Source organism: Narcine bancroftii, chromosome 3 (assembly GCF_036971445.1).
Source record: "Narcine bancroftii isolate sNarBan1 chromosome 3, sNarBan1.hap1, whole genome shotgun sequence".
Classification (NCBI taxonomy): domain Eukaryota; kingdom Metazoa; phylum Chordata; class Chondrichthyes; order Torpediniformes; family Narcinidae; genus Narcine; species Narcine bancroftii.
The window spans coordinates 212,804,484-212,865,431 of NC_091471.1; the positions used below are offsets into that span (position 1 = coordinate 212,804,484).

Sequence of the window (60,948 nt, forward strand, 5' to 3'; positions counted from 1 at the left end):
TCGATCAATCAATAAAATTCTTAATACCATTTTGAATAATCAAATATTGAATGATGACAATCTTCAGACAGTATTGTATGAGATTGAAGCTATTTTAAATAGTCATCCAATAACTAAAATTTCTGTCAATTCGAATGACATTGAAGCACTTACACCAAATCATCTCTTACTTCTTAAATCCTTTAATGCTTCCAGGTCAATTTCAGAAAGAAGATATTTATGTAAGGTGCAGATGGAGACAAGTGCAGTTTATTGCAGATTTATTTTGGAAAAGATGGATTAAAGAATTTCTTTCATTATTACAAGAAAGACAAAAATAGTCTGAAGATAAATGCAATTTTGTATGTGGAGACATTGTAATTATCATGGACGATTCTGCACCAATAAATTCTTGGTTGCTGGGGAGAATTGTGGATGCAGTTCGGACAAGAAAGATTTCATTTGGCAAGCGCAGATTAAAACCAAGACTGGTTATCTAAATCGACTTATTACTAAAATCTGTTTTTCACAAGAAGCAGAAAGTTTTGATTTCTAATCTTATATTTACCATATTTACTTTGGTATCTGAAATAGTAATTATTATGTATTAGTCATTAATGTCTATAATAGTAATAATTAGGGGCCAGAATGTAAAGGTTAAAACCTTGTGTTTTTGCTTCTTATAATTTTGTGCCTGTCCTTTTAAGGATAAGTATTGTTTGTAGTGTTACCATATGACATCATATGTCATAATATCCATGTAGTCTTGGAGCTTGTTTTATCATTCTTCGAAGAACCATGGAAGATACGTGAGCTTGAAGTAATTTACTTTGAATTCGTCTTAATCATTTCATATCATCTTAATTCATCTTATCATCTTATGTCTTTAAATATAACCAAGTGCTTTGTTTATTCAACGTATTAAAATCTTGATGCAAAGTTATGCAAAATGTTTATCTGTTTATATCAACCAATTAAAGCTACATAAATCTGCATCTACAGAGTTTGGTTTATTGAACTGATAAAATTGTAATTCAGAATATTTTCTTTACATATCTTTGAAGATATCACGTTTTGAAATTGGGGAATACTAGAAAATGGAAAGTGTCGTCTAAACCCCTCCCTCCGAAATATCACATGGAGACTAGAGATGCGAGTGACACTAGCTGTGGGTAGGGAGGCACAATACCTCATTTGGGGGGGCAATGCCTCCCCCCACCTTGCGCTGCCCGTGGCTGTGGGAAAAGAGACAGAGGGAAAAAGAAAGAGGGAGACAGAGTTGGGAGAAATAGGAATAGATGGGAGGAGGGTGGGGGATGGATGAAATCCAGATTGTTCCTGCAGTTGTGCTGATGGAGGTGGGCACAGTTTCATGCTGGAGAGGACTGTCTCCATGTTGTGTACAAACCACTGCATTGTCGGTGCATCAGGTCCTCTGTACTCCCTGTTGCGTCATCTGCAAACTTGATGACACTGTTGGAGCTGGATCTGGCGATGCAGCCATGGGTCAGTAGCGTGAACAGTAGAGCCAGGGCTCAGTGTGATGGTGCTCGACGTTCTGCTGCTGACCTAGACAAACTGTGGTCTCTTCACTAGGAAGTCCAGAATCCTGTTACAGAGAAGGGTGTTGAGTCCTAGTGAAGAACACTTCTCCACCAGCCCCTGGGATATGATCATATTAAACACTGAGCTATTGAACAGCAACCTGTTGCAAGATGCCTCTTTGGTACTGGGATGACGGTGGCTGTCTCGAACCCTACAGGAACATTGGACTGCTACAGTGAGGTGTTGAAAATGTCTGCGAAGACCGCTGTCAATTGATGTGCACGGTCCTTCAGTACCTGACCAGGTATGTTTTCTGGTCCCACTGTCTTGTGTGGGTTCACCTCGTGTCACTGGAGCTGCACAGCTGTCTGTGGATCCTGTGCGTACCCCTGCTTTGCCTTCCAGATTGCACGAGAGAGTTCATCCCTGGCTGATCTTAGTGCCACCCTGTCTCCTGTCCTGAAGGCAGCCACCCAAGTCCTGAGAAGTGCCTGGACCTCTGCATCCAACCATAGTTTCTGGTTGTGAAGCATTTGATCTCAGTGACATCCTCAATGTACTCACTGAGGTAGCCTGCCACTGAACTTGTGTACTCCTGTTTACATTACTGTTGTAGGTGGCCACCTCCCTGAAGCAACTCCAATTGTAGTCTCAAAGCAGTCTTGCAGCGCTTCTGTGTCCCGCACCCCTACCCCTGTCCATATCCTGATCTCCTAGCGAACTGACCTAGTTTGCTTTGCCAGCGGTCTGTACACCAGGGTTAGCAGGATGGATATGTGATCCAAGTGACCAAGATGGGGGCAAGGTGCAACCTTGTACACAGCAGGGACATTGGTGTACACCTGATCCAAGGTGTTCTCTCCTCTCCTGGTGAAATTCACATGCTGTTAAAACCATGGTAGAATTGCTTTCAGGTTGGCCTGGTTGAAGTCACCAGTACAATCATGGTGGGGGACCTCTGGTCTCCTTCACCCTCAGCATGGCCGAGAATTCCCTGGGCAGGTAGAATGGTCTGCATTTCACCATTCGGTATTCTAACTCTGCTGAGCAGAAGGTCTTCACAACAGGGACATTTGTTTACCAGTTCTCTTTGATGTAAATGCACCTCCTTGAGTCTTGCGAGAAGCAGCAGCGTCTCTGTCTGGCCTGAGGGAAAAAAAGCCATTTTACTGAATTGTTGAGTGCTATCCTGGAGCCAAAGTAGCCCTGCAGTTCTCTTTGGTTCATGTACAGTCTCAGGGAATCCAATTGTTTTCTCCAGCCATCTTACATTTGCAAGTAAGATCATTGGGAGCGCGGGTCTGTTGAGGTTATTACTTAGTCTGACTCCCTCGCTGAACTTCTTCCTTCTCCAATAACACTTCTGTTGGCCTCCTCGCATCTCTAAAGGGCTTTCTCGCCTCTCCGGTGATCCGGTCCGCAGTTTACAGCAGACTGGCTCTCTTGCTTCAGCAAGTTAAAACTATTCAGTATCTTGGCAGTCCGATCCTCTACTTTAAAATTCCATTTCGTGTTTCTTAATTCCTTGAGTCTTTGATGATCCAAAACAATCCAAGTAAGGTCGGAGATCTGACCATTAAATGGAGCTGAAGTGGCCTCTGCAGACCCATGTGTCACTATTTTAAAATAAAAATCATGACCGAGATGAAGATTTAGCATTGATGCTCCTTCCTACCTCCTGATTATATAAAGGCCTCTGGACCTCATACCCATTCCCTTAAAGCTCCAGATGGTGCCTCTGCTGTCTGAATAATACCTGATCAATATCAGTTTCTAGGAAAAGATGTTTGTTCACCCTATTCCAGGAGAAGGAATTCCCTGGCATTGCCTCCGACGTCATTGTTTCCCAACCCCATATCGCCCATCTCTATCTCCTAACCAAGATCCACAACCTAATTGTCCCGGCAGACCCATCGTGTACACGTGCTCCTGCCCCACCAAACTAGTATCCACTTACCTTGACTCTGTTTTGTTGCCCCTGGTCCAATCCCTCCCCACCTACATCCGGGACACTTCACATGCCCTCCATCACTTCAACAACTTCCAGTTCCCTGAACTCAATCATCTCATATCAACCATGGATATCCAATCACTACACACCTCCATTTCCCATATAGAAGTTCTTCAAGTCCTTTGCTCCTTTCTTGATAATAGGCCCAACCAGTCCCCCTCCACTACCACCCAGCTGGCAGAACTTGCATTCACCATCAATAATTTCTTCTTTGACTCATCCCACTTTCTCTAGGTTAAAGCGGTAGCCATGGGTACCCACATGGGTCCCAGCTATGTCTGTCTTTTTGTTGGCTATGTGGAGCAATCAAGGCTACAAGCCTGTACAGGCAAGGCACCTCAACTCTTCTCTGCTACATTGATGACTATTTTGGTGCTGCCTCATGTACCCATGATGAGCTCGTCGACTTCTGTACCCATGATGAACTCGTCGACTTCATCCACTTTGCTGCCAACTTCCACCCTGACCTCAAGTTCTCTTGGTCCATCTCCAGCAACACTCTCCCTTTTCTCTATCTATCTTGGGAGACATATTCTCAACAGATATCTTCTACAAACCCACCAACTCCCACAGCTACCTCGACGACAACTCTTCCCAACTTGTAAGGATTCCATTCCTTTCTCACAATTCCTCTGTCTCCGTCACATCTGTTCCTAGGACATGATCTTCAAGGCCAGATCATCAGAAATGTCTTCAGGCTTCAAACAACATGGCTTTCTCTCTACCATCATCAGCCCTCACTCGCATATCCTCCATTATCCCCACATCTGCCAACTCCGCCCCACACGCAATAAGGATAGGATTCCTCATCCTCACCTACCATCCCTCCAGCCTCCACATCCAAAATATCATCCTCTGCCATTTCCACCACCTTCTACGTTAGCCCACCCCCAGTCACATATTCCCCTCTCCTCCCTTCTCCGCCTTCCATAGGGATCACTTCCTCTGTGACTCCCTTGTCCACTCCTCCCTCCCCACCAATCGTCCCCTTTATGCCTACCCCTGTGACTGCAGGAGATGCTCCACTTGCACCCACATCTCCTCCCTCACCAGCATTTGGGGCCCCAAACAGTCCTTCCAAGTGAAGCAACATTTCACTTGTAAATCTGCAGGGGTCATCTACTGCATCCAGTGCTCCCGTTGTGGTCTCTTCTACATCAGAGAAACTTTAATGAACATCTCAGTTCTGTCTGACGCAATAGCGTAGATCGCCCAGTGGCCACCCATTTCCATTCCCTTGACGACATGCCTGCCAGACTGAGATCACCCGCAAATTAGAGGGACAGCAGCTTATCTTCCATTAGGACACCCTCCAATCAGATCGCATTAATCGACCTCCAGTTTCTATTAAACCCACCCCCTATCTTCGACCCCTGTCTCCTTTCTTCTAATTCTGTCTGTCTGTCTCTCTCTTTCTCTCTTTCACTTACCCTGTCGCCTATCACAGAGCCAAAATCTCCTTTCCTCTTATCATATCCAATTAACCCCTTTCATCCAATTAACCTCTTCCTCCCATTCATCCCTCTTTCTCTCAGTCTTTACTGAGACACCTGCCTGCTTTTTGTTTATACCTTGAAGAAGGGCTCAGATATGACACTTCTGTAATATATCTTTACCTCCTACAGACGTGGGAGACCGGCTGAGTTCCTCTAGCATTTACTGTGTGTTTTAACTACAATCACAGAGTCTGCAGTCTTTCGTGTTTCAGTTCCTTCCCATGAACATTACTTTGGTAATTCCTGCTCTGGTATTCAATTACCCTCACACCTGGAAGTGTATCCATCTGGATAAGACCCAAATAAATCAGTTGCTGACATTTTCACCATGTTTAACTCAATAGTCACTGGCAATTAAAAAAAGTAACAGTCCATTTTGCCTTCAGCGGACCGATTCAGTTCAGATGATCGATAAACTGGAACTATGGTGTGAATTCAAATGTCATTTTGATTGAAACAGTTGATTTTGACGTAATTTATCAATTGTATTGCAGATTTTGCTTTAAGCGCATTTCAAAGATTAGTTTGCCTGATATTCAGCTGATATTGTCAGCTCTGAGACAACCAGGAAAGCAGGACGTGGGAAGCTATTGGCACTAGCATAATTCCTGCAAATCAATCTCTATATTCACTGAACAGCCAATGCATCATGCAACCGACACAATGGAAATTGAAAAATCTAACATTAAGCAACATTGAAAAAGTCCTGAAGGAAAAAAATTCAATTCAAGCAGTGATATTAATGAATATAATACATACTGACGATGTAATAATTTGTATCTTATCCAACTGTGTTTATGTTTTGAATAATATTATTTTTATACTCACAATACTAGCAATGCTTATGAGAGCAACAAGACTTCCAGTTAGCTCCTGACTTTATTCCTGTTGTTTGTATCTCTTGTAGCCTTTCATTCTGCAGATGTGACAGTACTAACCATTGAACCCCCTTTGCCACCACACAGTTGTAGCATTTTTTTGTGATGTCACAACACCCTGTTCTCAATGTTTCCTTATGACATCACAATAAACCACCCCCTCTTTCAGAGGACAGCTAATTCCAGAAATAACGAGTTTGACTTCAAAGTTTGCAGAATTTAGTTCCATATATCTGTTGTTTGGGCATCACAAGATGCCAGATTGGATTGAATACTGTATATGCTGGCATATCAGACAACTCATGTATAAGACAACACCCCCCCCCCCCCCGAATGTCTACTTAAAATGTAGGTTTTGAGCTATACTCACAGGATAAGGTGACCCCAAGTCTGCCATTTCCCGCTGACCAGTGGAGTGATGTTGCAAATTACCCAGTAAAGGTTTAAATGTTATAGCGTATTTTAAAATAAACCACCTTCTGCTCCTTTAACAGGCCATTTAAAACCTGTTTAGAACCAATGGCATTTAGATGGGCTCTGAGGGGGAGCGCTGAGACTTTACTGTCAAGGTTAGTATTTTATACTTGGTGTATAAGATGACACCTGGTTTTGGGGTGGCCTGTCTTTTATATTGACATATATGGTGTGTTGATCGATGCACACTCAAACAAAAGTTATGTGAAACAAGCACTTCATTACAGTGGGAAGGACATCCAACAATCTTCTGCACTACAGCATGGAAAATCCGTCAAGCCAATGTAAACTGATTTGTTAATGGCTCTAGCTAATCTTCAACAGTGCAGCTAGGGCCATATGTTGAGTACACTCTGAGCATCCAAAATTCATCAAAAGACAGGAATCCACAACTCTTCCAAACCACAGCCCTCACAATATGTGGAGCTTAAAGAGATTACCAGTTATGTGTCATTTGAGAAACAAAATGTTTTTCTTAGCATTGCTTGGGTTGGTCCTTGTCCATGTCTCGAAGCAAGAAATGAGGTAAATAATGGATATTTCCTCTGATTCCCAGACAATCACTTCCATGATCTTCCTCCGTAAAATGGCCATCATCACATAATTGGAACTGTGTACTTCCCCTGCCTGGCATTTCTAATCTAGACCCACACTTTACCCTGTGAGGTAAATGCACTCCAATGACATGTCACCATTAATACCACAACTTCAACACCATTCTGGCTGCAGATAGAACTTCTGCATTGAGAAAATCACTGTCTTATGACAGTCACAGAAAGAAAGCAGCAAAACCCATGGAGATGCCCATGGAGGCATTACTTACCTTGAAAGAATGTATCTGATGGACTCAGAATCATTGTCCTTGCTCCATCACTCTTTGCAGCCTACTTTGTTTGACGCACCTCAGTGTAAAAATCCTCACTAGTCATCCTGCAGCTCAAGTCCCATGGGGCCATTCGTGGCTTTGGAATCCATCGGGGCAGCAGTTCATCTGGGGAGGGGTCCACTGCATCTTGGCGCCCATTGCTTGCAAGCCATGAGAGGTAAGTTGTTTTGAATATGGCAGCTGAGGCGTTCTCAAACGGCTCTTCATTTCATTGGGAAGGACACAGGCCAGCCTCCCTGGTTTCCTTCATCTCTATGGCATCTGTTTTTTTTTTCATCTGAAGCCACCATGAGATGTTCTTTAAGGTCCAACAACTTCCTCCATGCAGTAAAACTGGAGCGAGCATATCAATTCTCTGCTCATCCCATCTGGAAACGGATCAGTTGGGATATCCTACCTTTATTTTTACTGCAAGAGCTACAATGCAACATTTTTAATGACTCTTTCAAACCATCTTACCATTTTTAAGTGGACCTATGAATGGATCCAATTCAGATTATAAACTGCACACTTCAGCAGAAGGGCTATTTCTCAGAGGCATCTTTGGTGACCAATCTCCCAGGAGTGCCAAATGAAAGGGAAAATGAGAAGAGGGCAAAGCTACTGTAACAAGAATGAGGAGGAAGAGGAGGAACGAAAGGCCTCAGCAAGAAGAGTATATCTGAAAATAGTGCCCAGGGCACCAAGCAAGGTGCTATGCCCCTGGAGACTAGGTTTCATTAAGGAATTCCAATACAATATGCCACACATACTGCAAGTCCTGTTGGAATCCTTGGTAAATTTCTACAGATTAGTGCCAAGTGTGCTGACCAGCTGCATCATGGTCTGGTATGGGGATGAGGTCACCAATACCACTGAGCTTAGAGCCCTGCAGAAGGTAGTGGACACTGCCCAGGATATCACAAGCAAATCTCTTCCCACCATCAAGAACATCCACAGGGAATGCTGCCATTGGAGAGCAGCAGCAATTGTCAAGGATCCACATCATTTAGCACACTCTCTGCTCTCAGGAGGGAGGTACAGGTGCCACAAGACTCGCACCTCCAGGTTCAGAAACAGCTGCTACCCCTCCACTATCAGACTCCTCAACAACAAACTCAATCAGGGACTCATTTAAAGATTCTTACTTGTTCACTTTATTTTTTGTTTGTTTTTTTTCTCCTCTTTGTATTACACAGTCAGTTGTTTATATTTGTTTACATATGCACATTGTGTAGTTTCTTTTTCCACTACTAGTAAGTGGCAATTCTGCCTCACCTTCAGCAAAAAGAAATCTCAGGGTTGAATGTGATTTGATGTATGTACTCTGACAATAAATCTTGAAACCTGAAATCTGAGTTAAAACGAGGGCCAGGGCCAAATTGCAAGGCAAGGCCTATCAGATTTTTCTGGTGTTGGTTTACAGATGCTCCAGAAGTGTGCATATCCCAGCATTACAGGTAAGGTCTTTCACACAGAGATAGAAGAAAAGAACCCGCTGAACCAGCAGGGAAAGCATGGTCACAAACAGTCCTTGGGCAGTAGGACCATTGTACTGCAGACATAGTTGCAGTAGAACTCCCATCCCTTTGAACCTTCTCTGTTATTCAATACGATCAGGATTGATAGTCAGGCTCAATTTCATATTCCTAGTCTCAAAACAATATTCAAGACTTGGCAGTACATTGTCCCCATATACATGCCTGTTAAATTTACATATCAACTTTTATCAAATACTTTCTGAAAGTTCAAGTAAATAACATCCAGTCATTTCAATTGCATTTGCAAAATATTCTGTTGTTTCGACAAACACGATTTTCCATCTAAAAAAACAATGTTTTAATATACACCAACACCGTTAACATTAAAAGTAGCAAATTTTAAATTAACCTGATCTTCATCAATTCTGTGAGAAACAGAAGTACCTTCACAGAATTTGTTTGAGACAAAAATTGAGAACAAAGAACATTTATTATACAACATTGCAAAGTTGGGTGCTTTCCCCTTACCCTGGGAATACACACATACGCTGGGCCTCACCCAACTTTTATACAGTTATTTCAGTATAGAAGTACCCTCTCCCTAACATTCTTCTGCCTCCTGGATGAATTTGGCATTAGACAATCCTGTCTGCCTATGTGCTGTTTTTGTGAACTTGGAGGACCAGGGGGTGTCCTGTCGGTGTCCCATCATGTCATTGTCCTTATTCACAAACCTGCCTTTGTCCTTATTCACACCTTTCCAACCCTCAGGGCTTACTAATTCTATGCAGAACTTGCTAATTCTGTCTAAGGCGGCTTACTAATTACATATGCGGAACTTGCTAATTCTGTCTATCTCTAGAAGACCCTTATCTCATTCAGACTAACTTTACTTCCTAAATTCTATTATCTACCCTTATCCTATTCATACTGGCTTTATTCGTTCATATATCCATACTAGCTTTCTTCACCCCTCATTTTTTCATATTAGCTTTACTCATCTCTCACAATTCCAATATCAATCAACTGTTGAGATTACATCCCTCGCTTCCTATTCTTCCCTTTCAGGACCAAAACAAGATGTTAAGGGAACCTTTCTTGACCTTGCCCCTGTTTATTACCAGGTAAAGAATTAGAAAATGTCAGGGCTTCAACAATATCATTAAAAAACTGAGATTGAAAGTCTCCATGAAAGATGTAAGTAAGGCAGGATACCAAAAAGCAAATTTGTATCCTTTCTTCCACAAGACAGCCTACGGCGTTTAATTACAGCTTGACTCAAATCAGCATTAAAAAAAAGACTATTATTTTTAATCATTCAAGGACCCTGATTACTTCTCGCATTATGAACAGCAATTCTTAAAATCAACTCTCTATCTTGATAACAGAGACATCTAATCAAAATAGAATGTGGAGCTTGACCAGGAAGTGGCTTCCTTCTTATTGGTCTATGAGCTCTGTCCAGTTCCAGACTATTTGGAAAATATTCTGTTCCCAAAACCTCGGGAACCCACTTCTGAAAAAACTGAAATGGGTCCAGACCTTCAAAATCTTCCAGAAGACTGACAATTTTAACATTATTTCTCTGACTTTGATTCTCCAGAGCATCAATCTTCTTCAATAAATCACCTTTCTGAATTTCTCAGCCAGTGAACGAATCTTCCATCTGTCCCATCTTTTCTTTACATTGATCTACTACATCTTTACAATCAATAAATTCTTCTTCTTCAATAAATTCTTCTTGTTGATATCTCCCCCTTCATATCAACAAGCTGTTCCTTCATAGATGAAAACCCTTGACTCATCTGGATAGCCTAATTCTCCATCTGCTTGGATAAGTCAATATATAAAGTTGGATCTGACCGATGAGAATCAGACTTAAACTTTAAGGCCTGCTTTACCATGGGCCTACCCTAGATATGACAGTTTCTTCCTCCATACCTTATTCTTCCTCTTCTTCCAGTCCAGCTGTATCCACTTCTTCCTCCTCCGTCGATATCAAGGTTGGTTCTACCTGACTACGGGATCACTGGACTGAGGGAGGTCAGGTCCCCCCCGCAGCCTGGGCCATAACAGGCATGTGTGATTGTTCTTCTTGATCTGGAGGGAGACGACATTGTGCACCAGTGCCATCTTCCGCAGCGCTGCGTGAAGTCGGTGCAGGTGTAGATTGAATCCTACCAGAGGACTGGCGTTGTGGACAACGGTGAGGAGGAATCGAGTCCGGAGGCTCCACTCAGCAGTTGCTAACTGTTTAGTAGCCGTTTTATTTGCTGGTTGAGCTTTAGTTTTCTTCATGGCTGATTCTAAGATACTTCAGTGGTATACTTAAAACTTTCTAAAAATATTTTTTAAACTTTAAAATGGGTTTTGAATAGTTCTGCCAGGGGCAGGTGTTTTCCCATGTCTTCTCCCTACACCATCACACCACACCACCCCTAAAAACCAGTGTTGACTTTGTCTAATCCTATCATGTTTCTGAGTGTGCTGTTAACTTACCTTTTATCATTACTGAGCAAAACCACAACTGTTACTGAGTAATTCTTGCAACAATTCCAAAGGCCTGGTTTAAACATGCTTCTTGTCATGGTGTTCACAACTTGCTTTTAAAGGCTGGTTTCAGGAAAACCAGAGAACCCTGTGAAATCAGCAATGCAATGATTGAAATACCACCCCAGTTAAACAATCATTGTAAATTTGAAAGGCAAAATTACCTTTCCAATAAGCCAGTCAAATATTTATGTGTTCAAGAAGCTATCAGTCCATTAGTCAACTTCCCAATGCAATCAGAATCTTGCTAGCTTCAACCACTTCTTTATTTACCCCCATTCCATAGCAATCCTGTCTTTCCTGAACTCAAACCCTTGTCGCCTCCCTCACTGAAATTTTCCACCAGTGGTTGATGTCCTCACACACTTTAGAATTTTCAATCCACGTTAATATATTACCTTCAATACCATATCCTCTCATTTATTGACCAAGCTCCTGTATGGGAACTTCTTGAAAGTCTTCCAAAATCCAAATACTCCTGAAAACTAGTTTTCCCCTATTGTTTTATAATAGTCACTTCTTCCGAGAGCTCCAGCACAAGCTTCAGTCATGAATTTCCCTTCATAAATCACTGACTCTCTGATGCACCATCAATTACACTAAGGCTGACATTGCCAAAACTGAAGGCTTTTATTGACAAGAGATGGACAGCATCCCTGTGTTGGTCACTCACACTAACCCAGACTCCAACTGGGGGCAGGTTTGTTGCAAGACAGGCTTCATGGGGGAAGAAAGGGAGAGGAGTAATGAGCCAGCCAGTGAGAGCAGGGTCAACCAGGAAAGGTCATGACAAATATGTACAATAGTGGTTTCACCACAGTCTGGTTACATCTTGCAATTCTTTTCCAGAATAGTTAGATGGTGTAATGGAAGATTTAAACCGTGTTTTTTACTTTTGCAGTCTTTGCTTCTGCAAGGCTTGGAACCTGCTTGTTGTTTTTTTACTTTTGCAGCCTTTGGTTCTGCAAGGCTGAGAACCTGCTTGTTTTTTAGAATCAGCAGACATAAATTGCACCGAGGGGCCAGAGATGCAGTTATCTGATGAAAGGACATCTGTGTACCAAGAACATTTAATCTTCCTGCTTATTTTGGTTACAGACTGTCAGAGGCCTAGCCTTGATGCAAAATAAACCATTGTATTCAAAGTGATAAGGTGAAAATTATGTTACTCCATAGAAGCCTAACATGCTAGCTTGCTCACTTATCTTTCTTGCTGTGCTGGGAATAGGTGCTTGGGTAAGCAGTTTTTGGGCAATATAAGCCATGGTCCCACTGCTGAAGTTTGAGACTCTCCAAGAGGTGGCAACATCTCTCAGCAAGAAGAAGAACTTCCAGAGTCCAGCCAATGACCCGGTCGGGGGAGGTGGAGAAGCTGCTACCAGTGCCCCGACAACCAACTACAAGTATGCGGTCGTTGCCTCGCTTCGGCAGTTGGGACCAGTCCCGGCGTTGATAAGTATAATTGGGAAGGGCTTGCATATTGTAGTTTGAAATCAGCTTTTGAATTTGTAATAAACATTTGCATACACTGAACTGCTCTCGGTGTGTACACACTGTTGGAATCTAGGGGTTAAAACAGTATGAAATAAATGATTAATTAATAAGTGTATATTTACTGCATGGTTCAGGGGAAAAGAGGAATGTGATTAAGTGGCAATCACAGCATGGAGCAAAGTTGGCTGAGCAAAATTGTCTCTCCAAAATACAGGGAGAGGAAATGCATAAAACGATTTAGGAGGAATGCTCAAACTAAAGGAGGTGGTGAGTAGCACAGGAGACACAGGCCAGATCAGAACAAAGAATGGCCTGCAAGAAACAAAGGGAATGGAAAACCAGTCTAGGAGGAAGATTAAGGCAGGAGGAGGTGTTAAAGAGAACAGCAGAAATTGGCCAGACAAGAACAAAATGGTGATTAGAAATATCTGGGGATGAATTAATTTCTGATCAACACAACAGGATAGTCTGGCCTGGAGGATTAAGATGGGAGTGCTACACCCCAGATATCTGCAAAACAGGAGATGACTTGTGATAACCCTTATGCAAAAAGATCTAGCAAAGGAAGACAACTTTTGTTCTGTATGATAATGATATCTAGCAAAGGAAGCCAACTTTTGTTCTGTATGATAAGGTTGACCTATATAAACTGAACCAACTGGACAATAGGGGTCAGTCTTGGGGAGTAGCTCACTGTGCAGGTGACCTATGAACTAATGAGTGGCCCAGAGCTCTGTTAAGTTTTATTCTTGTGCTGTGTAATAAATTGACTGTTGAACCAAATACCTTCTCCTATCACTTCATTCAAAGAACACGCTGGACTCAGACTACACATAGACTAAATTAAGAGTAAGGTAAAGCCAGAGTACGACAATTTGGTGAGCTGTTCTCTTTAACACCTCCTCCTGCCTTAATCTTCCTCCTAGACTGGTTTTCCATTCCCTTTGTTTCTTGCAGGCCATTCTTTGTTCTGATCTGGCCTGTGTCTCCTGTGCTACTCACCACCTCCTTTAGTTTGAGCATTCCTCCTAAATCGTTTTATGCATTTCCTCTCCCTGTATTTTGGAGAGACAATTTTGCTCAGCCAACTTTGCTCCATGCTGTGATTGCCACTTAATCACATTCCTTTTTCCCTGAACCATGCAGTAAATATACACTTATTAATTAATCATTTATTTCATACTGTTTTAACCCCTAGATTCCAACAGTGTCTATTGTCTTTCGGTAGCTCAAACTCTGTGACCAATCTAAAACGAACAAAGTGAGAGGTACAAGTTTACCCAGGACAGATGGTACTCAGGCAGAGGTCTGAGTTGATGTCGTGATTTCCTGGGATCTGGTGTCAATTCTGAGGACTCCCAGCAGCTATTCCCTCCTGCCTCTGGAACACTCTGTTGCCAGAGATGATGATTTGTTCTGCTTGTGGGAGAGAACACACACAAGGAATGTGATGGAGAAGTCTGGCACAGAGGTCTGCAAGGACAGCTGTCAGGTCTGTGAGAGATGGGAAAATTGATCTAAAATTATGAACATGGAAGAAACTAAAATTCATCAGTTAATGGCTGTAACCAGTACAAACAGGATGAGCTTAGGGATTAGGATGCAGGAAAGCAGAGTCAGCACGATTAACATAAGAATCTTCTTTGTGACAAGAGCCACCATAAGACTAAGATAAGGAATGGTAAGGTACAATAGAATGTAGGAAGTTGAGGTAGTCTGGATCAGATAAGGGTCTCCTAGCCCTAGATAGAAGTACTAAGTCCTACATATCTAATTAGCTAACCTTACACAGATTTATACATATTAAATTAGCCAACGCTAGATAGGATGAGTCAACTCTGCATAACAAGAGACTGTAGCCCTGAGAATCAGGAAGGTGTGAATAAGGACAATGACATGATGGGACACCCACAGGATACCCCCTGGTCCTCCAAGTGTACTGAAACTGCACGTAGGCAGGAAGGATTGCCTATGCCAAACCCATCCAGGGGGCAGAAGAATGAAAGGGGAAGGGTATTCTGATACTGAAATTGACTGTATAAAAGTTGGGTGAGCCCCAGTATATGTGTGTATTCCCAGGGTAAGGGGAAGCACCCAACTTTGCATTGTTGTAAAATAAATGTTCTTTGTTCTCAATTTTTGTCTCGAGCAATTTCTTTAAAGGTACTTCAATTTCTAACAAATGGGGGCTCGTCCGGGATCACACTCCCTCCACTGACAGAGTACCCCGACGACGAGAGTAGGTGCACCCCAGCTGATTCAGCTGGACTCACGGACGACGGGTGGCTGGTCAGTGGAAGAAGCGAGTGATATCCGAGAAGAGGCATTGAGAACAAACGATGGGAGGAAGCGCGCTAGAGCATTGCTACTGGAACTCGGTAAGAGGAATTTTACTTGCCTATAAGTATGGGAATTATGAGTAGCAAGGAAGAGAGTCCTGGTTCAGGATGTGAACACCAGATAGCTATGTACGGCCCGCTTGGGTTGATGTTATCTGAGTGGGGCACGGGAAGGACCCGTGGGAAAGACAAACTGACAATGGTCAGGTATTGTTGTATTGAATGGGTTAAACGCCCGGTTAAAGGGAGCTCCGTGTACTGGCCAAAGTTCGGATCCGAGGATGAATGGATGTGTCAAGCTTTGAACATCTGGCTCTATCAAAACCAGAGAGAGACAATGTTGAGAGCAGGGAATATGCAGCCTGCTTGCTCAAGGGACCCATGGAACAACTGGTTTTGAATGAGAAAGAACTCAGGGATAAGAGAGAGGAGGAACCTTTTGTCCCTGAATCACAGGGGTGGGATGTGCTACATTCCCTCCCTCCACCTTATGTTCCTCCTATGCCAGCTCCTATCTTTCCTTCCCTTCCTATGACCTACCCTTCTGCACCTCCCCCTCCTCCCCCACCACTAGAGAAGAAAGAAAAGAACCGGAGTGGTATGGTGACTCGCTCACAAAGCGCTCGATTACCACCTCCGTTGACAGGAGAGAGAGATCATTGTAATTCAGAACAACGTGAGATCCCTCAGGAAGAAGGGGCAGAACCCTTCGATTCACTTCTCAGGGAACAGGAACACAAATCTAAGAAACCAGAAATCAGCTGGATGCGACCCCTGCGGGAGGTTCCCATGGGAGAGGGTCTTGGGTTCGTAAATGTGCCCCTGACCAGCACTGAAGTACGTAATTTTAAGAAAGAATTGACCTCCCTGATAGAAGATCCCCAGGGATGTGCTGAACAGTTAGACCAATTTCTGGGACCAAACCTGTATACTTGGGAGGAATTAACATCCATCTTTAAGACTCTGTTTACCTTAGATGAGCGGGGAATGATCCGACAGGCAGGCATTAGAGTCTGGGATAAGGAACACCAAGGGGGGCACGAGGCGACCCCTGGAGAAGCCAAATTCCCCCTCACAAAACCTAATTGGGACAAAAATACCAGTGGTGGCCGCACACTGATGGAAGAATACAGGATTAATTTGATCAAAGGAATCAGAGAATCTGTCCCCAAAGGACAGAATTTCAAAAAAGCCTTTGAGGTTCCCCAAGGTCCCGAGGAGACCCCTCTGCATTTCTCAATAGATTGCGCACGGCAATTCAACAATATGGGGGTCTCGACATAGAATCTCCAGCAGGGGAACAATTGGTTCTAACGGGTTTTGTTACCAACTCAGCCCCAGACATCAGAAGAAAATTACAAAAGACAGAAAATTGTCACGAGCAAGGAATTACCCAGCCACTGCAGATTGTTCAGAGAGCATTTGTCCAGAGGGCGGAAGATAAACAAAAAGGGAAAGCTAAAATTTTAATACAAACAGTCAAAGGAATAGTAGCTGATCATCACGAAAAAGATAAGGATTACGGGCCAACTTCTGTACGCGGTGAGGGGAGCCATGGGTGGGGAAGTGGGGACCCCAGCAGGTGGAGGAGTAGAGGAGGATTCCGGGGACGACGGATGCCCCCTAGAAATTTTGGGAGAGATTGGGAAACAGGACCACTTATCTGTTTCCATTGTAAAAAGGAAGGGTACTTTAAAAAGGAATGCCCACTGCGAGCAATGGACACATGCTCCTATGCCCTGATGGAAGCTGATCATGAATAGAGGGGTCACGGTTCTCAGCCAATACACACCGTGGGGCAGCACGGAGAGCCATTAGTTAATTTATGCATAGGACCCCACAGTGACAAGATGATATTTTTAGTCAATTCTGGAGCCGCCCGATCTAGCATTCTACACCAACCCCAGGGGGTTAAAATAGAAGGGACAGTTACAGTTTCTGGGTTGGGAGGACGAGACTTTCCAGTCCCGGTATTGCGAGAGGTCAGAATTCAAATGGGAGATAAGATCATAATTGAGGATCTTCTATTACTTCCCCAAGCCAGAGTATGCTTGCTAGGAAGGGACCAATTGGCTATCGGTACCCGACCTTTACAATCAGGCATTGGAGTACAATTCTATGTTTTGAACGAGGAGGATCGAAAACTTATAAATCCAAGAGTATGGGCAGGAAAAGGCAATAGAGGAATCCTCGACATTCCTCCACTACAAGTCACTTTAAAGGATACTCAACAAATTGTTAGGCAGAAACAGTACCCGATTCCGATGGCTGGCCGAAAAGGTTTACAGCCCGTAATTGACCAGTTGATTCAGGACGGCATACTCGAACCCTGTATGTCTCCCTTTAATACCCCGATTTTACCTGTTCAAAAACCAGACGGCACCTACCGCCTAGTACAGGACTTGAGGGAGCTTAACAAATTCATTCTTGCCCGTCACCCTGTTGTACCTAACCCCTATACCATCATGAGTAAAATTGACCCCCATAATCAATGGTTTAGTGTCATTGATCTCAAGGATGCATTTTGGACTTGTCCATTAGCTACAGAGAGCAGAGACATGTTCGCCTTTGAATGGGAGAACCTCTTTACTGGCCGTAAAAACCAATACCGGTGGACTGTCCTTCCACAAGGCTTTGCAGAATCACCCAATTTATTCGGTCAGGTCCTAGAACAGGTATTAGATGAAGCTCCTCGGAGAGAAAATTGCCAACTCATACAATATGTTGATGACTTGTTAATTACAGCGAGGACTTATGAATTAGCTAAAGATTTTACGGTAGCACTTTTAAATTTTTTAGAGAAGAAAGGTCTGAGAATCAGCGAGTCCAAACTACAATTTGTGCAATCCAAAGTCAAATACTTAGGACATCTAGTGAGTCAAGGAACCAGGAAAATTAGCCCAGAGAGAATAACTGGTATTATGCAGATTCCCCCTCCCAAAAATGCCCAGGAACTCAGGAAATTCCTTGGGTTAGTGGGATTCTGTAGAATCTGGATGGAAAATTATTCTAACCTGGTCAAATTCCTTTATGATAAACTTCCCAGTATAGGAACCGAACCACTTGACTGGACGGATGAAGAGATCAAAAATTTTAACTCTGTTAAACATTGCCTTACGCGTGCCCCAGTTTTAGCGCTACCCGACCTAAACAAACCTTTTGACTTATACACTAATACAAAAGCTGGGGCAGCCACCGGAGTGCTCACCCAAAGCAGGGCAGGCTATAGACAACCAGTAGCTTTCCTGTCAAAGCTTTTAGACCCCGTTTGTCGCGGCTGGCCAGAATGTATACAAGCCATCGCAGCCACTGCAATTTTGGTTGAAGAAGGGCGAAAGATTACTTTCGACGCCCCTATGATAGTTCACACCCCTCATACAGTCCGCAATATTCTCTTACAGCGGGCTGGAAGGTGGCTCACGGATTTGAGAATTTTAAAATATGAAACGATCCTAATGGATAGCAATGATTTGACCTTACTTACAACCAAAACTCTCAACCCAGCAGCCTTCCTCATCTCTCCAACTACTGACCAATCCTCAAACGATTTAGAACATGTGTGCTCAGAGGTTATCGACTTACAAACCAAAATTAGGGAAGACCTAACCGATGTCCCTTTAACTGAAGGAGAAAGATTGTTTATTGATGGCTCTTCACGTTGTATTGCAGGAACCCGCTATAGTGGGTATAGTGTAGTGGACGGTAAGCAAGATCTGGTGATCGAAGCCGGTCGTCTCCCTGGTCATTGGTCAGCACAATCCTGTGAGCTATATGCCCTCTGTAGAGCACTCCACGAACTAGAGAACAAGGTAGGAACTATCTACACTGACTCTAAATACGCTTTTGGTGTAGTCCATACCTTCGGTAAGATATGGAAAGAATGAGGGATGATAACTGGCAAAGGACAGAAGTTAGCCCATGAAGAGTTAATTACCCAATCCCTAGAGGCTTTAACACTCCCATCCGAAATTGCCATTGTACATGTGCGGGGACACCAGACTGGTAACAGTCCTGAAGCTAGAGGAAACAGGCAGGCTGATGCAGCTGCCAAACAGGCAGCACTCGCAGAAAAGAATCACATGCACCAGCTACTGCCCACGCCGATAGAGATTAAAAAGACCCCCATCTTTTCACGGGAAGAGGAGGTCTCAATGAAAGATAAGGGATTTCGCCAGACTGCCGACGGGTTGTGGTGGACAGTAGACGGACGGCAAGTCCTTAACAAAGCCATAACTCGCCAAGTCATAGATCAGTTACATCAACAAACACATTGGGGAACCCAGTCCGTTGTTGATATCTTTGGACGTTTCCTTCACTGCCCTGGCATATACAATATTACTAAACTTGCTACTAGATCTTGTCCCATTTTAATAAGAAATCGATGCGCCAAGTAATACCTGGCGGTCGCGACATTGCCGTTCGCCCATTCCAGCGCATACAAATAGACTTCACTGAACTTCCTAAAATTGGTATTTACAAATTTCTCCTTGTCCTGGTCGATCATTTTACACGATGGGTTGAAGCTTTTCCTACCCCGAATGATCGTGCTAACACTGTCATCAGAATACTCATTGAATGTGTCATTCCACGATACGGGATGATGCAGACCATTGATTCAGATAGAGGTACGCATTTCACCTCTCAGATTCTCCAGGGTGTCTGCAAGAACCTAGGAATAGACTGGCAACTACATACCCCATGGCATCCCCAAAGTTCGGGTCGAGTCGAACGTATGAATCAAACGTTGAAACTTCAACTCACCCGACTTCATGAAGAGACTGGTCTTTCCTGGATTAAATTGTTACCATTAGCCCTGATTAGAATTCAGACAGCCCCTCGTAAAGACCTTGCAGTCTCACCGTACGAGATGATGTTTGGGCTCCCATTTATGGGGTTCCACACTGATTCTCCCATCCCCGAGGCTAATGACCAATACATTTCAAAATTTTTACGAGGGCTTTCTACTTCCATCCATGACTTGAAACAAAAGGGACTATTAGCCCAAACACCACCCTTAGACTTTCCTATACATTCTATTAAACCTGGTGATTGGGTTTATGTAAAAGCATGGCAAGAGGATCAACTAAAACCTGCCTGGGATGGTCCCTTCTGTGTACTTTTAATTACAGACACCGCAGTAAGAACAAGAGAAAAAGGCTGGACCCACATTCAAAGAATCAAACCAGCTTCCGAACCACAACATCACGACACACACACTCAACCCTCAACCTGGCGTGCAGTTCCTTATCCTTCAGACCTGAAACTTACACTGCGCCGTGACAAAGTGCCGTAATGTTACATTTAACTGTTTATACATTTATTGTTGTATTTTTAACTGTTTATTTTTTTAACTGTTTATTCATTTATTGGGGTATTGTTTGTTAACTGTTTATGTCACTTCATTACACGCTATGTTTTAAGTCCTCCTGGAATAGGGGCAGTAGAGGTTACAATTGTGCTACTTTACAGTGTAGACAGGGCATAGATTTAAGGCATTTTCAATACGGACTGGGGGAACACAGTAGCAATAGTCAGTTAACAGCCTACATAGTGATTAATCAATGTACATTTCACACACAGGGAGAGACTCACAGGCAAGCTGCAAAACACAATTAAATCAAGAGAAACAATCCCCCCCCAGCTTTGTCTCTTTTCATCACCCCGTGAAGGGGAGCACCAGTTACCAACAACGTGAGCTGCTTGGCACCTCAATATCAGACTCCAGACAGCCTTCGGAGATCGGTGGCCCTAGGGTTCGGGGCTGAAGAGGACATCAGATACTAGCCACAATTCAACGGAACCGCCTGACTCTCGCTACTCGTTCGCTGCTGAAGGCAGCGTTTCTCACAGACTGCTACTCGTTCGCTGCTGAAGGCAGCGTTTCTCACAGACTGCTACTCGTTCGCTGCTGAAGGCAACGTTTCTCACAGACTGCTACTCGTTCTCTGCTGAAGGCAGCGTTTCTCACAGACTGCTACTCGTTCGCTACTGAAGGCAGCGTCTCTCACATACTTCGTCAGGACAAAGCTTACAAAAGTCGGGTGGTTAAAAGACAGTGCTTCAATATTTCAATGTGAATCTGCCCATGCCCATGTTCAGACGTGGCAACTTCGGACTGATGTGGGATGGACTAGACTCTTTACTGAGAACTGGAGCCTGATACTCGCAACCCTAATAAGCAGCTGGACTCGCTACTCTGACCTTCATGGTGCTCCCCTACCTAAAGACTTTACACAGGTATTACAATTCGGTTATTGACCAGCTGGGTAAAACAACACCTTACACTTGAAGGATCAGTATTACTGATCTAAAAGAAAAGTGAGGGGGGGGGGGGGGATCAGTCACACTGACCAGTAACCAAAGATCAGTAACACTGATCATGGTGAAAGATCAGTATTACTGATCTAAAAGAAAAGTGAGGATTGTGAGAGATGGGAAAATTGATCTAAAATTATGAACATGGAAGAAACTAAAATTCATCAGTTAATGGCTGTAACCAGTACAAACAGGATGAGCTTGGGGATTAGGATGCAGGAAAGCAGAGTCAGCACGATTAACATAAGAATTTTCTTTGTGACAAGAGCCACCATAAGACTAAGATAAGGAATGGTAAGGTACAATAGAATGTAGGAAGTTGAGGTAGTCTGGATCAGATAAGGGTCTCCTAGCCCTAGATAGAAGTACTAAGTCCTACATATCTAATTAGCTAACCTTACACAGATTTATACATATTAAATTAGCCAACCCTAGATAGGATGAGTCAACTCTGCATACCAAGAGACTGTAGCCCCGAGAATCAGGAAGGTGTGAATAAGGACAATGGCATGATGGGACACCGACAGGATACCCCCTGGTCCTCCAAGTGTATGTACTGAAACTGCATGTAGGCAGGAAGGATTGCCTATGTCAAACCCATCCAGGGGGCAGAAGAATGTAAGGGGGAGGGCACTCAGATACTGAAATTGACTGTATAAAAGTTGGGTGAGCCCCAGTATGTGTGTGTATTCCCAAGGTAAGGGGAAGCACCCAACTTTGCATTGTTGTTGTAATAAATGTTCTTTGTTCTCAATTTTTGTCTCGAGCAATTTCTTTAAAGGTAAATTCTGTTTCTAACAGGTCTCATGAAGTGACTCAGGATGTTCAAAGTGGAGATTTGGCAAAGAGAATGAAACTGAACAACAGTTGGTTGATGTTTTACTGCTACTTGCTGAAGAAATTTGTAGCTCTATATCAAGAGCGTCCTGGGCGGCCCCATCACAGTGTGGTAGTGTTACTGCAGAGAATGGGATTAATGGTCAATCCACACGACCATAAGAATGGCAAAAAGGATCACTGGAGTCTCTGTTTAAACACCGCCCCCCCCACCTCCCCACCCCGGCCCGATGTGGTCTTCCAGGACCATTGTCTGAAGAGGGTGCACAAAATCATTTTCAGCTGCTCCCGTTGGGAAACAAATATCAGAGTCAGTTCCACCAGGTTGAGGATCATCTTCCACGGGCAGTGAAAATGCTGAACGATCAAAGGAACTGCTCACACTAACCCTCAAAAATTCAATTATCTATGAAACGATAATTATTTATTTTTATGTATGTTCATTTGTTCTGTATATGTATCATTTGTGTGTCTGCATGTTTTGCAGCAAGGACCGGAGCCCATTGTTTCGTCGGTTGCACCTGCACAATGAGAGGAAAATAAACTTGAGCCTCGCAGTGTCTTGCCTGAACCCTGCTGCAGATACAACTGCTCTGTTTCACAGAAGATTGGAAAAGCACATGTTGCGAACAGCAACGAACAGCAGCATATCCGACCCATCGCAACGGTGGTGACCCACTACTGCGAATACAAGATCGACAACACCCATTATTTAGCTGATGACTGAGAATGGATAAGATGTGAAATGATCATTCCTGCTTTTGGGCACTGGATGTATCTGGACAATCTTTTACATTGCTCTGCATATAAATGCACTGCAACAACTTGGCTCGAGGCACAATTAATTCTGCGGTATGTCAGCAATCAGACTAACTTCCACAGCTTCTGATGTATCCAAACCAATTCTTGACAACATGCATGATTGGTTCAATCATGCGAGGTTGGGGTCCCCAGCTTCAACTTTAACTTTGGGGTTCAGCTACATGGCTCCCCCATCACTGAGAGTGGGGATGTGGAAGGATCCTCTCCTTACTGCCACCATAACCAGTCTGTATGTCTGTGAATTGCTGGCCCGGTCTGTGGTACCAAAACATGTTTTTAAATTTGTTTTTAAAATATAACTGACAGCATAGAAGAAGCAGGTGCTGGCCATTTAAACCTGTGTTGCCTAATTACACCCAAATTAACCTACAGCCTCCTTATGTTTCAGAGGTGGGAGGAAACTGGAGCACCCATCAAAAATCCATGTAGGTCATGAGGAGAACGTACAAAGTCCTTACAGATAGTGGCAGATTTGAACCAGGTCACTGGTGCTGTAATAATGTCACACTATGCTAACCATGCCACATTCATATCTCACGGGTTAAAGTTACTTATTATGTCCATTTTGTAGCTCGAGTGCAGAATCCGCACTGGGTGAGGCATTGCCTGCAGAATAAGGCTTGGAGTGTGAGGAACCTGGCCAGAGACAAAATCATTAGGGTTAGGAAAAGCTGCCTTTACAGAGGGGCTTAACATTTCAGAAGTACTGCGAGGGGTAAGAAGGAATACAGATTCAAGTTTCTCATTCAAAAGGGAACTGAATAACTATTTAGAAGAATTTCAGGTTGCTGGACATAGGGGAGGGAGTAGGACCGGTTGCATGGAGTCGATGGACCAACAGCTTCCTCTGTGCCTTGCTTTTGCTGTGATTCTGTGGTGCACGATCAGGGAATACAGAGGACCTGATGCACCGACAGTGCAGTGGTTTGTACACAACATGGAGACAGTCCTCTCTAGCTTGAAACTGTGCCCACCTCCTTCAGCACAACTGCAGGACCAATCACATTGCAGCCTGCAATGCCTATTGTCTGAGATAAGGAGTTTTAGAAGATCCGTACATCACCAAAGACTCTTGCAAATTTCTTCAGGTGTAGGGTGCAGAGCATTCTGACTGATTGCCTCAGTGGTATGGTGGTGCCAATGCCAAGGTTATAAAAAGGCTACAGAGAGTTTTAAACTCGGCCAGAGCCATCACGAGGATGATTCTTCACATCATTAAGGACACCTACAAGAAGCAGTCTCAAAAAAGCAGCTTCTACTATCAAGGATCCCCACCACCATGCTCTCTTCAAACTGCGACCATGAGGAAGGAGGACGAGCCCCCAACACCCTCCACCATCAGATTCCCGAAAGGACAATGAGCCACAGACATCACCACACTTATTTCTTTCTTCTTCTGCATTAATTTATTTATTTTTAAAATATCATACATTTATGGTTCTGTAATGCAGAATAATGCTGCCAAAAGCAATGAATTTCGTGACACACGTTCTTGATTCTGAGACTGAGGGAAGGTAAGTGTCCATGAGTGAAAAAGGAAAAACACTGGCTTCCTAATCATTGCTGCTGCAGCACAAGTCAGAGGATGGAAATCTTTGCAGAACCCTGCAATGCTGGATCTTCATTCAGTGGAGCAGCTGTCCGAGCTGCCACCCCACATCTCCAGTGACTCGTGTTCAATCCTGATCTCCAGTTCAGTCTGTATGGAGTGTGTATGTGACCCTAATGTCCATGTGGGGTTCTTCTGGGTACTTCAGCTTCCTTCCACACCCCAATGATATGAGGATCAGCACGTTAATTGGTCAATGCAAACTGCCATCTGTGTACGAGGGGTAAGGTTTGGTGAGGGAGGTGGAATTTGTTTGGAATGTGGAGAGAATAAACTGGGTGTAGTGTAAATAGCTGCTTGAAGATTGGCATGGATTTAGTGTGCCAAAAGACCAATTTTCATGTCATATGACTGTAAGAATTAATCTGATGACCACAGTTTTTCACTCATCTCTGAATCTGTCTGCTGATGCGGCGCTACTAAATCCAATGGCTGGAATCCTATGTTTCTATTGGGTATGATGGGTTGGAGAGGTTGGCGGATTTGGAGTGGCTGATTTATTTAACACAGAATCAAGGGATAACCCAACTACATCACCAGCACAGATAGAATAGCAGAGAAAAAGGAGTTAGAAAATGATTCACTGAGAAATCTGGAGGACAACTACGCCAGGCAAAGGGCAAGAAATAGACAATGATTGGACACAGAATAGATGAGGAAGATTGTCACATCGGTGATCAGGAATATTGTTTGCATTTGGTCACCTCAGGCTTGCAGTAGTTGAGGTCGTGAAGGACACAAAGATTGGAGGTGTTGTGGACAGTTTTCAAAGTTTGCAGAGGGATCTAGACCAGCTGGAAAAATGGACTGAAAAATGGCAGACCGAATTTAATGCAGACAAGTGTGAGGTGTTGCATTTTGGAAGGACAAACCAAGAAAGGACGTGCACGGTGAATGATAGGGCACTGAGGAGTGTGATAAAACAGAGGGATCTGGGAAATACAGATACATAATTCCCTAAAAGTGAATAGGGTTGTGAAGAGAGTTTTTGGCATTTTGGCCTTCATAAATCAAATATTGGGTATAGGAATTGCGATGTTATGGTAAAGTTGTATAAGACATTGATGAGGCCAAATTTGGAGTATTGTGTGCAGTTTTGGTCACCTAACTACAGGAATGATATAGAAAGAGTGCAGAGAAGATTCACTAGGATGTTGCCCGGACTTCAGTAACTGAGTTACAGGAAAGGTTAAATAGGTTAGGACTTTATTCCCTGAAGTATGATATACTTCTTCCAAACTTTGGTTAACCTGATCATCATCAATTCCAATATCAATCAACTGCTGAGTTTCCATCTCTTGCTTCCCTTTTGTAACCAAAACAAGCTGTTGATGGAACCTTTCTTGACCTTGCCCCTGCTTATTATCAGGGAAAGAATTAGCAAATGTCAGGGCTTCAGCAGTATCATTTAAAAAATGAGTCTGATAATCTCCTTAAGAAACTTTAAGCACAGCAGGATAACGAAAAGCAAACTTATATCCCTTCTTCCACAGAACAGTTTTACCTGAATTAAATTCTTTACTATGTTTAATTACAGCTTGGCTCAAATCAGCATTAAAAAAATACTCATTCTTAACAAGTAAAGGACTCTGATTACTTCTAGCATTCTGTACAGTAAGTCTTAAAATCAATTCTCTGTCCTGATAATGCAGACATTGAATCAAAACGGAACATGGAGCTTAACCAGGGAGCGGCTTCCTTTTTATTGCTTGATGAGCTCTATCTCATTCCAGACCATTCAGGAAATATGCTGTTCCCAAGACGTCAGGGATCCACTTCTGAAAAAACTGAACCGGATTCAGACCTTCAAAATCTTCCAGAAGACCAACAATTTTAACATTATTTCTCCAACTCTGATTCTCAAAAACATCAATTTTCTTTAACAAATCACTTCTCTGAATCTCCCAACCGGTGAATGAACCCTCCATCTGTCCCAACCTTTCTTTACATAAGTCCACATCATCTTTAAAATCAATAGTCTTCTATCTTCTTAAATGTATCTTGGACCTTATCCTCTGCTTTCAGACATTTTACCACATCCATTTTAATGGAAGATATTTCTCCTTTTATTTCAGCAAATTGTTCCTTCATAACTGAAAATCTTTGACTCACTTGAATGCCAAATTTTCCATTTGTTTAGCCAAATCAGCAAGCAAGGTTGGATATGAATAATGAGGGTCAGACTTAAGCTTGAAAGTCTGCCTCACCACAGGCCTACCCTTGAATATGTTTGCAAGATAGGCCAAGATTCTTCATTAATTGTTAACTGTTTAGTAGCTGTTTTCTTTGCCGGTTGAGCATTAGTCTTTCTCATAGCTGTTTGTAAAATACTTCAACAATATAATCAACAGTCTTTAAAACATTTAAAAAAAACTTTTATATGGGCTTTGAATAGTTCTGCCGGGGGAGATGTCTTCCCACGTCTTCTCCCTATGCCGTCACGCCATGTCCCCATTTCCAGCATCTTTTGTAGATCTGAAAGACTGGTTGCAAACAAAAATAAACCATATATTGCAGCACTAAATCACCAGGAAAATAACATCCTTTCAAAAAGTTAACTATTATTAAAATGTGGAATAATTATTACAAATAGGACAATGCTCTTATAACCAAATAAACATTTACAGCACAGAAACAGGCCAGTTTGGCTCTACTCTTCCATACCGAATATCTTCTCCTACCTAGTCTCATTGACCTGCATTTGGGCAACAACCCTCCACACCTCTCCCATCCATATGCCTATCTTTGAATATTAACATCAATCTCCACCACCACCCTCTGCGTGAAGAAATTCCTCCGTCTGTTTTCCTTAAACTTTTCCCCTTTTACTCTCAATCCATGCCCTCTTGTTTGAATCTCCCCCACTCTCAGTGGTAAAAGCCTATCCACATTGATTCTATCTGCCTCCTTTATAATTTTGAATGCCTTGATCAAATCACCCCTCAACCTTCTACGCTCCAGAGAATAAAGTCCCAGCCCCCTCAATCGTTCCCTGTATCTCAAACCCTGAAACACCGGCAGCATTTTCGTAAATCTCCTCTGCATTCTCTCTATACTGTTTATATCCTTCCTGTAATTCAGTGGCCAAAACTGCACACAATATTCCAAATTTGGCCTCACCAATGCCTTACACAAGTTCAACATATCGTCCCAACTCCTGTATTCTATACTCTGATTTATGAAAGCCAACATACTAAATGCTTTCTTCACCACCTTATCCATATGTGATTCAACCTTCAGAGAATAATGTGCCATGACTCCTAAATCCCTTTTTTCCACTGCACTCCTCAATTGTCTACCATTTGACGTGTATGTCCTACTTTGATTAGTCCTACCAAAATGTGGCACCTCACATTTATCAGTATTAAACTCCATCTGCCATCTTTCAGCCCAATTTTCTAACCGTCCTATAAGCTTTAATAATTGTCCTCACTATCCACAACACTGCCAATCTTTGGATCATCTGCAAATGTACTAATCCAATTTGCCACCCTATCATCGAGAACATTAAAATATATATGACAAACAGCAGTGGACCCAGTACCGATTCCTGAGGCACTCCACTCAACACCAGCCTTCAATTCAACAAACAATTTTCCACCACTACTCTCTGGAATCTCCCATCCAACCACTGTTGAATCCACCTCACTACTTCATCATTAATACCTAATGCTTCCACCTTTTTTACTAACCTCTTATGGGGAACCTTATCAAAAACTTTCTGCTTTTACCTGTTGTACACATGCCTCTTCCTCCAAACCAAGTTCCCAACATCTTTTGAAAACCAAGGCTCCCTACAGTTTCTAACCTTTCTTTTAATCCTCATGGAGACATACCGGCTCTGCGCTCTCAGAACTTCTCCTTTGAATTTCCTCCATTAATCAGCTCTAAGGATTACATTCCTGACTACCTAAGTATTGATGTTAATTGTTGATATCAAGAAAGCAGCCTCTATCCTCAAGGACCCTCCACCCCCCAGACTATGTCCTCTTCACACTGCTACCATCAGGAAGGAGGTACAGGAGCCTGAAGATGAACAGCCAGCGGCACAAGGACAGCTTCTTCCCCTCTGCCATCAGATTCCTGAATGGATGATGAACCACAGACATGACCTCACTTTTCTTTTGCACTGATTTTTAAAAAAATGCCATTTATAGCAATATCTGCTCCCGGAATGCTGCCACAAAATAACAAATTTCATGACATGTTCATGACAATACTGATTTCAGTCAAAAAGACTTTCTTAGTTCTATTCACAATACAGATCATGATATTGAGTTATTGTCAGACACACAAGTACAATTTACGTATACACTTAAGTTCCTACTTCTGCAGTCAAACAAGTGTGTAAGGTACATCAGCTAAATAGCATACATTCATCACTCCTGTGTGGAAAGAGATCATCAATATAACGAATAAATGGATAAATAAATATTCACAGTCACACCATAAAAATTCTGGACAGTGAAGCTAGATGGGTGTGTGTGCCCATGTCCGTGTGTGTGTGTGTGTGTGTGTGTGTGTGTGTGTGTGTGTGTGTGTGTGTGTGTGTGTGTGTGTGTGTGTGTGTGTGTGTGTGTGTGTGTGTGTGTGTGTGTGTATACACATTTTAACCAGGGCAACTAATAAATCAAACTCTTAATTCACTCAAAATAAGGGCTTGCCTATTTAAAGCAAGGATTGCAAGACACCAAAGGGTTGGAATTCTCCACCCAAGGAGAAATACATTTGAAAGTGATGGGCAACGTGCAGAATCAAAAGATCGTGCAATAAATTAGTGCTGAGGTAAATGATCAAACCTCATCTTAGAGACTGATAGGTTCTTAATCAGCCAGGGCATCAGAGGTCATGGGGAGAAGGCTGGGCAGTGGGTCTGAGAGGGAAAATGGATCAGCTCATGATTAAGTGGCGGGGCAGACTTGGTGGGCTGAATAGCCTATTTCTGCTCCTACATCTGATGGTCTTATTTTCATGAACCCCCACACCCACCCCACCTGATGTTTGAATCCTGTCAACAAAATCCTGCTACTGGTCATGAACCACTTGCTAAAGTAGTGACAAACGTTTCCAGGCATTTCTTACATTTCGCAATTAATCCACCTACCTGCAATAAATATGAGTCCATGAAATATTTGAAAGAGAATGTATATGAATGGGTATGCAAACATTGACTTGCGCTTTCCTGACTTGAAGGCTAGCAGTAGAATTGTTGTACAAAGATGACCATTTTGTGTCCCTGTTTCAAAAGCTATGGTGCGACACCTATGAAGCAAAACAAAACATATAAACAGATGGTAGTGTAGGATTACTGTGATTGGCTGAGAGTGTAGCCACACCTACTGGCAGGTCTTAAAGGATTGCTCCTAGCCAGTCCAAGTCATTCTGGACTGGTCGACATACTTGTGATACGCTCCAGTCTTTTAGTTCATAAAAGCCTTGGTTTGGATCAACAAGTCTTTGGTTCTTTCGACGCACATTACACTCCTATGTATTTTTTGATTCATGAGATTTACTTATTTCCTCTTTTATATGGAAAAAAAATCCTTCAAAATACTGAGATAAATGGGGGCTTGGCATTACCTAATCTGAGATATTATTACAGGGCCGCAAATATTAGATATATAATTATTTGGATATATCATAATGAATATTCAGTGCCTCAGGATGGATTGACCTACAGATTAAATCCATTAAAAGACATTCCCTTTTCTCAATACTTGAAGCACATTTGCCTTTATCGCTCTCCAAACTAACTGATAATTTGGTAGTTAGATACTTTGCATATTTGGTTCCAATTTAGAAACACTTTGGTTATCACAAATTTTTATTAATTCGTCCTATTTTAAGTATTCCTTTTTTTTACTCTTGGTCCATGACATTGGATATATTCAATGATCAAGGTGGGGATTCGACATTTCTTGGACTTGTATACAGACCAAAACTTTGGCTCTTTGAGCAATTATCCGCCAAATTTAAATGACTTAATCGTCATTTTTTTTCACTTCTTAAATTCATTAGCATTGAGGTTTCCCCAAGACTCAGATTTTAATCTTATGTGGGAAGTATATAATTTTAGACCTAATCAGAAAGGACTGCTTTCAGCCCTTTATGAACTACTTTTAAGATCAAGTGATAGTTCCTTAACTAAGGTTAAGAAAGTTTGGGAACATGACTTTCAGCAACTGTTTGCTGAAGATACATGGGATTCTATATTGAGAAATGTACATTCATCCTCTCTCTGTATTGGACATTCTTTATTACAGTTTAAAGTTGTCCATAGAGCCCATAATTCCAACGTTCAATGAGCTAAATTTGACCCCAATATATCCTCTAAATGTACAACTCAGGAAGGTACTTTATATCATGTGTTCTGGCGACGTCCCTCCCTCTGTAACTGCAGGAAAGAGGTATTTACTACACTATTTTTAATTCTTGATAGCAATCTCTCGCTGAGCCTTTTTACTGTTGATTTTGGAGTGAGTGGACCCATGGATTTGATTTTGACTCCATCTCAATCCCATGTGGTTGTCTTTGCTTCCCTGGTTGCTAGGAGGTTAATTCTGCTGTGGTGGAAAGATGTTCTCCCTCCCACGCACACTCAACGGTTATTGGATTTGATGGCATCCCTCTCTCTAGAGAAAATTAGGTGTTCAATGACTAAAACAAGTATTAATTTTTTTCTCTCTCTGGGGTTCATTTTTCAATTATTTACAAAATTTATAGATCAATTAATTTTGTTCTTTATTTTAAAAAATCTTTTTTCTTTTACTTCAATATTTTTGAACCATTAATATTGAAATTAGTAGTTGACGCCTGAAATCACTCAGATAATAGGTTGGAATTATATAGAAATCACATTAGTTATAGGTTTTTTTTCTTTTCCTTACCTTTTTTTTTAATCGACAACATGGATCATATGCATCTTGTTTACCGTTGTTTGCTATCTGTCATTTTAATATGCTTCAATCTGAACTTTTTATCATATGTATTTGATAGTATTATTTTCTCAAAAACCAATAAAAAGATTGAAAAAGAAGTTATTGCACAGAGCTCCTTGTACATTAACTGTCTGGGTAAACAATTTGCTCAGAGGCTCTCCTAAATGTCCATTGCAACAGGTGGAGAATTAACAGAATTCTCTGCTTGTTCTCCTTCCTGATTCCAGGCTGATGTCATCGAAGTAAATAAGAGGTCTGTAGATGTTGGAAAAGTGGAGCAACACAGACAGAGTGCACTGGAATAACTCAGTAGGTCAGCCAGAATCTGTGTAGAGGCAAAAGACAGTGTATGTTTCCAGCCAGAAACCCCTTCGTCAGGAATGGTCCCCAGTTTGGAGGGAGCAGAGTTCTGAGTGAAAGGGTAGACGGTAGATGGCAGAATCTCAAACAGAGGGCATGGCTTCAAGTTTAGGGGTAGTCACTTAAAACTGAGGTGTGTAGGAACTTCTTCTTACAGAAGGTGGTGAAGCACTCGAATTCTCTGGCCCAGAGGTATTTAACAAGGACTAGGTCAGACAACCCATGATGAACTAGAGCACACATGTCAAACTCTGGCCCGCGGGCCAAATTTGGCCCGCGATATAATTATATTTGGTCCGCAAGATCATTTCAAAAATGTATTAGAGGTGGCCCGCCCTGCAGCAAGAGCCGATGCTGTTTTTTGGTAATGTCACCCCCACCATCCTCCCCCTTCATTGCACATCCTTCCCCACCCCCTAACTATCCCCTCCCCCCTAAAACCACCCCTCTTAAAAGATGGCCAGAATATTCTCAAAAAGGAATCCAGAATGGTAAAGTTCCACAAACCTTCTGCTGGGAATCCTAACAACACCCGGGCATCAGATCCACGGGACGCGGAGGGAACAAGAGTGTTGCAGGTTAACCGTGCAAACTTTGAGAACGGGGAAAACAAAATTGTAACACGAGAAGTCTGTCGATGTCATCAGCCGGCAAGCCAGTTGGAAGGCTCCCCGCACAACCTGTCACTTCTCCCACCTGTCGAGCGGTGCGGCGGATTGGCGAGCGCCTGTGATTTCCTGTCGGCGCGACGGACATGGCAGGCTGCGCACGGCCCCCGCTGTTCCGCAAAGGCTGATCGGCAGCGCGCTGGGCCTGAGTGGGTGGGTAAGCAGGGGTGGGCAGAGGGTGTAGGTGAGGAGTAATGGGCAGAGGAAGTTATGGAGGTCGAGGGGCAGTTAGAGGGAGGGATGAGTAGAAGGAGGGGTGGATAGGGAAGAGGTAAAAGGGGAGGGGCAGGGCGAGTAGGGGAGGGGTGATTAGAGTGTGAGAGACGGGTAGAGGGAGGAACAGGTTGAGGGGAGAAGCAGTAGAGGGGCGTGTATAGGATGGGATGGGTAGAGGCAGAGCGAGTGGAGTGAGGGGTGAGTAGAGGTTGGGTAAAGGACTGGTCAGGTAGAGGGATGGTGGGTCGAGGGTGAATAGAGGCCTAGAGCCTGAGGAGTGAGCAGGAAATGCTGAGTCCTGATGCAGGCCAAAATGGACACAGCCTGTGAATGCTGACTACATCTCCACAGGGACCAAATAGGTTTCCCTCAGGTCAAGCAAAGGGTGAACTTGAGCTACCTACTCCTGACCTGTAACATTATCCTCCTAAAGTTATATCCTAAAGTTTAACATTACATATGTTGAAAGAAGAGAAAACATGCAGATGTTGTTGAAAATTTTCAATAAATATTTAGTTCGGCCCTCGACTTAGTCCAAGTTTTTAATTTTGGCCCTCCGTGAATTTGAGTTTGACACCCCTGAACTTGAGTCTTGTGCAACTGCAAAGGCTGTGGGAGTGGGGTGGGGGGGGGGAGGTGGTGGGGGGAGTGGGCAAATTCAGGAACACAGCAATTCTGGGGAACTCTTTTTTGCTTCACTTTTTCTGACTATAAGGGGTGCTGGGCAATGCTAACACCAATGGCTAATCTTTGCTTTATGGGAGATGAAAGGCAATTTTGTGTATGTGGTGATATGACCACCAGCCTACTGCAGGGGGCGATCTCTGTGCCTGCAGGAAGACTACCTAAGGGGCTGACTCCGTCTGACCAGCCCCTCTTGAGCCAGTCACACGGGGATGAACTGGTGTTCAGACCTTTACTGGAATAAAGCCTGTTGTACAGTCCTTTCTGAGTTTGTGCTTGCTTGCTGCTACCTTAGCGCACAAGAGTGTAATATTACATTTCTGTTTTATTACATGACAATAAATTGTCATGCTACAGATGATGTGTGTAATGAGTTTGCTTTTGTGTGGGTTTCCTCCGAGTGCTCTGGTTTCCTCTCAAAATGCACTGGGGTTGTAAGGCAATTGGATGTCATTGAGCAGCACAGGCTTGGCAGAAGGGCCTGTTACTCTAATGCATGTCTAAATTTAAATTTTAAAAAAAATTACATTTAAATTTAAAATTTAAAAATTTATCTGATCTCAGGAGAACGTGGACAGAATGACTCAAAACACAGAAATGGTTTGACTTACCTCTTCCACGATTGCTGGAAAATCACAGCAAAGATAAATCCTGCAGCATAACCAATCAAAGGGTTGATTGCTCCAATAATGAGCAATGAAGGGTCAGCATTCCATGGCCCTCTGTACAGCACTGAGGTTGTCACCGAGATGATCAAAAATAATACTGAACCAACAGTTGCTCCAGCCTGTGTAGAAGTAGAACAAATTTGTTCTTTATGTTGAGGCATTATGTTATCTGACAGGAGCACTAATTCTATAGCACAGAGAATGAGAAAGGTCATTGAGATCTGCAGCTCACTGTGTGGAAGCCATTGAGCAGAGAGGGGAAAGTGAGTCTGGAGTAACAGAATTCAGGACAAACCAGATGAGAGAGAGCAAAAAAAAGAAATCAAGATATAAAGAATACTTCTGAAAATAACAACATCAGGTTCTTCTTAACATTCAAAGACTATTAAACATATTATTTGGGGCAGCATGGTTAGCTTAGCGGTTAGCACAATGTTGCTACAGCGCCAGCAATTGGGACCAAGGTTCAAATCTTGTGCAATTAGGACCTGGGTTCAAATCTGTAAGGAGTCTGTACATTCTCCCCATGTCTGCACGGGTTTTCCTCCTACCCTTTAAAATGTACTGGGGGTTGTAGGTCAATCAGTGTAATTGGGTGGCATGGGCTCGTGGACCTAAAGGGTCGATGAGAGGGCGGTATGTCAAATAAAAAAACAAGTATAGTCGTGTAAAAGTCGATCACATGTAAAAGTCGGCCCCGCATTTTTGGCCAAGAAATATGGAATTTTCCATATATCTTGCGTAAAAGTCGAACCGGAGTCTCTCGCCTTGGCCCTAGCCACCCACAGGTTGGAGCTCCCGACACCTGGGTCGTGAACTCTTGCCTCAGCCCTGGCTGCCCACCCATCGGAGCTCCTGACACCTCAAACGTGGATTTCCCACGTGGTCCCGGCTACCTACAGACTGGAGCTCCCGATGCCTCTGACGATGCAGATACTTACCACGGTTCCAACCTCCCCTGTGGTAGGACGTGTGTCTTGATGGGCAGGGTCTTTATTATTACTACTTTAATTCATTGTGTTTTTGTTCTTTATTCATTTAAAGATCATTTGGACTTCTGCTACTGGTATGGTATTTTGGATTGTAAGTATGAATTTCAGCCTCTCAAAAGTAGTATCTATGTAATAGTCAACCCCAAATTTATTATCAAAAATTGGTCTCCAAAATTTGACTTTTACACAAGTATATATGGTCGCTCCTAAATGTTAACTGCTGCAAGGGGGAACTTTATAGATTTGAGGCGAAATGTGAGAAAGTGTTTCAGAATCAGCTCTATAGTCTTCCGTCTACTGTTTCCCAAATAGAATGTGTTGACCCTCAGAATTGTGCCAGTGATGCATTAATGATGACATAGGTGCTGCCTCCTGCACCTGTCAACTTCATTCACTTTCCTACTAACCTGACCTTAAATTCATCTCTGGCAACACTTTTCCTTTTCGATCTCTCTGATTCCATCTTGGGGGACAAATATTCTGCAAATATTTTCTGCAGCTCCCAAAGTGACTCACGATGTGCCCCACAGATGGGTGCTGGGTCCTTTGTTGTTTGTCATCTATATCAATTATTTGGATGATATTGTAGTAAATTGGATCAGTAAGTTTGCAGACGACATAAAGGCTAGAGGTGTAGTGGACAGTGAGGAAAGCTTTCAAAGCTTGTATTGGGTCTGGACCAGCTTGGAAAATGGGCTGCAAAATGACAGATGGAATTTAATGCAGATAAGAGTGAGGTGCTTCACCTCTCATTCTTGGTTACTACATGAGGTTCTATCTTAAAAATGATAAATTCCTCCTCTTTATGTGCCCATCATTCACGTCTACAATTTAAGGTAGTACATCTAAAAGTTCAATTGGCTAACTTTTATCCTAATATTTCTTTGACTTGTGATTGACGTAAGACTGAAGAAGGTACTTTATTGCATATGTTTAGGTCTTGTTCCTTTTTTTCCAAATTTTGGGAAGATATCTTTAGTAACTTACCTTTAGTTCTTAATGCAAATCTTATACCTAATCCTTTAATAGCTTTTTTGGGATAAACTAAGATCATTGGTTTGAAATTAACTATTTTTCAATCCTGGATTTTCTCACCTCCAGACCACAATTAGTGAGGATGTGTAAGAACATCTCCTCTACAAACTCCATCAGTACCAGAGCACCACAGGGCTCTGTTCTTAGCCCCCTGCTCTATTCACTTTACACTTACGACTGTAGCTCGGTATGACAATAGCACCATCTATAAATTTGCCAACGATACCACAGTAGTGGGTTGTATAAAGGAAGGGCATGAGTCAGCATACAGGATGAAACTGATGGTTGACTTCAGAAAGGAAAAGCCAGAGGTTACAATCCAGTGATCATTGGGGGATCAGAGGTGGAGAGGGTGAGAAAATTTTTCTTGGGAGTCACTATCTCACAGGATCTTTCCTGGACCCAACACTAATGGCATCTTGAAGAAAGCACGTCAGTGCCTCTACTTCCTTAGGAGTTTGCATAGGTTTGGTATGACATCAGAAACCCTGGTAAATTTCTATAGAGGTGTGGTGGAAAACGTGCTGATCAGCTGCATCGTGGTATGGTATGGGAACATTAATACCTGAGTGTAAAGCCATCTAAAAGGTAGTGGATACAGCCCAGGACTTCACAGGTAAAACTTTCCCACTATTGAGTGCATCTACAGGGAACACTGCCGTCAGAGAGCAGCTTGAAGGACCCACACCACCCAGTATATGCTCTGTTCATGCTGCTGCCATTAGGAGAGAGGTCTAGGTGCCACAAGACTCACACCACCCAGTTCAGGAACAGCTGCTACCTCTCCACCATCAGACTCCTCAACAACAAGGACTCATTTATTGCTTTTCTTTTTATTCTCTCTGTATTGCATAGTCAATTTGTTTACATTTGTTATTTGTTTATAGTTCTTTTGATTGTTTACATTTTACGCTGTGTGCAGTTTATGTTTTGCACTACTAATTAGTGGTAATTCTGCTGCACCCAAAGAAAAAAGAATCTCAGGGTTGTATGTGATGTCATTGGTGTACTCTGACAATAAATATGAAAGAACCTAGAGCTGTTGGTCTGAATTATAGAGGGATAGGCTCAGTGCCAAAGGAGACAATCGTGGACATTGCCCTGCCCAAGTGAGGTGTTGTACCTGTACCCTCTGTAAGCTTGCAGCCATCGCTCGTGGTCAGACCCACCCCTGCCTGCATCAGTATCATATGTCAAGCATCTATTTTGATGCATGCTAGTGATTCTCCATCTGCCCCCGTCCGCATTAGTAGGATACGTCAAGCGTCACTAGTATCCAGCCTGATGCACACAATAAAACCAATACTCTCGGCTGCTACATCGGAGGGACGGAGGATATTAACATTCGCTTGGCAGGTAGGTAACAGCATCCACCAGCACCCAGCCCCCCCACCCTCCACTGCTGAGCGGCTTTACGAATGTTGGACTGTGCCTCCCCCCCCCCCCAACACACCCATTTAACACTTGTTATGGCACCGACCCTGCAGTGGGATGTGGAGACTGAAAACTTGGCTGAGTGAGATTCCTTGATATTAAAAAAATCAAGAAATTTGAGGATGGAGCAAGAAAATTCTGTCGAGGTCGAAGATCATAATCAAGAAGTGGATCCATGGAGCAAGCTGAACATCCCGTATCTGCTCTGTTTTTGTGAGCTCACATTTCCAGGCTTCTAGGTTAATTCCCTTTGCGATAGCCCTGTTCCCCTAACTCTGGCCTCTTGCGATTGTGCAGAAGATATTGTAAATAATCTTACAAAATTCTTCTGAAGCTCTTAGTTCAGCAATAAATTATTTCATTGATAAGGGGCAGTTGAGGCAAAACCTCAGGGAAATGGAATCAAACAATTGATCTTGTCAGGAGATGGACTGAGCTTCAGAGTTTAGCAGGCAGGAACAAAAGGAAAGGTGAGGAATAATGTAGAAAATGTACATTGAATCATTATTTTAGTGGATGGAGAACCTTTGTATTTATATATCATTGATGCAAGAAATGATTTTTAAAAAACTTTATAGCAATGAATATTGATTGCTAAATTACTCTGAGAGTTATTACATTTTGAAAACATAAAAAATGTATTAACTTACCTTCAGAAGGATTTTTGATAGGTTTGGCCACTTCCTTGTTATAAAAATTCCAAATAATAATGGAATGATCAAAGAAACCAAAGCAATGCCTATTTCAGAAAAAGGTAACATTAAAACAACCACTTAATCTCCAATTTTGATTTTACATTTATTCCCATATACCAAATACAAACACATGAATGCATGAGTTTGGGCCCCTCAAGTCTTTTGCACTATTCAATAAGATCATAACTGATCAGATTGTGCCTTCACGGCATTTGCTTGCTTACCTTGGGGTCACCTTGCTTATCAGGTGTGGATCTTAAAAATATTCAAATTTTCTTCTTCCACTGCACTTTGAAGGATTACATTCCAAGACTCACACCCATCCCCATCTCAGGGAACAAATCTTTCAATGGTGAAACTTCCTCTCCCACCCACCTTATCACAACTCCACACGATCCTACATGCTTTTAATGTGATAAGGACATTCTCCCTCTTCCATGACAAAAACACATAAATGGTGCCGACAGGAGGCATTCCCAGCCACGATAAGAAGGTGAATGAGACACCATGAGTGTGGGCAAAATAAAGGACAGAGCACTGCTTACCAAGTTATCCATGAATATTTCTAATCCCTCATTCCACAACCCTGCACTCACTCAACAGCTCCAATGTGGTCCCTTTTACTCATCCTCCATAGAACCCATATGCTGTCTACCCTGTTATACAGGAAAGTCTGCAGGTGCTGTGATTGAAGGGTGATACACAAAAGTGTTGGAGAAACTCAGCAGGACACATGGCAAAAGGATATAGTCAATGTTTTTGGCCTGAGTCCTTCGTCAAAGTATGAGCAAAAAGCAGGTAGGTTCCTGAATTAAAAAGGTTGGTGCGGAGGGAAGAAGGGGCAGAGGGAAGCAGCACAGGCCCACAGGCAAGAGTCCATAAGTCGATATAGGTGGGAGAGCAGGAGTAAAAAGCTGAGAAAGGATAAAGGGAGGGGGCTAGCTCTGAATGGAAAGGGAAGGGGTTTGAGAACTAAAGGAATAAGGAAAGAGAGAGAGGGGGGGAGGAGTGTAATGGAAATTGGAGAAGTCGGTTAATGCTATCTGGTGCCTAGATGGAATATTAGATGTTCCTCCAAATTGCAGGTGGCTTCAGTTTGGCAGTGCATGAGGCCATGGGCAGACATGTAGGAGTGGGAATGGGGTGTGGAATTTAAATGGTTGGCCACGGGGAGGCTCCCTTTATTACAGTGAAGAGAGCGAAGGTGCTCAACGAAATGATCTCCCAGTCCGCGACCAGTCTTTCCACAAGATGGCCACAAGGGGAGCACCGGATGACCACTGTAGATTCAAAGAGACATGTTGTTTCACTTGGAAGGACTGTTTGGGGACCTAAATAGTGGTGAGAGAGGAACTGTGACATTTCCTGTGATCACAGAGGTAGGTGCCCTAGGGACCTGAGGCAACTTTTCTTTTACAGAGAAGATGATGGGTGTATGGAATGGGCTGCCAGAATGGGTTGAGGCAGGTACTACTGCAATGTTTAAGAAACAAATTGGACAGATAAATGGATAAGATGGGTTTGAGGGACATGGGCCAAGTGCAGGTATGTGGGATAAGTGTGGGTGGGACATTTTGGTCAGCGTGGGCAAGTTGGGCTGAAGGGCCTGTTTCCATGCTATGAGTCTCCATGACCCCAATGTTGCCACAAGCAACTTCAGGAACAGCCCCACTGTGGCAAAGCTACGCTTAACTCATGGCAAGTTGACATTAAATCACCTTTGACTAAAATATTGACCCACATTTTTATCACAGCATGTCATAAGGAACTGCAAGGATTTAAAACACAACTTTAAAACAGACTATAAATTGAGGGTCCACATAAGAAATCAATTAAGAGAGACATAAACAGGGCTAATACAAATTGCTGTTGATCTGCTTCTCAGATCAACAGAATAACAAATTTACAAAATTCAGGTAAGCTCACAGAGTTCTGCACCATCAGAACAACCGTCTAAATAAATAATAAGGACAAATTAAACGCAGCAAATTTCTGACACGTAGATATATGTGGACACAGACATCACTATCAATAGATTGGAGAGTTCATGACAGTCAGTTGTCAGTGGTACTCTATTATAAAAAATGGGGATTTGGGAAGAAGGTTTAGGATGACTTCCAAGAAAACAGAACATTATTTCTTAATGTACATTTGAATTTCTACATATAATCGTTATTGTAACTCTTTTTACTAGTTCTGTAGCACATATAATTGATTTTTTAAATTTAATAAATACCAATAAAATATTTTAAAAGAAAAAGAGAACATTCTTGGTCACCATGAGCTCCTTCAAGTGATCAACTATGAGTTCCAAGTTGAAGTCACCTATTTAAGATTGCTCGTGGCCACATCAATGTGCAATTTTATTATTATGTATCAAAGTCCTCTTCAAATACAATCCAGTCAGTCAGACTCCAGCAGTCAATGAACAGTGAAAGCTGATAACAGCTTTACATTACAATCACTACCACCAATTTCCTTATTCGACTTCAGCAGTCTGTTTTTGGTAGGGAAATCGAGGTTGTAGGTCTATTGAGTGTCATTGTTGGCCTCTTGTGATTGTGCAAAAGATATTGTAAATAATCTTACAAAATTTCTTCCAAAGCTCTTAGTTCAGCAATAAATTATTTCATGTTTACCCAATGTTAGTGGAATCTAGCAAATTATGCAACAATTGGCTTTGCGTCTGTTGTTGGGAAATCGTTAACCTATATTTGGAAAGGAAGGGAATCAGAATGGTCCTCCCAGATAGAGGATATACAGTATACTATTAGTAAAATTGACAGTCAAATGTGTATTTGGCAATTTCTTAAGGTCATTGATAAGGGGCCTTAAAAGGGCAGAATCAGTTTCTAGTGTGCTGTGAATAAAATTTTGAAATTTTATTTTAAATTAAAAAAATTAATCATTAATTTTTGAAAAGCAATGGAAAGGAAAATAAATTATTCTAAGTCAAAATTGTACATAACAGTAAAGGAACCTTGAACCCTGACATTTTGAAACACTCATTTCCACTGACCTAGGTTAAATGTAGTTAAAGCTTGGCAGGCAAAATAGTAATTGAGAAATGTGAAGCCTTTAATGTACAGATATTTCTGAGACTGACATCAACCACATGAAGCAGAGTGAACGTTAAATGCAGACTTTAATAGAGTGATATATACAGCGGCTCATGGCAATACTTCTGTCCCGTAGGTACTGCTGGACTTCTGCACTCATGAATCCAGCATCCCTGTCAGTGTGTACATAACTGGGATACCCAAACATGCTGAAAATAGATTGCAGGCACTTTATTACTGTGGCTGCCGACACATCGGACGGAGCATGGAATTGTGAAAGGGAAGCGGGAGTATTCATCTATGGCATTAAGAAAGTAGACGTTCCTGTCGTAGGAGGGGAGCGGGCTTTTAAAGTCAAGGCTGAGGCATTCAAAGGTCTGGTGGCGTTTATCAATATAGCCCTGTCTGGCCGGTAGAACTGCAGTTTGCATTCTGAGCAGATGGGACAGTTCTTGTTTACTGTCCTTACCTCCTCCACCGAGAACAGGAGATTGTGGGTCCCTATGAAATGGAAAAATCTAGCGACCCCCGGGTGGCCCAGCTCATTGTGCAAGCTCTGCAGCTGAGATGTGTGAATAAGGGTCATGCAGATGCCCCTGAACAGTGCGTCTGGGGGGTCATTGAGCTTCCCGGGAAGGTATAGAATGTTGTAATTGTATGTGGACAGTTCTCTCCTCCAGCGCAAAATTTTGTCGTTTTTTATTTTCCCCCTGTTCTGGTTGTCGAACACAAATGCCACGGATTGTTGGTGACCAGAGTGAAGCGGTTACAAGATAGGTAATGTTTCCAATGCCTCACCGCTTCTACGATGGCCTGTGCCTCCTTCTCCACTGCCAAGTGCTCACCTCTGACCCCTGTAGGGTCTGCGAGAAAAAGATTACCGGTCACCCCTGCTGATTCAGTGTGGCTGCTAGTGCTACATCTGAGGCATCATCTCCAGATGGAAGGGGATCACCTACGGCCCGCAGGGCTGCTTTTGCAATCAGGTCCTTAATCTCTCTAAAGGCTTTGACAGCTGCCAGGCCGAGGGGAAACGCCGAGGCTTTTATGAGTGGATGGGCCCTGTCGGCCTAGTTGGGAACCCATTGTGCATAGAACGCGAAGACTCCCAAACGTTTCTTTCACATTTTCTGTGTGAGGGACTGGGAGGTCTAGAAGTGGGCACATGCGGGCAGGGTCCGGGCTGATTTCCCCTGCCTGGAAGAAACTCTTGAGGTTCATATCATGGTCGGCTTGAGAGTGGCCACAAATGGTAATGTTGTCGAGGTAAGGGAACACTGCCTGGAGTTGATACTTGTCTACTATGTGGTCCATTTCCTGCTGATCAGTGACACCCCATTAGTGATGCCGAAAGGGAGACGGAGAGACTGGTTCAGTCTGCCATCTGCCTCAAATGCCATGTATATGCGGTCGCTCTCTCTGATGGGCAACTGGTGATACACTACTTTGAGGTCTATAGTGGAGAACATGTTATACTGAGAAATGCTGTTCACCATGTCCGCTATGTGTGGTAGTGGGTAGGCGTCCAGCTGCGTAAACTTATCGATGGTCTGACTGTAGTCGACCACCATCCGCTGCTTCTCCCCGACCTTACTACAACTATTTGGGCTCTTCAGGGGCTGGAGCTCTTCTCTATAAAGCCCTCTTGAAGGAGTCTGCGAACCTCCACTCGAATGAACTCTGTCCTGTGGGCTGTACCTCCTGCTCTTGGTGGTTATTGGCATGCAGTCTGGGGTGAGGTGAGTGAATAGCGGGGGAGGTTCTACATTCAGGGATGTCAGGTTACAGTGCTGTTTATTCCCAAGGAGCAGTGGGGGAAGGGGCCCATTGTAAACCGTTGAGATGCTCTCCAATTGACATTGAAAGTCCAGCCCGAGCAGGACGGGAGCACAGAGACGGAGAAGAACTAATAATTTAAATTCCTCGTACTCTGTGCCTTCTACTGTGACCTTGCAGAAGTGTCACTTTAGCTGTGTGGTTGTTTGTTGGACGCAAACAAAATCTGGTGGTCACTAGAGTATGTGTTCAGGGCAAGGCGCTCTACTAGCCCCCCCATCTATGAAACTTTCAGTACTCCCACTGTCCATTGGGCAATTTACTTTCGACCCATTAATTTTAATACTAACAGTAGCATTTGATAAATCATGTGGATTCATCTGGTTTAGACGTAGAGAGGCCAGAGTGGTGGTATGTTATTACACCACTAGGTCACCAGGGTCCACCACCTGGCGACCTTGTGTATATAAACCATTTGCAGCTCATTCTCTCTCATTCTGGCCTAGGCTGGCACAGAGGCAAGGTCTAGTTGTATATATTAGCCTATTAAAACTAGCGTTTTACTTGCACTGTGTCTCGTGTGGTTGATCCTAGTCGCCATCAATTCAATAGGCTAATATATACAGCTAGGCTGTGGGACCGAAATCGCGGGAGGGAGAGGGACTCACCCAGTGGTCATAGTGGTCTAGGAGAGGGACAGAAATATCCCGGAGCAGGTAAAGAGCGGCCAAGACCCCCGCCTGTTAGCTAATTCACCGGGACCAGGACCGGCCATGCAACCCACTGGGTTCCTGGTTTATAAACAAGGATCGCATCAAGTGCGAGTGGAAGGCATAGAGCAAGTTGCCCTCCCAATCACGATTTATCGCCAGGACTGCATTACTACCCCTGAGACACACCCCCAACTATCCCCGATCCCCCAGAGGGGCTCATGTTTCTGCAGGATCGGGTGGCCACATGGGAGAGGAATCAGGCCCGGTACGCACCCCACCAGCCACCGAATCAGAGGCTTAGGTTTACCCAAGTGCTGAGGCCCGATGACTGGAGCTGGACCCCAGAACCCCCAGGGTAAGCACGCACTTCGGCCGATGGCAGAGATGTTTTTAAATTATACAGGGTTTGAAGGAGCGTCAGAAGAGGAGATACTAATGCTACTGTTAGCTTAGCTAGGGGATCGCCTGTACTCGCTTATGCAAGACGTTAAATCATACCAAGAGGCAATGAACACCCTACAGGGCACAGTGAGCTACACTCTAGGTACCAGCTTATGTCCAGGTTGTAGTAAGTAGGGGACTCTATTAGAGATTTTATACTTGCGATGAAAGACTTAGCAAGGGCCTGTACTTTTAAAGCAGTATCTGCCCAAAAGTATGCAGACGATCTTGTAAGGGACAGGATCGTGGCCAGCGTCAGATCTACAGAAATCAGACAAAGGCTGCTGGAAAAGGGAAGAAGCAGAGACTATTGCAGAGGCTCTGGAGGACTCTAGGAGAGAACTAGAAGAGTACTCACTGCTAGACTCGTTATCCCCTCACAGGGAGAGAAATATGAGTGATCAAGGGCAGCACATAGCAGCTGCAGCCCCACTGGAGTGCTCCAAGTGCCTTTTTTGTGGGCAGCCAAAGCACCCCAGAGCTCACTGCCCGGCTAGGGAAAAGGACTGTTCAGAGTGTGGAAAGAGAGGACATTATGCGATAGTCTGTAGAAGCCTCAAGGCTCCAGCCAAAGCCCTTTCTCGTGCAAATGAAAGGCGGGAAAGCTCTTCTTCTTCCTCCTCAGGCAGGCAGAAGCAGAGAACCATGTGCTGTTGGCCATCTTGGGCAAAGGATGTCGAACAGAGGACATCACTATCGGGGGATGATTACGATACAGAGTGCTACTACAACCAGGATGCCGAGTACTACCGTGCCATGCTGGTCTCTCTGTGTTTGAATCAGGTGAGTCCACACAATTTATCGGATGCTACTGAAATTGCTTGATAGATAGCGGGAGTATGGAAAGTTTCATAGACCAGGGGCTGGTAGAATGCCTTGCCCTAACACATACTCTAGTGACCACCAGATTTTGTTTGCATCCAACAGCCACACAGCTAAAGTGACACACTTCTGCAAGGTCACAGTACAAGGCACAGAATATTTAAATTGTTAGTTCTCCCCCCCACCCCTTCACCCCCCACTTCCCCACCCCGTCTCTGTGCTCCAGTTCTGCTCAGGCTGGACTTTCAATGTCAATTGGAGAACATCACAATGGGCCCCTTCCCCCACTGCTCCTTAAGAACAGGCCACACTGTAGCCTGACGGCCTTGAACATAGAACTTCCCTCACTATTCACGCACCTCACTCCAAACTGCACCCCAGTAGCCACCAAGAGCAGGAGGTATAGCCTGAGGGACAGAGAGTTCATTAGAGCAGAAGTCCGCAGACTCCTGCAGGAGGGCATTATAGAGAAGAGCTCCAGTCCCTGGAGAGCACAAGTTGTTGTAGTGAAGTCAGGGGAGAAGTGGTGGATTACAGTCAGACAATCAACAAGTTTACGCAGCTGGATGTCTACACACTACCACGAATTGCGGACATGGTAAACAGCATTGCTCAGTATAAAGTGTTCTCTACCATAGACCTCAAGGCAACGTTCCACCAGTTGCCCATTAGAGAGAGTGATTGCATATACACAGCGTTCATTCGAAGCAGACGGCAGACTGTATCAGTTCCTCCGTCTCCCCTTTGGCATCATCAATGGGGTATCCCTGTTCCAGTGGAAGATGGACCGCATAGTAGACGAGTACCAACTCCAGGTGGTGTTCCCATACCTGGACAATGTTACGATTTGCGGCCTCTCGCAAGCTGACCATGACATTAACCTTCAACGTTTTGTTCAGGCAGCAAAGCAACGCAATCTAATGCATCTTTAGCACCAGGAAACTGGTGCAGAAAGGGGAAATCAGCCTGGACCCGCCCGCATGCGCCCACTTCTAGACCTCCCAGTCCCACACACACAGAAAACCTTAAAGAGATGTGTGGGACTTTTTGCATATTATGCACAGTGGGTCCCCAACTATGCCAACAAGGCTCACCCACTCATAAAAGCCTCAACTTTTCATCTCAGCCCAGCAGCTATCAAATCCTTCACAGAGATTAGGGATCTGATTGCATAGATCAGAGATGAGACGATCCCTTTTCAGGTAGAGACTGATGCCTCAAGTGGCTGCCACTCTGAACCAGGAGGGGCAACCGGTAGCTTTTTTCTTGCGGACCCTACAGAGGTCTTGCCTCTGTTCATGCTGATAAAAGCTACAAGATCTTGCGAGTGCCTCAACCTCGACTTTAAAGGTTTGCTCCCTTCCTATGACCGGAACATCTATTTCTTTAATGCCATAGACGAATCCTCACGCTTCCCTTTTGCTATTCCATGTCCCGACGTATCTGCAGACATGGTAATAAAATGCCTGCAATCCATTTTCAGCATGTGTGGGTACCCCAGCTATATATATACACAGATAGGGGTGCTACCTTTATGAGTGCTGAGGTCCAGCAGTACCTGAGATATAGAGGCATAGCCACCAGTTTCACCACAAGCTGTAACCCCAGTGGTGATGGACAGGTAGAAAGGGAAAATGCCACTATCTGGAAAACTGTCCTACTAACCTTAAAGGCAAAAGACCTACCAGTGGCAAGGTGGCAAGATGTGTTACCGGAGGCCTTACACTCCACACGCTCGCTGTTGTGTACCACCACTAACACGACACCTCATGACCGTATGTTTTCCTTTTTGAGGAAAGCCGTGACAGACACGGTGCTGCCTAGATGGTTAATGACATCCCTAACAAGACTCCCCGGCATGCTGTGACCTTGTCATGAGCCTGTGTCTGGAATGGAGCTCGCTGTGCCCTTTATTAAAGTGTCTCTGCAAGGTGCTCATAGCCTCTTGATAGGACTTAGCATCCTGTATAAGGGAGTACAGGCGATCCCTCAGCTGCGCTAACAGTAGCATAAGCATTTATTCCTCCGATGCCCCATCAACCCCACGTAGTTTAAAAAACACCCCTGCCACCAGTTGAAGTGAGTGCTTGCCCTGGGGGTACTGGGGTCCAATTCCAGTCTGTCTGGCCTCAGCACCTGGCTGAACTTGAGTCTCTGATTCTATGGCAGTGGGGGCGCATACCAAGCCTGACCCCTTCCCCACGTGGCCACTCGATCCTGGGGAAGCATGGGTGCTCTCTGGGGAGTAGGGTTAACTGGGTTTGTCTCTGGGGGAGCGGGCTGTCCTAGCGGTCCTGGTGGTAGATCGAGATCGGGAGGGATACTTGCTGTACAGCTTCTGCCCATGCTTATCGCAACCCTTGGCTATCAAGCAGGAGCTCAGTGGGGTGCGTGGCTGGACCCAGTCCCGGAGAGTTTCTTAACAGGCAGGGCTCTGGGCCATTCTTTACCTGCTCCCAGGTGCTTCTGTCCCTCTCACAGTCCTCGGTCTCTGGGCGAGTCCCTCTCTCTGCCATGGCTTCGGTCCTGCAGCTCCCTGCCTGGTCCGTAATAGGCTGCACGTGCGTGGGGGTCATCTCCATTTTCGGATCCTTAGACCTGGTTTCGGTGGAGTCGGGAGCGAAGTCGAGGACAGGAGTAGCTTCCATCCCAGATATAAATCACTCTATTAAATTGCGACTGACATCAACCATACGAAGCAGAGTGAAGGTTAAATGCAGGCTTCAATAGAGTGATATACACAGCTAGGTCTTGCCTCTGTTCATGCCCAGGTCAGAAGGAGGAGCATGAACTCCAATCGGCTTTATATACAGGGTCATCAGGTGGCCCCTGATGACCTAGTGGTGTAATGGCATATCATCGCAATTTCAGCTTGGTTTTGGCATATTCCATGAGAGAAAAGGAGAATGTACAATAGCTCCATCAAGGATCAATAAAAATAAATGTAGTAGGGAAAAAAAATTACTGAGAACCAGACTGATTCCAAAATGTTCAGTGAAGTAAAATAGGAAATAAGAGAAGCAAAACGAACATTAAAAAATTGGCTGAATCCAAAGTATTTTGAAGGCATCTTAACTGGAAAAGAGCTCTCAGGGGAGAGGTGCTTGCAATCTCTCTGACAATCAACAAGGTTTCGTTGTCTCCTTCCTCAGAGGTACATCTGTACTAACCCCATACTCTATTTCCCTTAATATCTAAAAATCATTTGATCTTTGTCTTGAATATACTTGGTGAGTATGCATTCACACCCTTGCAAATAGATAACTCCAAACATTCAACATCCTCATGTGAGAGATGGGAAAACTGATCTAAAATTATGAACATGAAGGAAACTAAAATTCATGCATCAGTTAATGGCTGTAACCAGTACAAACAGGATGAGCTTGGGAATTAGGATGCAGGAAAGCAGAGTCAGCACGATTAACATAAGAATCTTCTAGTCTCTGTGACAAGATCAGTGAGCCACCATATAAGATAAGGAGCGGTAAGGAACAATAGAATGTAGGAAGTTGAGGTAGTCTGGATAGACAGAAGTGCACCAAGTTCTACATATCTAATTAGTTAACCTTACACAGATTTACAAAGTTATACATATTAAATTAGTCAACCCTAGACAGGATGAGCCAACTCTACATACCAAGAGACTGTAGCTCCGAGAATCAGGAAGGTGTGAATAAGGACAATAACTGAAGGGACACCGACAGGATACCCCCTGGTCCACCAAGTATACTGAAACTGCACGTAGGCAGGAAGGATTGCCTCTGCCAAACCCATCCAGGGGGCAGAAGAATGTAAGGGGGAGGATATTCTGATACTGAAATTTACTGTATAAAAGTTGGGTGAGCCCCAGTGTATGTGTGTCTTCCCAGGGTAAGGGGAAGCACCCAACTTTGCATTGTTGTATAATAAATGTTCTTTGTTCTCAATCTTTGTCTCGAGCAATTTCTTTAAAGGTAATTCTGTTTCTAACACTCAGCATGAAGAAACCTCTTCTCCCGAATGGCTAACCTCTTATTTTGGCAAGGTGGACCTTATTTCAAGACTTGGCAGCCAGTGGAAGCATTGTCCTCACTTCTACCTTGTCAAACCCTCTACAAATGTAATTTGATTTATTCTACTATTGCAACAAAATAAGCAGACGAATTTCATTACCTATGTGTTTGTAAGGTACTTCTATCATGCACAAGATCCTGGTATCATTGACTCCTTGTGTCAAGAGGGGTGAGTAGATAAAAAGATTCAAAGGCATTAAACCAGTGGCCAGGATTGTAGAGAAAACCGTCATGAAAATACTGCAAAAACACAAAGTGGTTATTATTTACAAAACAGCAAATCTGATTGCTAATCCATCTTTAGCTTAAAGAATGGAGTCTGAATTTTGCAAATAAAACACGGCAAGCTGCCAGATAGAGTATACTGCAAATTTAAAGAATGAATAACATGGTAACACAATTTTCAGGAAGTTTCAGATTAAGCTTGTCAGCACAAAGATCTCAAATAGATATACTTGCAGAGTTATTCAATGGATATGCAGATGAATAAGAAAGATTTTAAGTCATTATCCTGACATACCAAAATAGTCAAAAATACCCACAGACTAAATTACAAAAGACCAGGCAATTCTTTTTCATGTTTTCTACAATTGGTTTTAGAGCTCAGACACAGACCTAATTAGGTTAAAACAAACAGTGATTCCATGGCTACTTGGGGATAGTCTGACAGACTTCTTCTGTATATTTGAGGTGTTTGAGGAGGCAGGGGGTAGCTAATAGAGAGTGAATAGGATGGCCCTTGTGAGGTGATGGGAAGATGGAGAAGGAGACAGAACTACATTGATATTTCCTATGAAAGGGGGGTGGGGGGGGGAGGGGAGGAGGTGAGAAAAGGAATTTGGCCAACAGTTTGTGGTGGGTGGGGTGGTGGGAGTTTATTGAGGAGAGGAGATTACAGGATTGTGAGGAATGCAGATCGGGAGGCTTCTTGGAAATCAGAGGGTTAGCTGTAGGCTTCCTGAGTTGCTGCAGTAGTAAAAGCCCCAGCACAGTAAGGCCCCAATTCTCAAAGGAGAACAACATGACGAAATGTCATTATCTTCAGGTAATGATCAGAATTTTGAAATTTTTGAAAGTGATGTAAAACAGCTTGAAAAAGCATTTTATTGTGTTTCATTCATGGGGGAAAAATGAAATTCATTTGCAGCATGCTCAAATTGAAAACATTATTTTAAAAGGTTGAAATTATTAGACTGAACTTTAGTAGTGTGACAGCCAGCTTTAACCTACATATAGACTAGATGAATAAATTTGCAGAAATAAGGAGGAAGATGAACTTACGAGATATTAGAGATTCTTTTCTCAATTGTTATGTTGGGGAGTGAGCTAGTTTAGACCTCATTTGTGAGATTAACAATGTTGTTGTCAAGGGACCTTTTGGGGAAGGTTGGCATAGAGCAGTAATTCTCAATTTTTTTTATTGGCCATGCTCCCCGCCCGAGTCGGGCGGGCGAGAGACTGGCAGCGCGAGTCGGGCGTATGAGGTGGGGAGACTGGCAGCGCGATTCGGGCAGGCGAGTGGGGGAGACCGGCAGTGCGAGTCAGGCAGGCGAGAGACCGGCAGTGCAAGTCGGGCGGGCGAGGGGGGAGCGGCCGGCAGCACGACTAGAAGTGGGTGGGGGTGGATATGGCAGCACAATTTGGGTGGGCTTAAATCTGGCTTTCCGAAATCCAGAAAAATCTGAAATTTGGAACCCTCAAGGGTTCACACACACACACACACACACACACACACACACACACACACACACACACACACACACACACACACACACACACACACACACACACACACACACATACATATACAGGTACACAATCCTTTATCTGGATTGTCTGATCTCAGAAGCTAAGCAGGCTCAGGACTGATCAGTACTTTGGGGGGGGAAGGCCCTCTAGAAAGCTGTAGGTTTCTGTGAGGGGTGCTGGATAAAGTGGCGACTCTCTGTCTGCCTTAAGGTAGAGAAAAGTTAAAGAATTTTATGCTTGTAACATTCTAAATGTACAGGTACACTATCCTTTATCTGGACAGTGTGTTCTGAGTTTCGAATTTCCCCAGATTTCGGAAAGCCATATTTAAGCCTACCCGAATTGTGCTGCCGCATCCACCCCCATCCCCTTCCAGTCGCGCTGACATCTCCCCCCCTTGCCCGCCCAACTTGCGCTGCCGGTCTCTCCCCCTCGCCCGCCCGAATCGCTCTACTGTCTGCCCCCCCCTCGCCCGCCCGACTCACGCTGCTGGTCTCTCGCCCACCTGACTCGCACTGCCAGTCTCTCCTCACTTGCCGGATTTTGGAGCTTTCCGATTTTAGATGTCCGGATAAAGGATTGTGTACCTGTAGTATTATGTGACAATAATGGAACTTTACCTTTTGCATATATATGTATTCCCTTGAGGCTAAAAAAAAACAGGGAATGTGATGCTTCCTTAGCTAATGAGAGAGTAAAAAGATAAAGTTAAATCCAAGAAAAAATGAATAAAGTTGTTGGAAGCACCAATAGGCAAATTAGAAGTCAAAGAAAGATCAAGAATTTGATTACAACATAGAATCATAGAACATTACAACCTAGAAACAGGCCCCGACCCTTCTAGTCTATGCCAAACCATTTTTCTGCCTACTCCCACTGAGTAGCACCCAGTCCATAGCCCTCGATATGCCATCCATGTCCTCATCCAAAGGCAAGATAAAATATGAATGGAATGGAACAAAAGATAAACATACTGTAAGTATGCAAAATGGAAAAGAACAGTGAGGACAAATCTTAACCCCTCACAGAGATGGAAAAATTATAATAGGGCAGCAAAATGAAGCAATTATTTTACAGCTGACTTCACAAAGGGAGACATACAAACCTGCCAGGCATATAGAAAATTAAAGATCTCATAAGAACTTATTCATTCAAGATCATCTGATCTTGAATGAGGGAAAATGTCCATGATCTTGATGGATGGCAGACCACGCTTAAGATGGCTTACATATGCTTCTTATTTTTTATAGTTCATTTGCTACCATTCAGTGGCGACTGAGGATCATTTTTTAATCTCACACTGCAACTCCTATAATCTTACCATTTTAAGTTTTAACATGCATTAAGACCATTCCTACCAGCTAATCTATGCATATACAAGATAAAATTAAAACAAAAAGATGCTGGAAGCTAAACAGGCAGCATCTATGGATAGAGAATTTCAGGATGTGGGCCATCCTTCAGAAATGGAAAATATTCAAGAGGCTTTAGAACAATACCAGGGATGTCTCTGATATTAGACCATAACACAATAAGGCATAGGAGTGAAAATCGGCTATTCAACCCATCGAATCTGCCCCACCATTTAATCATGAGCTGATTCATTTTCCCACAGTCTCCCTGCCCATCCTTCTCCCCATAACCTTTGATGCCCTGGTGGAAGACAGGTTTTTTTTAATAAATACTTTATTTATTCAACAAATATAATGTCAAAATTAAGAATATTATACTATAAGTACATAATAAAGTATTAACAAATACATGCTGAAACTCTATTTATAAAAACTAAAATACTAAAATCTAAAAACTACAAAAACAACTAACCCCCTATTAGCCCAACCTCCCCCCAAACTAATCTAATCCCAAAACTAAAATATAAGTTATTTAATTATAAAACGATTACAAGTAATTAAGTCGGATTGCATCAGTTGACACTCAAAGACCTCAAATACATCATAAAGTTGTTATATTGTTATATTTTTAGGGAAAACTTCACTGATCAAAAAAGAAATTAATAAAATCATAATTTTAATGTCATTATTTTCACATACAGAGCCCAAATTTTCAAAAATAAAGAATATTTATCCCTTAAATTATATGTAATTTTTTCTAATGCAATACAGCGTTGGATTTCAGCATGTCATCTATCTTAATGTTAATGAATCATCGGATTTCCATGTTACAGTCACACATTTCCTTGCTATTACTTAAGCCAACTTAACAAACTTTAATTGGGAATCTGACAACAATAATTTAGGAGTAACATTTTAAATTTTCCTAACAAAAATAATTCAGGGTTTAAAGGAAAATTCACTATCTGTTGTAGAAATTTACTAAAAGAAACCCAAAAAGGGTTATTTTTGAACAAGACCACATGGAGTAAAGAAAAGTTCTAGTTTCTATTCGACATCTAAAACAATAATCTGATAAATCTGATCTCCATCTATTCAGTTTCTGAGGAGTAATATACAATTGATGTAAAAAATTAAAATGAAGTCATCTATATCGTACATTAATAGTATTTGTCATAACCTCTTTACAAAAGATTTGCCAGATTTGTTGATCTATTATCGTGTCCAAATCCCATTCCCATCTTTCTTTTGAATTAAACAAACCTACTTTAGGTGTCTGTTCATGTAATAATATATATGCAATTGAAATAAACTTTTTAATCATTCTATCCACCACAATTTGTTCCAAATTTGAAAGATCTTTTAAAATCATTTCCAGTCCTAATTTCTCTCTCAAGTAAGGCTCAATTAAAAATAATAAAATAATGCATTTTAAGGTATACTGTATTTAATCATTAATTGATCAAAAGACATCAATCTATTATTATCATAACAATCCCCCAGATTAGAAATTCCCTTGTGATACCATATTTTTAAAAAAGAATTATCTTTTGAAAAAAAAAATAGAGGATTTATTAATGGTGTTTTTAATTTTAAAATATTAAATATTTAGCAAAATCAGTTTCTAATTTAACTTTATTCCAGATGTTCAACAAATATTTTAGTATCAGAGCTTCCTTATCTATTACATTGGATTTAAAATCCCATTTATTAATAAACTCATCTGGTTTAACTTCTCATATCTTACTTAGTTCAATATTAGTCTAATTTTAACAAACAAAAAAAACTAAAAATCTTAATTGTACTGCCCTGTAATAATTCTTAAAATTGGGAAGATGTAGTCCTTCTTGTTCATATTTTTAATTTTTCTAATGACTTTCTTGCAATCTTTCTTTTGCAAAGAAATTTCCTAACTTGCTTATTTTAAAAAAATTTTTGGGGTAGAGATATAGATAAAGTTTAGAATAAATATTGAAGTTGTGGAAAAATGTTCATCTTAATACAATTAATGTAATGGATAGAAGACAGTTTATTGAGATTAAATGAATAAAAGGATTGTAACAAAAGGAGGAGGGGGTGGTGTAAGTTATAAGGCATGCTTGTTGGTAGCTAGGGAAGTGCCAGCTCTAGAGATTGTGCCCCTGGTTACATTTTGTAATCTTGCTTGGTTCAAAACAAATTAGCTGACTGGAGGCACAAGTGGGAATATCAAAATCGTCCAGAACTGGTGAACACAATTTTGGGATCATAAGGCAACAAGGGGTACAGTGCATGTATGATTCTATTCCTGGAGCATATACAAGGCATGACAGAGCAGAGGTAGACAGGTTTTTTCCCATGGTGGAAGAGTCTGGGACAAGAGGGCACAACTTCAAGATTGAAGGTCGTGCGCTTAGAACAGAGATGTGGAAGGATTTCTTCAACCAGAGGGTGGTTAATCTGTGGAATTTGTTGCCACAGCTGGTTGTGGAGGACAGCTCGTTGAGTGTATTTAAGACAGAGATTGGTTGGTCTTGATTAGTTAGGGCATCAAAGGATATGGGGAGAAGGTCAGGCAGTGGGGCTGAGTGGGGAAATGAATCAGCTCATGATTAAATAGTGGAGCAGACTCAGTGGGCTGAATGGCCTATTTCTTCTCTTATGTCCTGTGGTCTTATTGAGATGCAATGTAGGAGACAAAGGACACAGCATAAGTGTGTGGAACAATCATCGTCTTGGTGTGGTCCCACCAAGTGAAAACTCAATTGTGGCAATGACTGAGACCACAATTTCACTTGGGAAAAATAGTTTGAACCCTACAACTGTAGGAAGAGAAGGAAAGAGATGATGTAGAATTGGACTCTCTCCTGACAGATGGGAGATTCGGTTGGGAAAGCTGAAGAGGAAGAGAAGTGGAAGTCTGCTGCAGCATTAGACTGGGAGTCTCAAATATGGTGGAGGGAGATTGCTTGAGTGTCATGGGTAAGTACAAAGAAAATTCTAAATTATGAGAATATTTCAACAAAATACATCTATTTATACACAGCACATATAAATTTTTATCAATATTAGAATTTTTTTTACAATTAATACACTGACCAAACCTATCAATTATTAAATATTTAGCAAAATTAATATTTTACAATAAAGATTAAGTTTATTTAAGGCTTGAAAGGTATTTGTTGCTCTATGATTTCAGGTAATTTCATTGTCATGCTGCATCTAGGGAGGAAAGAAAGAGTTTTGTTGAGTTTGAAAGCAGCAGAGATTACAGGTGAGGCACTGTGAATGAAACTCACAGTGCTCCATTTGAAGAGATAAGGAGAACTAATAGGAGGAGCCACACTTACTGTTCCTTGAGGGCACTCCAACCAGGCAGCATTAATGACTATTAGTCCCCTCCCTGTCTGTCTTTCTCTTTCCCTATCCTTCTGTCTCCTTTCCTCCAGCTGTCAACCCCTTCCCGTTCAATTCAGAGCTACTCCCTTCCCCTATCATTTCTCAGCTTTTTCCTCTTCTGCCTTCCACAACCCCACCCAACCCCCCCCCCCCCCACCCCTCCCATATCTGCCTTCTCCTGCTTCTTCTTCCCTCCTCTCCTCTCCCCATATTTTTATTCAGGCGCCTGCCTGCTCTTTGATCATACCTTGGCGAAGGGCTCAATCCCGAAATGTTAGTTATCTCCCAAAGCTTCCTATAGATGGATGCTGCGTGACCTGCTGAGATTCTCCGGTACTCTTACATTTCCCAGGAAAACCCCTGCATCTGCAGACTTTCCTGTTTAACAAAGCTGGAGAAACTCAGCTGGTCAAACAATGTACTTTATATAGTAAAGATTAAAAAATACATAACTGATATTTCGAGCTTGAGCCCTTCATCACGGTATAACTTCATTGTTTCCTTGTTAGTCACACAAAGCACTTTGGTGATATCAAAAGTAAACCCAAGGCAGCTAGATTTTTACAGAAAGACTGTGCAGAAAAAAGATACAAATGCTCATGCCTTGATTAATGAAAGGTAAAGTAGAAATCTGTAACCACTTACCTGAGATCCATATCTCCATCTGTCCAGTAGCTCATTACATTAGATAAGATTCCTCCAGGACAAGATCCCATAACAAGTACAGCAATTGCTGGTGCATACTTCAAGTGAAAAGAAGTTGCGAGGGTAAATGCAATGAGGGGCATTAATGCAAATTGGCAAACGAGACCTACAGCTAACCCCCATGGCCTCTTAAAATGACACCACAGCTTCTTCAAGTCAACAGTGCAGCCCAAGGAGATCACAATCAACAGGAGAATGGCATAAAGTGGCACACTAACAATATTCATAATTCTCTCATTAAATTTGTCATCAGCACTTACATTATTTTCATTGCCAATAGTACTATTCTCACACTTTTGAATGTTTGCCATATTTCCCATTTTCTCTTTCTCTGCTATGCTATCTTGCACTGGCTTTGTGCAGCAAGTTTTAGAGTTAGCCCTGTGTATTTATTTATATAGGAAAATCCAAGCAGATGTGTCTACGTAAAACTGAAATGCGTATTTATCTTGGAGAATCTGATATTGTGCAATTATTAACCTCTTAGAGTCTAAAACATGCAATCCAGATGGGCTCCAATAACAAAACTTGGTCGTGCAGTCTTTTAAAATGCCATTTGGTAATAAAACTTATTTAATTCTCCAGAAATGCCAGCTGTGCATCATACCCAAAAGCAGTGTCCATAATGTCTGGACAAAGAGAATTAACGTAATTAGCTGCAAATATTTCTGTGTCCCAAATGTACTTCTTTCAAAAACAGATGTAGTAGAGATGATCGTGTAGGCGTGATTGCCGACCTGTGATCATAGCAGGTGCAGTTTGCAGTCATAAGTTCCCAGAACTTGAATGGGGGCATGCAGAAAGTTGTTATAACAGAGTAGCCAGAGCTCAAATTGGTCTGGGGCTTCAGGCAATTGAGGATCAATGTCTAACTTGTCCAGTCTCAGCAACTTGTCCATTGCGGGTTAAAAAAAACTTTATGGTAATAAAATATCAATAACGGCAAAAGACTGAAGTTACGAGATGACAGGTTTTTATTTCCATAAGACTGGATACGAGTTATTTCTGTCCTGATTCTAGGATTCGTACTGAAGGAAGGACTCAGGCATAATTGCCTTTATTGGGGAATTCCAGGGGAAATTCAACTTGAAAATGACATTATTAATAATGTTCCTTCTTAGTTTATTCCTTGCAGTTGTGGGCTTTAAGTATTGAATGATGAAATTATGCAGTGCCAAAGGACGTTGCTTGGCACATAATACCTGCTGAGTGATCCAACACATTTCCTGTGAGCTCAGTTGAGGAGACCCTTGGGACCTGTCATAGGCATTGATTTTATACCACACATTACATGTATACATGCAGTTTTCTTTTGATTAAATCCTGCTTCAAATTCATGCCTAGATTTTCCTTAGATTTCCTCTCTTCCAAGATAGTCACAAACCAATAGGTTTATTAGGTTTCTGAATGCCTTAATGTACCACTGGTAGACTGTCTGCTGTATGTCAGGTAGTTTTACCTCCTCTGACTTCCTCTGTTCCTTTGGTCTGGGCCACTGGTTGCCCTTGCCCCAGCCTCTACACATTGCCACTGGCAGGCACAATTAAGTATTTGCTGTTGGAAAAACTCAAAGTGGGTTTTCCAAATCCTGCTAATCAGCTGTGTGGGCTTAAAATGGGAACATAAGAAATAGGAGCAGGAATCGGTCATTCAGCCTGTCAAGTCTGCTCTGCCATTCAATTAGCTCATGTCTGATCTGATGATGGCTCATCTCCACCTACCTGCCCTTTCCCCATATTCCTTAATTCCCCTACTATGTAAAAATCTATCCAACCTTCTCTTAAATATAGTCACTGAGGTAGCTTCCACCACTTCAATGGGCAGCAAATTCCATAGATTTGCCACCCTATGGGAAAAGGAGTTCCTCCTCTTCTCCATCCTAAATCAACTTCCCTGAATCTTGAGGCTATGTCCCCTAGTTCTAGTCTCCCCACCAACAGAAACAACATACTGTATCTACCTCTATCCTAACTATGCCTTTCATATTTTTATTTTTTTCTTTTCTTTGGCTTGACTTCGCGGACGAAGATTTATGGAGGGGTAAAGTCCACGTCAGCTGCAGGCTCGTTTGTGGTTGACAAGTCCGATGCGGGACAGGCAGACATGGTTGCAGCGGTTGCAAGGGAAAATTGGTTGGTTGGGGTTGGGTGTTGGGTTTTTCCTCCTTTGTCTTTTGACAGTGAGGTGGGCTCTGCGGTCTTCTTCAAAGGAGGTTGCTGCCCGCCGAACTGTGAGGCGCCAAGATGCATGGTTTGAGGCGATATCAGCCCACTGGCGGTGGTCAATGTGGCAGGCACCAAGAGATTTCTTTAGGCAGTCCTTGTACCTCTTCTTTGGTGCACCTCTGTCTCGGAGGTGTAAGGTAAAAACATCATGAGTTGGGACCGGAGAAGGAGTCACCCAGTACTAAGTAGTAACAGGATGCAGGTGTGACCTTGTACGCTCAAGATAAGTGTGGCAATAACAAGAATGATGTGCAGCAGACTAACAGAGAAGGGTATCAACAGCTTATTCATTGGACAATGTAATGGTATGATAATTTACTAAGTACGTGTCCTGAGGTATAAAAAAAACACCACTTGCTGATATCGTTAGACTGTTAGTTGCAAGTGTTACAATCCGGTAATAAAGAACCTTGATTTCCACTCAGTCTGGTGTCTGACTCATTCATTCTCGAACAAAGCAGACCTAACAATTTGGTGACCCCGACGTGATGGGTGAGTGGACACTAGACGACGGATTCTGTTTTTCTTGACAATCATCTCAGCCAGCTGACAAAAAGGTCCAGAGAAGCCTGTTTTAACAAAATTCTCTCTCTTAAAATCTTTATGATTGTCAGTAAGAACTGGAGATCGGACAAATTAGACGATCATAATTGAAGGTCGTCACCTGCCAGGATTGTAACACGTAAGTGTTTACAGACAAAACTATAAAAGTCCTTAAGGTGTTTTAGTGACATTTGATAAGTGCTTCGCCGACAAACTACTAGAGTTTAAAAAGTCTTTATTGTGACGTTGCAAAGTCAAATAGAGTGAGAAGGTGGTCTAAGAACAATTGGGGACCTGAGTTTTCTGCCCTAAACCGGTTATTAAGAGGAGAAATCTCCCACGTGAAGGTTGGGTTTTGAAAGAAAACGAAGGTTCAGGCTTATTGGTCTCAATTGTATAAGACTCGCTTATAAATGTCTGGTAGGTATGATAATGTCTGTACACTTGAAAACTTAAGAATTTATTTCCCAAATTCGCCGTGGTGGAATACCACAGCGGACATTAGAGACCTTGAGACGACAAAAAGAGTACTCGGAGATGCCTGCCTGGTGAACAAGGGCGACGACCAAAGACTGCAAAAGCTGTGTCCGGATCAGGTAGGAGATATCAATGAAAAAGTTGACAGAATCTTAAGAGACACACGGTTTATTCTTAATATTTTTGACAAGTTAAGTGAAGGTATTCCCAGCATCACCAAGGAGATACAGTTACGTAAATTCATAGATTGGTACAGGGAAACTGGACAAAAATATAGCCCAAAAACTTGGTTTCCTAGTTGTAACCTAACTTTCAGACCTCTTTGGGAAAACAGAGAGTGGAAGACGAGCAATCAGAGTATACAGGACAGTCTGACGTCCACCGGAGGACCAGACTTGGAGACTGTTTCACTAAAAAACTTTTGTCATCCGGCCTGCAAGGAGACATTTTTAAAGGCGATTTTTGTTAACATAGATCCTCTAAACGGACAAGAACCTAAATTAAGAGAGGCATTAGGAAGCGACCCCGCAGCAATGGCAGCACAGTTGCCTGCTAAGACCTTTGACCAAGTTATTAGGGAAATTAATCAGGAATTAGAGAAGAGAAATACCAGTAAAGAGGCATTGGAGAAACAAAGAATTCTCCGAAAATGTGTAGATCGCTGGAGGAAGATGGGGTGGTTACCCAGGAGTGCCGAGATGTTCCTGACAGGTGAGGGAAACAAAATTCTAAAGCGTAGGGTCTTAGATAAGCTGGAGGAAACAAAACACAGAAGGGAAATAAAAGTGCCTGTTTCCGGTTTCCAGCCACGAAGTGTCCGGGTTTGCTCTCTCCCTCCCTCCTTTCCCCCTCCCCCCTCTCTCTTCTCTCCCCCTCTCTCTCTTCTCCCCCCCCCGCTCCTCTCTCACCCACTCCCCCTCCCAATCTCAATATGTGGCGATGCTGCCCTGAAATCCCCAGGTGGGGCAGGGCAGAGAAATACAATTTGGTTTTAATTTTGTGCCCACAATTCCAGCTCCGCATCAAATGGGATCCTGTTTTATCCTCTCTCCCTCCCTCTTTCCCGCACCCCCACCATTGTGGGATCAGAGCAGACGTTGTGGGCTGACGTGTAGCTCACTCGAGGTGGGAGGGAAGGAAGGAGTGGTGGTTCCCAGTGGTGGGAGACCCAATCTGATCCAGACCAGTGATCACAGGATGAGAACCTTTTAAAGGTGTAACCATGAAACGGAAGTGTTAATCTGAAGACTTTTCTCCCAGTGGGGCCAGTG

General features: G+C 42.8%; 2 protein-coding genes across 5 annotated transcripts in view; both read right to left on the reverse strand.

The window, feature by feature from the left end:
- LOC138758103 (transmembrane protein 144-like) overlaps positions 1–6,010 on the reverse strand; it is a 94,691-nt gene extending 88,681 nt beyond the window's left edge. For 3 of the 4 annotated variants that reach the window (XM_069926537.1, XM_069926541.1, XM_069926540.1), the window contains exon 1: positions 5,860–6,010. The gene's annotated coding sequence lies outside the window, so the exon portion shown is untranslated. The remainder of the gene's footprint in view (positions 1–5,859) is intronic. The other variant, XM_069926538.1, reaches the window with a different exon arrangement.
- Positions 6,011–26,350: 20,340 nt separating this feature from the next.
- LOC138756372 (sodium-dependent organic anion transporter-like) lies at positions 26,351–56,780 on the reverse strand. The gene is made up of 6 exons (XM_069922880.1): positions 56,373–56,780; positions 49,349–49,488; positions 38,341–38,429; positions 34,173–34,348; positions 29,800–29,957; positions 26,351–27,178 (listed from the first exon to the last, which is right to left on the reverse strand). The coding sequence occupies exons 1-6, from the start codon at positions 56,750–56,752 to the stop codon at positions 27,126–27,128; spliced, it is 996 nt and encodes a 331-aa protein (XP_069778981.1). The 5' UTR covers positions 56,753–56,780; the 3' UTR covers positions 26,351–27,125.
- Positions 56,781–60,948: the final 4,168 nt, after the last annotated feature.

Bases quoted from the DNA above. Each gene is read 5' to 3' on its own strand.
- LOC138756372 (XM_069922880.1), bottom strand. From the start codon at position 56,752: ATGGGAAATATGGCAAACATTCAAAAGTGTGAGAATAGTACTATTGGC. The intron at 49,489-56,372 runs GTAAGTGGTTAC...GTGTTTTTGCAG, and splicing joins GATGGAGATATGGATCTCAG to TATTTTCATGACGGTTTTCT. The intron at 38,430-49,348 runs GTAATGAAATTC...TTTCTGAAATAG, and splicing joins AGTACCTTACAAACACATAG to GCATTGCTTTGGTTTCTTTG.